Source organism: Lucilia sericata, unplaced genomic scaffold, assembly GCF_015586225.1.
Source record: "Lucilia sericata isolate MDLA Ls3-8-SP2 unplaced genomic scaffold, ASM1558622v1 Contig000010F_arrow, whole genome shotgun sequence".
Taxonomy (NCBI): Eukaryota; Metazoa; Arthropoda; class Insecta; order Diptera; family Calliphoridae; genus Lucilia; species Lucilia sericata.
Genome location: NW_023994050.1, coordinates 674,590 through 746,678, shown reverse-complemented (window position 1 = coordinate 746,678; position 72,089 = coordinate 674,590). Strand labels below are relative to the sequence as shown.

Here is a 72,089-nt window from a genome sequence, read left to right as displayed (position 1 = left end):
CCCCTACATGCTCGCATACGATTTCTGGAACATTTTCTACATTTAGCATATGATTTAAAGTACAGAAGCATACCGGAAAATGCAAACAAAAGTGCAAATAACAATAAGGAGTTAATGGAAATGAGAGCCAGTGAGAAACGAAGAATTCAAGAGGAATTTAAAAAGCGGATGGGATTAAATATTGATAAACCACTCACAGGATATGGAAGCACAAACGATGGTAATACCGCTAGACGTTTTTTTAAACATTTTGAAACTACTTCCGAAATAACCGGAATTAGTATGGATTTACTGCAAAAGGTCAATATTATTCTAATGGCGATAAATAGCAAGCATAAAGTGAACGCAACAAAATTTGGAGAGTATTCTACAAAAGTTTCTAAATTACTTTTGGAATTATATCCCTGGAAAGAAATGACACCTACAGTTCACAAGATATTATGTCATGGAAAGGTCATCATAGAACATAATATTCTGCCTTTAGGAGAGCTTACAGAAGAACCCCAAGAATCGAGGAATAGAGACTTTAAGCATATTCATCAGTTTAGCTCAAGGAAGTGTTCTAGGCAGTCTCAAAATGAAGATATTTTTAATAATCTGATTCTATCTTCTGATCCTGTTTTATCTACTATAAGGAAACGTTGGATTTGCTACAAAACGTTAGCATTTGAAAATATTCATGAATTTAAAGATTTACTTTATCTTTTAGATATGGACTACTGTGATACCGATTATTTTACAAAATTATATTAATTTATAAAAAAAAAAATAAATAAAGACTATTTTTATATAAAATAAATACTTGTTAATTTTTTTTAGGGATAAAGAATAAAAGATTAATCGTAAAAAGTGGCTGTAAAAATTCATAAAAATTTAGGTAGTAAAACATGCCTAACAAATGTATGGATGAAAATAATAGTACTAGGTAAATTCTCTAAAAGATGTTGAGTTTTCCCTAATTAATTTGTCACTTAAAAAACATTAGGTAGGCATGTTATATATCAATGGAAAGGTAATTTTGTCTATTTTTCAAAACTGTATATAATTTTTGAAAATTAAAAAATTCGCGGAATACTTTTTTAAAAAAAATTAAAAAATGTTTTTTATTCAGTTTTTGCGAAGATACAAATTTTTCAAATTGCAATAAAAATTTTATTTATGAATATTTTTTGATGAAATTTTACAGTTAGGTAGATTTTTTTACTCAAAATCCAAAATTAAATAAAAATTTCGAATTTTCTTATTAGAAATCCCGGAATTCCCAAAAAAGTTTTAAAAAATCCCAAAAATGGGATTTTTTGGTTTTTTGCCTATTATATCCATACCAGGGGCGGGGTTATCGAAACCCGTTACAAAATGATTAAGAACATATTGGGTCATATAAAACAGGTCACTATAATTTGATATCGACTATGCGATTTGAGAATTTTTGCTCAAAATTGAATTTTATATAAAAAATAGGGTTTTTTTGGATGGATCTGGTCCCCTCGGTATCAAAAATTTTTAGGTTTTGTTTCATTTATCGTATTTTATGTAAAGTCAGCTTTTCAAAAAGTATAAATTCTATATACATCTTCTTAGAAACTTTTTAGATAACTTAAAAAGAAAAAGATACTTTTTTCCCAAAAAAATGGCAAAAAATCGCCTTTTTTTAATTTTTTAAATTAAAATGCCTATAACTTTGGACTCAGTCATGATTTTTACATAATTCTTTCACTGCTTGATATATAAACTTGTTGTTAAGCGAATAAAAAAAGAAATGGCGAAAATCGGGAATATTTGGACCCGCTATTATCAAAAAACTAAAGTAAGAACGGTAAAAATTTTAAAATTTTAATTTTCAAATGCGAATATCTCCTAAACTATAAGAGATAATTTACTGCTACGACATTTTTTATAGTGCTCGATGAGAAGATTCTATATACGAAATTTTTTTTAAATCGGAACTCAAATGAAGAAATAAGATCGTTTTAAAAATTTAACATAGCCGAGGTGTCCTAATTTGATTTTTTGTGCATACCAAATTTCATTAAAATCGGATTAACCGTTTAGAAGTTACCGAATTATTTCCCTCTTTTTTTTTTCCTATACCACTGTGCGTCATATTATTAACATCAAGTATAGGTCCTTCAACAGGAATTATTACTCCATTTCAAATATTTTTTTCATCAGCTTTCAACTCAGTTCAAGCTCAAATTAAAGCTTCTAGGAAAATTGTTGTGAACAAATCTTATGCAGAAAAGTGTCTACTTTCAAATGATATATCATTTCTTTTATAAAGATCAGTTTTCATTTTTGACTTATCGCCACAGGTCTCTATGTGGCTGCCCCATCGTGCAATGTTAAGAAAATCTTAAAAAATATTATTATGAGATTATTCTCAAGTTGTATCGTAGTTTGATTCTCAGTAAAAAATAATATACATATGTACATACGTATGTACATTGTACATACATATATATGTATATTAGAGTGACCGCAAAAAGTCGATGTTGGAATCTTGTTCGTCTTAACCCCACAAAATGATTCGCATTTCCAGATATTGGGATAACCGAAATTTGAGTTCGATTAATAAAAGTTAACACGTGCCGCTCTTGGCCAAAAAGCACATATCGCACACCCAGTACAAAAGTGACACAACTCAAAAAAAATTTTTAAAGAAAAGGAAACAAATTTTTTACAAATTCTGAAAGATAAAGAAAGACATAACGTTTTTTCTTGAACAGTTAACAACAACAAAATACACTAATATTTTTGTAGAGTTAAACAAGTATCTTGTGTATAGTTTAAGGCTTAAACTTAAGGCTTAAAGAATATAAAAACGCAAAAATAAAATTTTGAGTTGTGTCACTTTTGTACTAGGTGTGCGATATGATGCTATAACTCCAGAACGGTAAATAGTAGAAACACGCTTGGTACCTCAAAACAAAGCTAATATTGTATTCTCTATATAATTAAAAAAAATAAAGTGTTAATTTTATATTTCGTTGTTGTTATTTTAAATATCGGACCATGTATTATGAATTCCTGTAATTTTAGAAAATATAGCAAAGAAATAAATAATATTTCAACATGTTTTAATGAGAATTTCAAAATATTGCTAAATTTGACCTTTGACCTCCAAATTTACGCCTTAGGATTTCCCGATTTATATATAACTTCAGAGACATATTTTATATTATCTGAGAGACAATACTCTGAAAATATTTTGTTTAAAATGTATAACAGTAAAGAATTAGGACATATTTTGTAAAATATTACAAACAAATTAGTTTTTCGCGAAATTCGCAGAATTCAAATCGCAGGTACAGCTTAACTATAAGAGGTATTGACCTATTTTTTTCACTGTTTTATTCCTTAATCTATTGACCATAAATACCCTGGTGAAATTTCAAAAATTTTAAAATTTGATTAACAAAGATTTAAAAAAAACTGAAAATGGAGTTTTAAAACTGCCGTGTAAAATTTTTTTTGATCATAGCTAAGAACAGGTTCACGATATCTTTTAAGGACAAAAACGTATATTCGAGTAAATAAAGATATATTTTATGTAATAACATAGATTTATTATAATATTTTCCAAAATAAGTTAAATTTTTTGCCCCCATTTCCTAATCAAGTGATCTGAAACACGTTAATGGCCTGGGGAATTTTTAATAACATTCAGTATGCTCCTACTGCGACCAGTGCCTCGTTTCTGTAACTCTAGCATCGAGAAGAAAAAACAATGTGAATTGAAACAAAATATCATTTCTCACATGCAAGTGTTTCTGTAAGAAAATTTTGTGAGAACTATCTGTCATTTATGTTGTTTGACGAAAGTTATTGGAAATTTGTGAGTGAAAGTGTTTCTGTAAGAAAATTTTGTGAGAAGTTTCTCACATGAACTGTCAAAAAAACTCAAATTTTAAAACGGTGCGGAAAGTAAAATTTTAAGTAAAAAAATTTAATTTAAACATGAATTCTATGAAATAATGAAAAAGTAATGTTATATTTATAATTAATTAAGATTAAAATAAATATTGTTCACTAATTTTTAGAAAACAGGAGGAATTTCGGATATACAGAAGCAAATGCTAAAAAAAAAAAATAGTGGGATAATTTTTAGAACAATTTTCATTTAATTTATATTCTTCTTTATTTATTCTTCGTTTATAAATTTGTTCGGCAATTTTTGTTTTCTTCTTTTAATTTTTATGTTTTTGGCAGCTGTTTTATTGGAAATTTCCAATAAAAACGTAATTCGTGTAGCCTCTTCTCACTTTAAGTTACAGAAACACTTTTTACTCTCCGAAATTCCTCCTATTTTCTAAAAATTAGTGAACAATATTTATTTTAATCTTAAATAATTATAAATATAACATTACTTTTTCATTGTTTCATATAATTCATGTTTAAATTAAATTTTATTTACTTAAAAATTTCCTTTCCGCACCGTTTTAAAATGTGAGTTTTTTGACAGTTCATGTGAGAAACTTCTCACAAAATTTTCTTACAGAAACACTTTTACTCACAAATTTCCAATAACTTAAGTCAAAAAACATAAATGACAGATAGTTCTCACAAAATTTTCTTACAGAAACACTTGCATGTGAGAAATGATATTTTGTTTCAATTCACATTGTTTTTTCTTCAATTCCACTGTTTCACGCGAGAAACTTCTCGATGCGAGAGTTACAGAAACGAGGCACTGTTTGACTTAAAGTAACAAGAATTATGAGATATTTAGAGATACTAACCGTGTTTCTATTATTTACCGTTCTGGAGATATAGCTTCATATGTTAGCTTTTTTGCCAAAAATTTTTGATTTTTTCAAACTTCGGGCGACGAGCGGCACGTGTTAACGTCTTTTAATCGAGCTCAAATTTCATTTTGTGGGATTAAGACGAACAAAATTCCGAAATTTTTTTCCCATCATATAAGATCCGGTCAGTCTAATGTATATACATATGTACAATAATTGTACATAGTATGTACCTATAAGTTGTTAATTACTAAAATATCTGCTGAACTTGTGTTGTAGCCTGTTTGAAAACATAATGTGATTGTCAGCCATAAAATGAAATAAAGCTACTTATAAACTTCACTTGATTTGTTTAAGTTAGTTTTTACAATTTTATGCATTAATTTAATTTTTTTAGCCTGTACCCATTAAGGATTATAAAACTTGCTTTCTTATACCATTTACACACTTTTTAAGAGTGGTACACATCAAAATTTCACGCTTTGAACTTTATGTTGATATGTATGTGCATATTGGAGTTTTTAGTTGATATTAGACTATATTAAAATCTTTTTGTGGGATTGTTTATCAATGGGATAATAAATGGGGTAATATACATAAATATATCGCTGAAAAGGCATTCCAGAGCTCTTTCAAATGATATAAACTCCTGCGCACTGCGCAATAGTTTAACTGTTTTGTTTACATTTAAATAAATTTTTTGCAAAAAATAGTAGACTAATTAGTCATATTAAAATTTTAAATAATATGATATCTTATGTACCATTAAAGAGATAAAAATGAGTGCAATACTTAATAACCGATTTTTAATATTTTTCTAAAATACTACGTTTTTGAGCTATTTTTGTTGACCTTTTGATTATGTTCATTTAGAATAAAGTCAGCTTACTGCTGGCAGCGGGTAAAGTCCATTTATATTCTATGTAGTATCTGTGAATATAGACAATATGTATATTGAGATAAATAGGTCGCGGTAGCGATTAACTAAAGAAAATGGGAAATTTAAATTTTTTTACATAAAATCTTTTGTTTTTGCTTAGATGAAAGCTTATACAATTTACTTTAAGGGCTTTATAGTCCCATAATGGGATGCGAGTGGGATATCTATAAAAAAAATTATTTTTTAACTCAAGAATAAGCAAAGTTTTTGAGTTAAAATATTTATTATTTTTTTTTCATTAGACCCTTGCATCCCACTAAGTAACCACAAAGCTGCATATTTCATCCAAATCGGAAGACATTGATACAAAATTGCCCATTATGTAATTAACATTAAAACTATCCTTTTGGTTGAAAATGGTTCCTTTCATCAAAATATATGTATGTCGCAAAATTTGCTTTATAACACGTCTAATATGATATGTCAAAATCCCAGCGGTAAAATACACATTATGTACTCGCCTTCAGTTGTAATTCAGGTCTGAGTTGTGTAACAACTCTCGTGTCATTGTTTTTATTTCTTAAGGACGTTCAGGCTTATGCTTGTTGCCGAGCTTTCGACATAATTACTTCTCACCCCCGCACTAATTTAATGCACTACTTCGTATAACTGTTTCTAAAGCTACGTTCAGACCTGTAAAATATTTGGTCCAAATATTTGTTATAAAATATTTATAAAGTTGCGTCAAACAAACGCAATATTTATTTCATGTTCAGACTTGAACAAATATGTGATGGTATTGTTTTATCAAACAGTGCAAAAATAATTTGGTTCAAACACACACATGTTTTGCAGCCACAGAATATCGTATATTTTCATGCAAGAAAAAAGCAATTTGGCAATTTGTTTTAATTTTAACTATTTTTATTAGGTTTAAAATTAAAATTTTATAATAAAAGTGTATAATATTAATATATAACACGATTGAAAAAACTTTGTTTGTCGAATCTGAACATAAAATATTTCATGTTAACAAACAGCAATGCGGATGATTTTCATAAAACAAATTGATTTGCTGGCAAATAAATATTTTCTCATTGTTTCATCAATGTGAACACCAAAAGTCAAATAATTTACGCCATTTTGGTAAAATAATTATTTGATCTTGCAAACCAAATGTAAGATCAAACAGCGTCAATGACAGCTGTTCTTTGTTTATTTTCTGAAAATGAGTGTTATCACCTCATACAAAAATGTAAATAGTCGCTTATATGACTGGTTTTATTTTATTTTTTATAAAATATAAATCTGAGACAAAGTTGTGACATTTAATTGAAATTCAAGCAATTGCGTAAATTAATGATAATTATTATTTTTGTTGTTTGTTTTGTTATTTATTGGTTGGTAACAACATACTATATATAGTTATGCTACATAATATATGCATCTATAGTCTAGTTTGCAGTCTAGTCCAACGGTTCCCAAATTACAATTAAATAAGAGATACTGTTATCTCGGAGTATGAAGTTAGGCCGCATTTCATAATTCAAGGACAAGCTTATCGCAGATTTAAGTTTGTCTAATTGTAAACAAAAGTGTTCTTGTTTGGAAGGATTAAAATAATATATTTCCGAAACAGAGGTGACTCTTTATTCGTTTTCAATACGTTAATCCAGGTAATTTTAAATATAAATATTCCATTCCGACGTGATACACAGATTTTAACTTGATTTTGTCGACCAATATTATTAAATTAACATCAGAAAATGCGTAAATAGTCAAAACCATGCAGTAAAATTCACAGTACTTTCGCAAAGAGTTCAAGTCATATATTATGCGGATAACGCATTCCGCAACAATATCGAAGAAGTTCAACTTTCTTATATTATTTTCCCGAAAAATTAGCTAACATACTCAGTTCACCCGTCCGCGAATTTAAATAAATTCCTCAAGGGGTCCACGAAGTAAAAACCGGGAGAACCGCTGGTCTAGTCTATAGTCAAGCTATAGTTTAGTCTATAGTCTTGTCTATACTCTAGTTTATAGTATTGTTTATAGTCTAGTCTATAGGTTATAATCTAGTCTATAGTTTAGTAATTAATTGAGAAATTATTTAATTAATTTATTACTCAATTTATTTAAACAATTATTTATTATATTAATGGATGTAAAAATATATTAATAATAAACAATTCTCTATAATTTTCAATTTTATAGATATGTAATTTAATGAAAATTATTTATAATTTGGTTATTTCCGGGCTTATAGCGATTTTTTTGAAATCGCTATAAACCGTTCCAAACAACCAAGGTTTTTCGCTACATTGACTATACTAAATAGCAACAACATGACAGTAAAGATCCACCATCAATCTCTTTTCCACTTGCACAAGGTATTGAAATGTAATTTCAATACCTTGTGCAAGTCTATCTATCTCTTTTCCACTTGCACAAGGTATTGAAATGTAATTTGTATTTTTTTGTTGTAAAATTTTGATGAAAAACAATATTAAATGAAATTTTAGAATATATAGAAGTTATTATTCAATGATATAGCTTTTTAGTAAATATAAACACATATATTTTTGGCTTTTGGTTGCGCAATAGCTGTTCTTGTTATGTTCCTCTTTGCCTGCAAACAAAATCTTGTTTTTTTACTGTTTTATCCGTCAATTGTTTTACGAAATTATTTGTTGTAATGTGAACACCGGGCAAACAAACTTTTACTATTTGTATTGAATTGTGTTTGGCTTTGTTTCTTCAAACAAAACGTCAAAATAGAAATACTCATTTTAAGCACATTATGAAATAAAAATGTATTTAATTTTTTGTTTTTAGGCAGAAATTTCTATGAAATCGTAAAAAATATTATTAAATAGTTTTTTTTAACGTTTAACAAAAATTTTTCATGTTTGGTGTTCACATTGTGTTCACATTAAGAAAATATTTGTAGGTTGACAAATAAAAATGTTTCACGAAAAACAGCTGATATTTTGTTTGCTCTTCAAAAATATTTTGTGTTCACATTACAGCCAACAAATATTTGATAAAAAACGTCAAATATTTGATAGGTGTGAACGTACCTTAAGTTATGCGTTGTCTTCATTAAACGCGTGCTTTCGTTTTACCTCAGAGTGAGGTTATGTTTTTAACTGGTGGAGACCATAAAATACTCACGATACAACCTGGTGGAGACCATTTAAACTCAAATATATACTGGTGGAGACCATTAAAACCCTAAAACTTATTTCTGGTGGAGACCACTAATACTTTGGATAAAATTAAGTTCGCTGCTTCAACTTCCTATATGAAGGTATAGGTCGTTTTGTGGGGTTTCTCCGGACAAACGTGTGATAACCTGGCTTAATGCACCGCCAACTCAATTTAAACCCAAAAAAAGTATACGATTTTCGAAGCGATATTGTGTGGCAGTCAGTGGTGATGCTTTCACTTATTCTTCCACTTAGATTTAAAGTAAAAGTGTCCTAGGCTGCTTAATGGGTGTGCTTTCGCTTAAAATGCGAGCCACGATATCAGTAGGTGCTATTACTATTCACTTGCATAATAAGTGGACTTCTAAGCGAATTAATGAGACACCTATAAGCACTTGCAAATAAGAATGTAATATACTATGTAGATTACAATCCTATTTGCATTTGTAAGTTAAAGTACCATGCCTTCCATTTGTTCCTTAACATATAGTCGTTCCACTTACAGAGCTCCCATTCAACATAAAACTGGTCTTAGTCATTGTTTGACCACGACATTTCCACGGATAAAAATCAATAAGGGCGGCGGTTTACCCTCCTTTCAAATTGATTTCATAAACATGTAGATTATACTACTAAAAATTCATGTAAATTTGTTTGTGAATGGTTTTAGATGAACGGAATCCAGTCCGGCCTTCATCTGCAAAAGTACCAGGAAAATACTATCAGGTCATGCAGCTTTATAGGGTTCAATACTTTTAATTGCCTCCTTAACCATGATAGTTGTAATAACTATCTCTGAGTTAGTCTCCCCTTCCCCAAATATCGGTTCATCTATGTCATCGATCATAGATTCCGGTTGGACATGAGTTTTGAATGTGAATTTATTTATATTTGTTACGTTATATAAGCTATCTACAGAAAAGTTTCCAAGAGTCTCGTTTGGCTCGTACGATTTTCTTATATTCACCAAGTTTACTACGATAGACATCCCAGTATACTGAGGCCTTTTTTCGCCGTGCTCGTTAAATAGTTTGCAAAGTTTCGGATTTCCCCTGTTACCCAAAGTTTCTCCTGTGAAGATCTCCGCTCTCACAAAGGACAGCTGTTTCTACTTTGGCGTCTATATACTCTTTATTTCGACATTGAAAAGTGTCCTGTCCTAAACACTTCTTTAGTAAGGTTAGTAATTGTTCAATCAATTTTATATTTATCCCGAAACTTAATTGTCATTGGTGGTGGCCGTAGTATGTTGAATCTTATGTACTGAAAGGAGTGCTCTTCCGAAACTCTCCAATCCAAAATATCGTTTATAAGCTCTTCTGAACATGTATGTATATGTTATATCTAATTCATGTTCTTTGATTCTATTGATAAAGTAGCTTTATTACCTAAGTTCAATGTGATCAAGTTTTTAGTACTGAAGTATTAATATTAGCGTTATTTTGTAAAATGGTGCCTTGCAATATCTAAACAAATTTGTAAAAAAATATCGGGTGCTTTCTGATTCAAGCTGCAAAAAATATACTCTATTATACTCTATTAAGAAAGAAGAAAATAAAACAATATTTAATATTTTGTATGAAAAACACTAAAACAACGGAGTAGTTTTCATACAAATTTGTAAAACATTTTTACTTTTCTGAATTCGGTCATTAATGTTTTGACTGCAAATAGCCTAATCAGTTACGAATATTGATATACATCCCGCTAATGGGAGTAGTTCGTAGGGTCCGAAACGAATAGTGAAGGAAATAACCAACGGCCTCAACTTATGTATGCAAACTGGTGAAAATTAGTAGTAACACAGAAAAAATTAAATTCAAACAAAAAATTCATAAAGCCAAGTATTTTTTTTACTAAAATAGGACCTATCACGAAATTCGTAAAATCAAGTACTCAAATTTGAAAATTCTTTATTGAAAAAATTTCAGGATTTTTCTTATTAAAATAATATACTATTTACGAAAAACATTAATAAATATTCGCAACATTTCCAAACAATTATTTTACTAAAACAATAATGCAAATTATTTGTATTTGTACTGAAATTCAAGCAATTATTTTATCTAAAACAGATAAATTATTTATTGTATTTTGGCAATAATAATACACAAAAATTCCTTATTAAATCTATAAACATTTTATTAAAAAATATTTATTGAATTTTAACAAAAATTTTACTAATTCTATAAATTTAAAATTTGTAGAAAAAACTACTCATATACTTACAACTATTTTATTTCACATTCTATTATTTTGTACTGTGAAAACTGAAACACTTACACATTAAATCTTATAAACCAAGTAAGAATTATATTAATTCATTTTAGTACATTCTCAAACTTGTTTTATTGTTGTATTCCATAAGCTGACATATAAATAAAACTTAAACAAAAACATTTATTGAACTAGTAAAAATATTTATTGAAAATTAAATTTATTTCAATAAAGTATTTGTTAGAAAATATTTTCCTTCTGTGAGAAAATCAACCAACTTCGTTATAAAACCAAATAAAAATATTTATAAAAATCGAAATTAAATTTAAGCAAACGATTGTTAAGAAAAAGATTGTGCATATTTTTTTCTGTGAAGTGTTCGGAAGTTTTTGAAGAGGATCATTGAATGGGAAAAGAAATGTTTTGTAAACATCAATGAAAATACTATCAGTGCTATATGTATGTATGTACATTAGACCGACTCACTCTGTATGGAAAGCAAAAACTTGTTTTTGTTTTATGATGATTCCCACAATATTTTAAGACTAGCGATAACTGTTCGTGAGTTGGAACAAATTTAAAGGCATTTTTGAATAATTTTTTTAAAATTTTAGTTTTGTTTTGAAACAATATATTCAATATGGGGTATCGTTTGAAATTGTTTGGTTTTTCATTAATATAAATACAATTTATGCACAATTTTGCACACCACACAGAAAAAAATATGCACAATTTTTTTCTTAACAATCGTTTGCTTAAATTTAATTTCGATTTTTATAAATATTTTTATTTGGGTTTATAACGAATTTGTTTGATGTTCACACAGAAGGAAAATATTTTCTAACAAACACTTTATTGAAATAAATTTAATTTTCAGTAAATATTTTTACTGATTCAATAAATGTTTTTGTTTGAGTTTTATGTTTATGTCAGCATATGGAATACAAAAATAAAACCAGTTTTGGAATGTACTAAAATGAATTGATATAATTCTTATTTGGTTTATAACATTTAATGTATAAGTGTTTCAGTTTTTACAGTACAAAATAATAGTTTCTAGAATTAGAAACGTTTTCTTAAAAATGTTGTAAGTATATATGTAATTTTTTTACTACTTTTAGTTTTAAATATTTTTTGTAAAATTTTTGTTAAAACTTAGTATATATTTTTTAACAAAATTTTTATAGATTCAATAAAAAATTTTGCTTATTATTATTGCCAAAATACAATAAATAATTTAACTGTTTCAGATAACCTATTTGCTTGAATTTCAGTACAAATACTAATAACTTGTGTTATTGTTTCAGTAAAATAATTGTTTGGAAATGTTGCGATTATTTATTAATGTTTTTCGTAAATAGTATATTATTTTAATAAGAAAAATCCTGAAATTTTTTCAATAAAGAATTTACGAATTTGAGTACTTGATTTTACGAATTTCGTGATAGGTCCTATTTTAGTAAAAAAAATACTTGACTTTATGAATTTTTTGTTTGATTTTGAATTCCATTTTTTTCTGTGCACTAGACGCGACTTCAAAAAACCTTTCAAATGATACCACATATTGTATATTTTGTTTTAGAAAAAAACTACAAAATTTGAAAAAAATAACTAAAAAGAGACTTTTGTAACCGGGCCAGTTCACGAACGGCCGACGATAGACTAGAAATATTTTGGGAACCATCATAAAACAAAACAAAGATTTTTTGAAGCTGGGTAAAATTTTGAATTGAACATGAAAAATCGTGTCCCCCATACAATATTTTCTTGAAAACTGTCAAGCTCACGAACGGACAACACTAAACTCAAAATATTTTGTGTAACATCATATTACATAACAGCCAATATTTTGACGGGGGTAACTCAAGCACCATTTTTTGTGAGTCGGTCGAGTGTACATATATGTATGTACCCAGCAGTTCGGGCGGACAGTCCCGAACTCACTATTTAGCCTACCACATAGGGTTACCCCTAGCCACCGACTGTCCAGGTGACTAGCTATTTTAACATGTGCTTGTCCTACGAGGAAGTCAATCGTCACCCCATAGGTTACAAAGAGACAGACAAGTGTTTTTTAAGTGTCCTCTCTCTCGCTTCACCCTCGTTTACAAAGAGTACATCCGTGACGAAAGACGAATTAGAGCCCACCAGGTGGTTTAACATAAGTGGAAATCACTGTCTTTTTCCTATGCATTGACTCTTTGTCGAACTGCAAGGTTTAAATGGTGATGTGATGGTAGTAGCGAACATTCCTCATTTTCATCGATGAAAACATATTTGCCCTATGCACTGTACCAATGTAAATAAAAATGGAGATGTTGTTCATCTTTCATTGTTCATCTTCAACACGATTTGGTAGACCAATTAAACTGATTTTTGAAAAAGAATCGTCTAGAAAAGTTAGTAGAGTATAAAAGCTAATTTCAGAAATAATATAAACACTGTTTGAGTTTTTTCAAATATGTATATGACAAATTTTACATGAGCATGATTGATTGGAAAGTTTTCAGTGTAATGGAATCCTCGTCACAAATATGTGGCATTTGTGGAGCCACACCTACATTTATAAATAATTTAATGCAGTTAAAATTCAATCATTCAATATGTTTGAATATGGTAAGTACCTAACATGCATGGATAAGATGCTTTGAGTGCATTCTGCACATTGCTTACCGAAATCGAATAGAATAATGACAAGTTCGTAATTGTGATAAAATTATTGTACACAAAATAAATTTAAATTTAGAAATAGCATGCCGTAATTAGTTGACATTCCTGGGTCAGGAAATACCAATATGTTACTATATGATGTCTGAAGAAGTTCTGGATTCGAGATATGAGGATCTCAGGAATTTTAGAGAGGAACATACTCAAAGAATTACTATAGAAGAATGCATTTTCTTCTGATACTCTTATTTCCTCGATCACTGAACGACCTACCATGTACATATATTTTAGAATAAAGAAGATTATATATAAATATCTTTCTTCTTCTCACCCCAAAAATTCAAAATGTTGAGCAACTGAAGTTGGTCAGTGGAGTCGCTGATATAAAAGTTAGTTGGGCCTTTAATTTTTTCTTAATACACAAGTAGTTTACAAGTTTTTACTGGTTGCCGTCTAGTTTTAAATATTATTGCCTTCATAACGCATGTAAAAATTATATATTATTGTTCAAAAATATGTATCATGGTTGCACAGTGTCGTGATTTAATATAGAAGAACTTATCGCAGAGAAATAAAATTTAAATTCGGATTTGTGCCCTTCCCATAGGTGCCGAAATTAAAAATTACCATAACGGAGAAAAAATTGACTTGATACCGTAATGAAATTAAATTTATTTTGTTTTCCACCTCACATATGTCCTTAGTAAGTATATTTCAGAGGACATATTTGATTAGATCGATTGCAGTTTTAACTTCGAAGTTATTTAATATGATTTCAGCTATTTTGACACATATTTCTTGCAAAGAAATCTTTACTGAATTTTCTGATATATGACCTATCTTTCTACCGATATTTTATATATGTATTTCTGCATCTGTTCAGCCCCACCCTAATAGAACTTATTTATGTTTTCTCAGACGTTACCAACAGATTTAGAGTTTAACTATGACAAATACATACATATTATACATATCAAATTTCAGCCTTTTACCCAAATTCTTCCTTAGTTTTGATTTCCAATATTTAAAAAGCTACCAAAATAGTTTAGATGATATTTCATGTATAAACTAATTTTTTAGCTCGTTACAGTGTGCCTTGTGAATTAAGTGACGTATCTATATTGTTAAATATTTTTAATCAAAATGTCATGTCATTACAGGTAAGACTGCATTCCATTCCAGTTGGTTCGTTTCTGAGCCAATTAAATACGAATTAATAAAAAATACATAATTTAAAGTATTAAATTCGTTTTAAATATGCAATTTTGTTTTTTTTATGCAGCGATAATAACTAATATGAAAGTGGTAGTCTATAAGTTACACTTTATAAAACGGTTACCCGGTTTTTATCACTTTTTTGGTTTTTATTGAACTGATCTTTTGGAAATATTAAAATTTGGTTAACCGGTTTTAATGGCTCGGTTAATCGGTTTAAAACAATTTTCTCTGAAATTTGTTATCAATATAAAAAATTATTACTATAGCTTGAACGTTTTTTTTAAGTAAAAAATAGGAACAAAATGTGTTATATGTAATTGAAGTTTTCTGAATAAAGTGTTCATCTTCTATACTAGGACCTTTCGTTTTTAATTTTCTTCAAGGATGTATATTTTAATTTTCGCTCTTTCGGTTCATGTAGTTTTTAAATGTAAGAATCGAGGTGACCAGTTTGAGGAGACATCTTTATGGACAAAGAAAAAAGTAAATAAAATTTTAAATTTATTAATATAAAATCAGTACCCCCGTTTCTGTAATTCTCGCATCGAGAAAATCTATCGAAAAATTCATGATCATCTTGTGTAAAACAGGGTGAATTTAAAAATTTCTTATTAAATTTTAATGAGTACAATTTAAAAATAATCAGAGTCACACTGTTAAAAACTGGAAGACTATTATATTTTTTCTCGATTCGAAAAAATTACAGAAACGAGGTACAGAAATGTTTGTTATAAGTAAGTGCCATTGTTTAACCTATGACATTTACAAAGAAAATTAGCAAGGATAAGCGCTGCGGTTTATAATTCTATTAAAAATTTACGTGAAGATCTGAAACATATTTTCACGTTGTAAAATTCAAAACAAGTTCTGGAAGAGATCTCAGTCTTTCGAGATAAACTCTCAAAGCAGTTTACGTCTTTGCTTATGACTTCTGAACGGATCGGAAAATGTTGACTGTATTTATTTAAACAGAACGTTTTAGCTAATTTAACTAACAAAGTTCGTTAAGGTTGTATATATATCCCTTATATTAGAGAATCTACTTTGGTGAAAGGTTCATTTTCATCAAAATTTTAGAGCTTAAGACGATCACGACCCATTAGAAACTAGTTCTGTTTGAGCTTTATTTCTTGTCTAACCTATTTATTATATTCTGTTTAAATTTTGAAGAATTAAGGAATTTAAAATTTACAAGCCTAAGTTTATTTTTGACCCCATAAATAACATAATAAAACATAACTAAAAGAAATATGTACGAATGCGGTCTCATTTGTAGCACTCACTTTACGCTGTCAAAATCGTATAAAATCATAGTCGCTGTCATAGTAGGCTTCAGCTATAGCATAGACGCTGACGCTTTCATAATCATAATTTTATTAACGCCAGTAGTTTAAATATATTGTATGCTCACTTGTCCGTTTGTTTTGCATTTGTCCGTTGTTCTGCCGCTGTGGCTGTACATATGGACGTCCGTCTATCGTTCAGTTACGCTTCGTCTTCACAAAGGTGATAATGATGATTATGATGAGCATTTCGGCGGTGCGCGATATGCGTTAAACACAATTTTAATTTAGTTGCTCACTTGACGCTGTATGTGGTAGTCGTGTCATAAATTTTTAGCTAATTTTGTTTTCGGTTCGGAAGTTGTCATATTCGTCGGTCTTTTACGTTGTTTAGTAGCTTGTTGTATACGGAGCGAGTAAAGCAAGTGTGCGCGAATATGAAGATCTCTCATTAAAGTTCTTAAATATAATTTGTTTCAATAACATCGCATTTAAAACAAATTTTAAATACATATCTCTCAACTAAAGTTCTTTATTATAATTGTTTTCAATAACAACGCATTTAAAATAAATAATAATTATAATTGTGTTCTCTTAAAAAAAATAAAAACAAGTGCGTTAAAAATAAAAAAAATTAAGAAGTATTTACCAAATTAATCATACGTAAATAATACCAATATTATTAATTGCCGATACATCCATTGTACAGACAAGCACACATTTGTATGTTCATAAATATGTTTCTAGTATATTAGTCTTGCTACTGAATATAAATAATGAGATTGTGTGAAATGTATCTTAAATAAATGATGCAAAAAGTAAAGCCGGCCGGTCACATAATGGGAATGTTTAAAAAAATATTATGTATAATTTTTAAATGAATTTTCCAAAACTGTTATCAATTTCCTTTACATAGACTCGACTATGACAAATTTTAGTTTCTAATGGTAGGTCTAATGTACATTCTTACGATTGATACAATAACCCACTGATATTGATACGAGTTAATAAAAAAAAAAACAACAACAACAAATATAAAAACATAAACATTCGGTATATATTTATTTACATTGTCGTGTGTGAAATTGATGAATGAGTGAAGAAAAAAAAGAACAAAGTAATAAAAAATAAAAACAAACAATTTATTACAATCAGGGTCAGTGTTAAATGGCAACATCCACTAAATGTACGTATTGTGTATTTTGTTTATATTTATCTACTTATTTGTGAGTTTGTGTGGTTTTTGCATTGAAGCAAAAACAAATCACTTGTTGAGTGAGTGTAATGCAGTAGTGTTATTTGTTTATATTTGCAACATTTTATTTGGCCAGCGTGTTCTTTCCTGTTAACAAATATTGCATTTAAAACCTTTATTACACCCTACCCCAATGTTTCTTAAATGATAACCAGAACTAGAGATCCGTATCAAAATTCAATAAACATACAAATACTTTTTGTGAAAAATTTTAGAATTCTGAACCTAAACTTAAAAATAAAATCAAGCTTCACCTTGCAATTGCTTATTTACACTTGTCATAAAACTTGTTATTTATAATTTTATGTAATATGTACATATGTTTAACACAGAACCAATGTGCAATACAGATTTATTGATAAAAATGCAGAGTTGTATTCGTTAACGCTGCAGCCAGTCGGACATTCAATCACCAAGTTAATTGCCAACTTTATTTATTAAATATAATTATTACATTTTTTAAGAAGTTTTTTCAAACTCAAATATCATATCGATATAGCGATAAATGCATTCATGATCAAATTTTGAGATAATTGAGATATAATAAAATCCAACTCAAATGTGTGGACACCTTCTGAAACTATTTTCTTGTTACACTTTTGTGTTTCTAAAAGTTTTATTTTTTATACTTTAATCGCCATTTCACAATGAAAATTAAATTCGTAACAGTCACTATTTTGAAAAAGAACCATGAATGTATATACACAGTGGCCGACAAAATTCAACATACGACATCTGTTTTTCGTACTCCTGAGGAATATAACCCACTATTAAGAAAATTACTGATCAGTTTAAAATAAAGTTACTTTAATTCCTTATATATTAAAAACAAAGGGATAATTTTCCATTCGTTGTGATTACTTCTCTTTTAACATTGGGGTATTAGTTATTGCAATTTTTTCTGTAATTCTCGCATTGTTTCTGTAATTCTCGCATCGAGAAAATCTATCGAAAAATTCATGATCATCTTGTGTAAAACAGGGTGAATTTAAAAATTTCTTATTAAATTTTAATGAGTACAATTTAAAAATAATCAGAGTCACACTGTTAAAAACTGGAAGACTATTATATTTTTTCTCGATTCGAAAAAATTACAGAAACGAGGTACAGAAATGTTTGTTATAAGTAAGTGCCATTGTTTAACCTATGACATTTACAAAGAAAATTAGCAAGGATAAGCGCTGCGGTTTATAATTCTATTAAAAATTTACGTGAAGATCTGAAACATATTTTCACGTTGTAAAATTCAAAACAAGTTCTGGAAGAGATCTCAGTCTTTCGAGATAAACTCTCAAAGCAGTTTACGTCTTTGCTTATGACTTCTGAACGGATCGGAAAATGTTGACTGTATTTATTTAAACAGAACGTTTTAGCTAATTTAACTAACAAAGTTCGTTAAGGTTGTATATATATCCCTTATATTAGAGAATCTACTTTGGTGAAAGGTTCATTTTCATCAAAATTTTAGAGCTTAAGACGATCACGACCCATTAGAAACTAGTTCTGTTTGAGCTTTATTTCTTGTCTAACCTATTTATTATATTCTGTTTAAATTTTGAAGAATTAAGGAATTTAAAATTTACAAGCCTAAGTTTATTTTTGACCCCATAAATAACATAATAAAACATAACTAAAAGAAATATGTACGAATGCGGTCTCATTTGTAGCACTCACTTTACGCTGTCAAAATCGTATAAAATCATAGTCGCTGTCATAGTAGGCTTCAGCTATAGCATAGACGCTGACGCTTTCATAATCATAATTTTATTAACGCCAGTAGTTTAAATATATTGTATGCTCACTTGTCCGTTTGTTTTGCATTTGTCCGTTGTTCTGCCGCTGTGGCTGTACATATGGACGTCCGTCTATCGTTCAGTTACGCTTCGTCTTCACAAAGGTGATAATGATGATTATGATGAGCATTTCGGCGGTGCGCGATATGCGTTAAACACAATTTTAATTTAGTTGCTCACTTGACGCTGTATGTGGTAGTCGTGTCATAAATTTTTAGCTAATTTTGTTTTCGGTTCGGAAGTTGTCATATTCGTCGGTCTTTTACGTTGTTTAGTAGCTTGTTGTATACGGAGCGAGTAAAGCAAGTGTGCGCGAATATGAAGATCTCTCATTAAAGTTCTTAAATATAATTTGTTTCAATAACATCGCATTTAAAACAAATTTTAAATACATATCTCTCAACTAAAGTTCTTTATTATAATTGTTTTCAATAACAACGCATTTAAAATAAATAATAATTATAATTGTGTTCTCTTAAAAAAAATAAAAACAAGTGCGTTAAAAATAAAAAAAATTAAGAAGTATTTACCAAATTAATCATACGTAAATAATACCAATATTATTAATTGCCGATACATCCATTGTACAGACAAGCACACATTTGTATGTTCATAAATATGTTTCTAGTATATTAGTCTTGCTACTGAATATAAATAATGAGATTGTGTGAAATGTATCTTAAATAAATGATGCAAAAAGTAAAGCCGGCCGGTCACATAATGGGAATGTTTAAAAAAATATTATGTATAATTTTTAAATGAATTTTCCAAAACTGTTATCAATTTCCTTTACATAGACTCGACTATGACAAATTTTAGTTTCTAATGGTAGGTCTAATGTACATTCTTACGATTGATACAATAACCCACTGATATTGATACGAGTTAATAAAAAAAAAAACAACAACAACAAATATAAAAACATAAACATTCGGTATATATTTATTTACATTGTCGTGTGTGAAATTGATGAATGAGTGAAGAAAAAAAAGAACAAAGTAATAAAAAATAAAAACAAACAATTTATTACAATCAGGGTCAGTGTTAAATGGCAACATCCACTAAATGTACGTATTGTGTATTTTGTTTATATTTATCTACTTATTTGTGAGTTTGTGTGGTTTTTGCATTGAAGCAAAAACAAATCACTTGTTGAGTGAGTGTAATGCAGTAGTGTTATTTGTTTATATTTGCAACATTTTATTTGGCCAGCGTGTTCTTTCCTGTTAACAAATATTGCATTTAAAACCTTTATTACACCCTACCCCAATGTTTCTTAAATGATAACCAGAACTAGAGATCCGTATCAAAATTCAATAAACATACAAATACTTTTTGTGAAAAATTTTAGAATTCTGAACCTAAACTTAAAAATAAAATCAAGCTTCACCTTGCAATTGCTTATTTACACTTGTCATAAAACTTGTTATTTATAATTTTATGTAATATGTACATATGTTTAACACAGAACCAATGTGCAATACAGATTTATTGATAAAAATGCAGAGTTGTATTCGTTAACGCTGCAGCCAGTCGGACATTCAATCACCAAGTTAATTGCCAACTTTATTTATTAAATATAATTATTACATTTTTTAAGAAGTTTTTTCAAACTCAAATATCATATCGATATAGCGATAAATGCATTCATGATCAAATTTTGAGATAATTGAGATATAATAAAATCCAACTCAAATGTGTGGACACCTTCTGAAACTATTTTCTTGTTACACTTTTGTGTTTCTAAAAGTTTTATTTTTTATACTTTAATCGCCATTTCACAATGAAAATTAAATTCGTAACAGTCACTATTTTGAAAAAGAACCATGAATGTATATACACAGTGGCCGACAAAATTCAACATACGACATCTGTTTTTCGTACTCCTGAGGAATATAACCCACTATTAAGAAAATTACTGATCAGTTTAAAATAAAGTTACTTTAATTCCTTATATATTAAAAACAAAGGGATAATTTTCCATTCGTTGTGATTACTTCTCTTTTAACATTGGGGTATTAGTTATTGCAATTTTTTCCTGATTTTACGTTTCATAATCTCCCATATGTATTTGCTAAAATATTAATGTTTCTTCTCAAAACATCTAAAATTTACATAAAATAATGTTTAAAAAACAAAACTAAGGTTTTGGCGGGATCTGCTCCACATCTTAAATTCCAAGTAATAGTGGTTGAAGAGAAATGCATACATATCACGTCAGATCATCAATTTAACAATTTTTGGAATTAGTGATATTTAACTATGTTTGCTGATGTTTTCTTGTTTAAGATTATGCTTTTCAGCATTTCAATTTATATATTTTTATTATACAAAATTCGCTAATAAAGGATTACTATCTACTAAATACAGAAACAGATTAGTAGATAATAGACTTTGTTAGCATTTTGTTCATAAATATTGCAGAAAAAAAGTAAAAGTTCAAAAAAAAAAATTCCGTCATGTACAAATTAATACATTCTATGAACTTTTAATATTTTGAATGAAAATGGTTTGGGAAAAAAAGTCATGTTCGATTCATATAATTTATTACAAAATTCATTCCAGTTATGTATTATTTTTTTTGTGTAATATGCTGGTAAAAGAGTAATCCCTAAAAGTCAAAACTTCTCCCTTTTTGAACCTACATATATGCATTATTCTCAATATACAGACGGACGACCATGATATCATCTTAGAAGAAATACACCTAGGTCACTATCGCACCTGTTGTGATCTCCTTTTCATGGAAAATGTTTGTTGATAAAAATACAAAAACTTATATTTATAGCGATCTTAACGTGCCCTACATTCGTTGTCTCCGTATTCCTGTGTGTCCACTCAAAATACGTATCATCATACTTCAGACTTGCTCATTTTGAAGAGGCTCCTCGTCCTACTCTTGTTAGGGCTGCACATTATTCCATGAAGCTTTATGTAATTTTTTGAAACAGGCCGACGTTGTTGATAAATAAATTTGACAAAAATAAACTTAATTTATGCTATTGCATTTCTGCAAAAATTAATCTATGTTATCCATCAATTATGACTTTGCTTGATGAACATAAAATTAACTGGAATAGCTTTAGATTCCAACAGAATATAATCCTGCGAAAAACATAAATGTTACACTGAAATTATTATTTTGGAATATTTGGCCTCTAAACGCATTACTAAAATAATAAATAAAAATGTCAATATATCATTAAAATATCAAGATATTTCAGATTTATTGATGAGAGTTCAGTGTTGTATTTGACAACACTGCACAAGAAGTCATTTAGTTATTCGATTACCAAGTTGTTTGCCAACTTTTTTTTATTAAATATTAGGCCAGCTGGTTTTTAAGAAACAAAATACAGTGAAGTTTTGTAATAACGTACATTAATTATACATAAAATTTTTATTCACACTTAATGAAAATGTTCCCTTATACGTATAATCATAGATTAATACTGTTTAGCAAATTAGTTTTATGCAGTTTTATCACATTCATGCATAGTGTGAGATTTTAAAATGTTACCTAATCAAAACCTATAATTTGTTATTAAAAATTAAGTAATATCATAGATAAAGATAACTCCTGCATTAAAAAACGATTATTAAAGTTGCCAATGGCTATATTTGTATGGAAAAATATTTAGTAAACCACCGTTAAGAGTAATAATTTGTTTTGGACTGTTGACAAAGATGTGCTATGTTAGAAAAAGTTCAAGTTTTCTATACATATGTATGCATTTGACGGTGGAATAGTGAGTGATTACAGACTCCTTTTTTATATAACGACACATCTAATTGAACAATTTCAATCGTGCTATTGATCATCTAAAATGTAAATAGTTATTTTTTAATTATGTTAGATTCGTTTTAACCATGTCTGATAGTATATACAAGTGTTTGCAATTTCATACTTACAATGTTAAGGTTGTGCACAATAATCAATCAAAATTTAGCAATACGTTGAATTAGTCCAATATGCAAAGCAGTTTTTGCTTTTCGTATTTAATTGTAATTTTTAATTAAATTCAATAAATAATCATAGTATTTGAATTAGAAATAAGTCTAATGTACTCTTTAAAAGAAATACATTTTATTCATTCCATTACATTTTATTTTTTGGTGTTTTTGTTTTTGTCAATTTCTGGTCTTTTTTACAATGATTTTTGATTCGTTTATATGTATGTGTGTCGATATATTAGCGAGTGCAATAATCCCCACATTCTTAATCAATACATTTATTTCACATTTTTAATACAGAAGTGTTAAAAACTTTTCCGACTGACGGTACATATACAAATTTTTATGATGAGGTGCCTTGGACATGTGTTTAACCCCCAATATTCATAAATGCTTATTAAAGTTCTTGATGGTTGATTATATTAATTTTCTATGGGAAAAGTGCGTAATTAATATGTATCTTTATGAAAATGGGGATACATTTTTGTAATCACCTTACTTTTTTTTAGAGTAGTAGAAGACTATTAATTAGAAGACTATTGTTATTTGATTATAAATTTAAATGTTTGCATATAATTTTTGAATATAAACGCTTTTAATCTATAGAATTCGCAAATACTATTGGTGCAAATGTCAAATACAATTTTGTACACATTATTTGTTTAAATTCGCAAACAAAGAAACTGTTTACTGTTTCACTGAAATTTCTGGGATATAACGAAAGTTAACACGGCATTTATTTGATACATTTTTACCAAAAGATGTGTGTTAGTACATACATATACCTCATTAGAAATAAAAACATTTAATATTAACATTTAGTTGCCTTAAGTATCTCATATATTTTTTTTTTTAATTCATATTTAAATAAAGCTCTACAAACAAAACAAACAAAAAACTGTTTGCAAATTTTAAATAATATCCATAATAACAAAACATATTCAAACAATATACTACATACATAAATACATACATACATATGTATGTTTATGAAGAAAGATACATATGTATGTAGTATGTATGTATATTCGGCAGTTGCGAATTTTATATACCCTGCGCCTAGAAATTGTTAAAAAATTTCTCAGTTTTTTGTCACACGATTTCATACCGTAAGATATGTAGCGCATTCGGAAACTTGCTTACGGTGCTGTCCATAATTTAATGAATCCTTAGACCTGGTCCACATTAGGAAATTTTTGTTGAGAAACTTTTTCTTAATTCTCTTTTGAAGATTCCTTAATGTCCTCACATAGAAACTTTTGTTTCAGAAACTACGTATTAATTGCATTGATTTGTTGTATGAATGTGAAGAATAACAAAACAAAACAAGTTTCCGAGTACGAGAAACTCCGTACCGCGAGAGAGATGAATGCTATTCTTTCTCTTTCTCTCTCACGCAAAATCAAAAGTTTCCCAAAAAGGTTTGCTAGTGTGGACCGGCAGTTACATTGTCAGAATTAAAAAAAATAAAACAAACGAAATGAAAAGCGTTAATATTACCTCATCTTAATGAAGTGTATAAACAGCAAATAGTAAGACCAACAACAATTATATTTAGATTATCTAACAATTGTCATAAAACAGTATAAATTGTAAACAACGAACATACATATGTTTATGAGCACAGTTACCAGATGAATTGGTTAAAAAAAAACTTCTATATAAAAATAAACGGTGTTTCTTTTTCCTTCGGTAAAATCTGGCTTGTATTCCATTGATTGTAAAAATGCATAAAATAAACTTAATATTCATTACACAATAAAAAATATGAAAAAATATATTAGCTGGTTTGCGTTAGGGGCCCTTGATCAAAGGCCATATTCCAAATTTATTAGTTATTCTTAATTGTAATCGTTTTATATTTCTCTCCATATTAGAATCAGAATATACCCTTAAGACGATTAAGGGTCTTAATATATTCAAAGAATAAGTATCTGAATCGTGAAATTTGGAGTTAAAATCGTAAAAGGGTCAATATATAATAGATATAGCTTAACGAAAAACTTAAATACCACTTTAACTTTAAAACTAACAAAATAAAATATCGTTACATTAGTACGAAATCGTGCCAAGTCCACTTTTTATGAAAATATAGATAGTACAACTTACAATACACATTGTACAATAAAAAATACGAAAAAAAACTTAGCCCTTTTAAGTCCTTCGAATTTGCTATTATACCATGCACAAATTGAGACTATTCCGTACACGCGTGTAAAGAGTACTCCACAACGAACTAGGGCTGGCCCAAATATATGAAAAAAACATACTCCATATATTTGGATAGGTGAGTGCCATGTAGTCTATCCGTGCATTACATCAGAGTAATCCCAAAATTACTTCCGTGTTAAAATTATGGCTACGGACCATGTTTTTCGAAAAAAATAACCACGCATTAAATAGGATAATATACTCCCATAATTTTAGCATGGGAGTAGATTTGGATTACATATATAAATGGATTATGTACTCCAATATTTTTTGCTAGGTAAAGAAAATAGGAAATAGTATCTAGTTTTTATTTTATTAAGGGTACTGTATATGGGGGTATGATCAACTAGGGATCGATGAAGGGATTTCGGTTCTTTTAAAATTAGTCTACACTGATTTTCCCAATTATACTAGAATAAGGCATTTATGAGCGTTTAATTAAATTTCTGAAGGAATCTTATGTGTGAGCTAGGATAAAGTTCAAGTAAATGTCCATTATTTACTATATAATTTCTGGGCACATAATATATGTATTTATGTCCGTTTAAAATGTTTGCTGGGGTGCCACTTAAACAGGAGCATTAAGAAATCGTGAACGACATTTAACAAAACATTTGTATTAAATTTTATAAAATTATTTTAAAAATACGACATGAAACAAGTTATAAGAAAATTTGTTAAAACCAGACAAAATATAAAACGGAAACGTGCTAAGTCCCAGAAAAATACCATACTTATTCAACGGCATAACTGCCCAGGAAAAACTTTACTTACCCGGTAAGCAGGTAAGTTATATTGGAGCAATGTGGAAGTACTTTGGAGTAAATAACTAATTATTTATGTTCGACGTGGTTCAAAAAATAACTGGTTACAAATGTGCTTACCCGACTTTCCCGGGCTTAATTCTGACTACAGTTATTTTTTGTATTTATTAGTCTTTCCGCTTACTCAGTGCTCCATTAACAAATTATTTTACAGTAATTTTTGGAATAGTTTTCACATAAAAGTATAAATCGACGTTTATAAAAATATACTGATATCAACTATGATTCGAATCACAACCTTTGGTTAGATGCTTTAGATAATTGGACTGATGATCTAGATAATTGGCTACAAATCCCATTCAAAAAAATTAAATAATGCTATTGATAACGACTACTCATTACCAGGTAATGTATTAAATAACTACATTATCTAGATTACTCGTTACCAAAATTTCTTCTGGGTGTATTGAAATGTGAGTAATCAAAGGTAAAACTGCGTTTTTAGGTATTTATTTAATTCTTTAATTTGAGAAATTATTTCATTATAAAATAACTCCCTATTTAAATGTGAAATAATGCCCCCAAAAAATTAATTTAATCTCCAAATTTCGTTGTTGATGCTCTCTGTCTTGAGGAGTTATTTCATTCGACAAAATATATTAATCAGTGTTGCCATTGGTAAATTATGTTCATATCAAATTTCGACAGTATCCAACAAAACTTGAGTTTAAACATTTTTGAAATAGACAAACTTTGAACGGACTGGAAATTTCAACTCAAAGGCTAAAGGGGAGCAAATACGTATATATTTATATAAAGACTCAAGGGGTGAGTAGATAAAATAAACATAACATTAATTTACTAAAAGACTGGAATAACTAAAAATTTCTTGTTTTAACTAAATACTACAAAACATCCGCCGTTAGATAAGTGACATATCAAGTTCTACTATCTGAATCGGGTTTAATTATATTAAACGCCATTTTATTATATACATATGCATGTATACATACATAGTTGCCTTTGAATTAGAATTTCCAGTCCGTCCAAAGTACCTCCATACCGAAAATGTTATATTTTAGTAAAAGAAAGTTTAATTTCAAGATTAGTTTTGGTAGTTTTTTTTTTAACGAAAATTTGGTGAGAAAAATAATTTGCCAGTGGCAACACTGTGTATATGTAGTATTCATTTCCATATCAGTTGTTTGCGGTTGTGGTTTTTCAGTTTATAACAACAGTAAAAATATAAACAAACAAAATATTATTATATTTAACTATAAATGCTGTCAGTAAATACAATATTTATTTACTTAAAAATACAATGTATTTGTTATTAGTTTTTATTTTAAAAGTTTCAATCATTAAATGGCGCTACTTGAGTGCAAAACAGATTAACATTGTGCAGATTTTTTACAACTCCCTGTAGTTCTAAGTACTTGTGCAATGTTTGGTTACCCGACTATATACTGCAATAGCGATATTAAATACAAGTTTGATAAATGTACACACATACGGTGCGGCGTATGGTCTCACGGACAAGATCAGATCAATTAATGAATATTGGCATCGATTTTTAGTGCATATATTGCATATTTTACTTATAAGAGCATATTTTGAGTTTTAAGGGCATATTTCAAATTTTTAATTTTAATTTTTAATTCTATATTTTATTCAAAAAGATTTTTTTATATTTTTAATTTTATTTTCAAAATTGTACACTCTGTAGATGCTAAGAACATGTTTTTTAGAAACCAAATGTGGCAATTATTTAAGTTTTGGAATCTTATGAAACTTTAACGATTTAATTTTTTTTTTATTTTTGTGTAAAAATTTAGTTCTTAAAACAATGAGACATGAAAAATTATTTATATCTGAACATTGTTTTCAGCCCTTTACAATGTTAAAAAATCATTAAAAATTTTATTTTTAGAGCATATTTTTGTTTGCATATTAAATGCGTATAAAAACCCTTTTTAAAGCATATTATACTAAAATATTGTAAAATTGTTTGATTTTCATATTGTTAATTAGTGTTTCTGATTTACATAAGTATCGGCATAAAGAGGTTCATTATAACATGCAGTACTGGTGGGCTGTCTACAATGTATAAAACTACTACGTATGTACATATGTATCTGTATGCAATAAATGTGTAACAACTGATTCGATTAAATTCATGAATGATCCCTACTTGTATACACTATAAAATTTCTAGCTAAACGCAATGAAATTACGTATAAAATAATAGAAAATGATAACGTTTAAAAATTTTGAAAAGACGTTCTTCTAGTACAGGGTCGGCAAACTATGGCTCGCGATCCACATGCGGCTATTTGGATGTGAAGCTGCGGCTTTTTTTTGTTCCATACACAGATTTTATTTTATTAAAAAACAAGTAAGAAGGTATAGTCGGGCGTGACCAACGATATTATACCCTACACCAGTTATCAATACTAAATGTGATTTATTTTTCATAATAAAGCATTTATATTCAATATTACCTTGTTCCGATACATTTAAACAATTTATGGATGAAAAACTAATTTTCTGAAAGAGGCTTTATATGGGGGCTTGAGGCAAATATGGACCAAGCCCGATAAAATTTTGTAAATATTTTTACATTTATATAATATTTATTTGTGCTGAATTTCATCGTGATATTTGTGTTTATAAGTTAATTTAAGACATTCAAGTAATTTTCTGAAGGGGACTTTGTATGAGGCTAGGGTCAAATAAAGCCCGATAATTACGGAAATCGGTAGTATTATTAAAACGTATATAGAACTAAGTTTTGCCGATTTTTGTAGAGATACTACAATATTTAACATAATTATGAACTTAAAAGCCCATTTCGGGGGGTAGGGTTGTATGGGGGCTAGGTGAAATAATGAACCGATTGCAACCATTTTCAATAGGCTTCGTCATTAGGCCGAAAAATACGTACGGTCCAAATTTCATCAAAATATCTTGAAATTTGCGACCCGTACCTTGCGCACAAGGTTTACATGGGCAGCCAGCCAGCCAGCCGGACAGACATGGCTTAATCGACACAGAAAGTGATACTGAGTCGATCGGTATATTTTATGGTGGGTGTAGGACCAATATTTTTGTACGTTACAAACATCTGCACAAACGTATAATACCTTCCCCACTATGGTGGTGTAGGGTATAAAAAAAAAACACTTTAAAGTTGTGTTGAATCGATTAACGAGCAGTGTTCGAAAACTAAGGATATATTTTGCAAACGGTTCCTTAATATACACAACTTTTTAAAAAGGCAAACCATACATAGATGGTGAGTATGTCAAAGATAGCTTCATATTTACGTGCATCTAAAGAACTGTTTTGTGATTTCAAAAACAAACCATAAAACTTGAATAAAATAAATCAAAGATTGCCACTAGTCGTTAAAACAGTACAACAAAACAGTATGAAAGGAGTTAATAAAGGACCAAAAACGATTCTTCAGGGCAAAATAAACTACGAAATTCTTACGTTTCACTGCATAAAATACCCAGAAGCTCATTATGCCCGAAAGCTTACGGTCGAAATAGTTGAGGTCAAAAATTTGGGGACTCAGAATTCCCACGACAAGAAATGTGTTGTACGTTTTGCTTTGTACTTGAAAGAAATAAAAATATTCTTAAATGAACATCCTTTTCATTCACCTTTAATAAAATAGTGACAAAAATTTTACTTTATGGTGAACAGCACAGCAAAATTAAATGGACTGAAACTAAAACTGCAATGAATGGGAAACCCTATATTTTGGTAGAAGAATTGGACTGTTTTGAAGAAAAATCTATTAGTTTTGCAGGAGATTCCGATTCCGAGCTGAAAATTACATAATTTTCAATTTCTAAAGCAATATTGTGATAAAAACAGTGAAAATATTGACATGAATTACTTAAGCTCAGTCATAAGAAAAGAGATTGGAGGTCCAGAAATGTATGTACAATGTAAATATAACGAAACAATAATGGTCAGTTTTAAAAGAAATGCTGCAAGTTGAGGCTATAATGAGGTGAAGAAGTTAGCATTTTGGAGTACTGATTATCTTCGGATCGACATATTCGTGCGAACAAGCGTTCTCTTGCATGAACATAATTAAAAGTAAAGTAACAAATGAAAATTTAGAGTCGTATTTGAAACTTAAAACAACAAGTTATAATCCGAATTTATCGAAACTTTCTACAAACATGCATCCATTGAATTTGTTCATTTATGCGAGTACTACTTATTGTTTTAAAACCTATGTTTGTAAATTGTAATTTGGCTCTTCCGACTCAAAAGTTTGCCGACCCCTGCTATAGTAAAATATAAAAACAGTTAAAGGTACTTGTTCCTCTGTGGTATTGATTTATTGCCGCTATTCCTTTAACTTTGGATATTTGATTTTACTAAAGCCTAGTCATTTAATTTCTAAGGGTTGTAGATCACAAAATGAATTGTTCAATTCACAATCGATGTTGTAGCGTTGTATGCGTAGTATGTCAGCAGTTGCTACAATAGTCATAACATTTTCTATGCAAAAGCTCTATACAACTCCTACGACAATTTTTCATATGCTTTTCGAACAAAGAATAAACAAGAAGTGAAACGCTGTCATTTTTTTACAACAATAACATTACGCTCTTCTCACAGACGAGTGCTGTGTAAATCCAACACATATGTAAAAATGTTATTCTCTCTCCAAACTTCAAAACTTTTTCGCGAAATTTTGAGGATAATAGCACTTTGAAATATTTTTTATCACTTAACATTATATTTTATAATTTTTTTGCACAATTTAAACACATTTAATAGCCCGAAAATAATATATTTTTTACAAACGAAAAAAAAATATTTTTTATTTTTTGACATTGAATTTTTGTTGGTTGAAATTAAAACTAAAAAAAGCAATGTTGTAAATTTTCGTATGGTAAACGAAATAGATATTTCAAATAAATAATTTATTTTTTCAATATTATAGATTAAAAAACAAATGGACGTCTTTATAAAATGTTTGTAGATAAAATATGTGGAAAATATCTTAAGAAACCTTTCAAAGTATAAATTGAAATGTAATATTTTTTTTTCAATATTTTTCAATACAATTTTTTGCAACTATGTTGACTTGAGAATTCTACTAATACATTCTTAGAGTTAGGTACCGGATGACAGTAGACTTAGGTACTTTTGACAACAGTTTCATTTCTTATTTATTCTTTGTTTTCGAATGTTTTAAGAAAGTATAGTGTTGTCAATTGTTTATTTCAGCATATAAAGAAAAAATTCAATCGATTTGGCATAAAAAACGATAAAGTGTTAACACTGAAATAATATTATTTGATTTTTCTATGTTTTGATATTGTTATGTATGTACCCAGCAAAAAAAGTGTGGAAAAAGATGTAGTATTTTTATCACAACTAGTAACCCGAAGTGCTTCAAATTCGAGTGAAAAACCTATGAATTTTACATTAGCGTTGTAGGGATTTTGTTCATTTTTGACAACTTTGGACTACATTTAATCTTATACTTAAAAGCAGTAAAAATCCAATATTTGGATGTCAAAAATAAACCGCATTCTTTCAATGACACGTTTATGTAAATTTCATTTGATTTTTAATCTGAATTTGATGTACTTCGAATATGTTATTTGTAGTGAATTTTCTTTTACTCTTTCCTCACTTTTAACTGGGTTTTCATTTGTAAGGAAATACTTGGTTTATAAAAGCGAAAAATATGTAATCGTATTTATAGATGTGATTAAGATGTTGTGTGTAAAGTATGACATCAATTATTTTTTGCTGTGTATGTATGTTTATTTTGATTGTTTTTTTTTTTCGTTGAGAATATAAACTTATGACTTGCTGCAAAGATCTGTTCACAATCACTATTACTACAATATACAAATTGATTCTGAATTGAACAAATGTTTTCAAATATAATTTTCACTAGGCCCGAAACCTTGTTTTTCTTAACAAATGTTTGTCGTTGTTAAGCCTTTCATACATTATTACACATGTGTACATATATTTTTGCATTTCGTAGAAATTACTCATATTGTACTTATTGTAAACCTTTTGAATAAATAAAAATTCAACCAAAACATTTTGTTTAATAATTTCCGGTTCTTCATAGAGCATGTTGGTCAAATCGACAAGAAATATGATTGGTTATGCAGGGTTAAAATGGATACAATGGATAAAATACAACATGGCGCATCTTTGCTGTTATATTTTAGGGCGTTATTTGACGAAATACACTTAAGCTCCCTTCACACGAGCATACAAGTAATATGATCTGTCAAAATTTTGTGTAAAAGAGAACGGATAGGATCGTCTAAACGCAATATGTAATGAAACCATCACACATTGAGAAAAAATACGGATGGAAAATTTGACAGTCGTATGGTTCTATTCATTTTTGAAATTATTAAAAAAACAAGCAAGTCGCATTAGATCAGGGATGTATTTTTATGTAAACACATACAAAAAAAAGCGAAACTGCTATTTCCATCTTACTTTGTTATTGTTTTACAAGAATCGTGTAAACACGAAAAATGTAAATCATACGACTATTATTCTCTTTTTTGTCATATGGATGGAATTTCATTTTACATTTTCATTAGACTTGTCGTACATAAAGTGTGATCGTCTGAAGGGCCCTTTATTGTGACGATTTGAATGTTAATGTGATCCAACTACTGAAATATGAACAAATAACATTTTAAAGTAAAATTTAAAAAAATGCAAGACACAGCAAAAAATACTTAAAATAATGGAGACACATGGAAAATATTTTTGAAGACGAAAACTTAAATCAGCGTTATTCAAAAATAGACAAGCAAAAACGATAAAAACAATTTATAATGTGAAAAATAATGAAATTTCTACTTGAATTTGTTTTAAAAGAAAATTAAATAATGTTAATGAAGATCTTAAGAAATAAATGACCATGTAGAATATAATATACCCACCATCAATGTCGGGTTTACTTTTCAAAGGAAATCCTATATACGGATCCATTCTTCCATTTCATTATCATGATTTACTCTTTTATTACAATAAATTTAAATTGTATTATCGATTAAGATGAACATCAAAGTGGGTCAATTATGGCGAACACTGAAGAATTTGAAAGATTCATAAATTCCTTAGAAAAAATAAATGTTTGAAACATGGAAAATAAGCGGATTTTATATAAATGGCGTTATATAGGGGGATAAGCATATTATAAACCAATCTTCAAAATGTATGCTTTACCAGAAGAAAACCACCCACTGAGAATCTAGATATGTATGTAAAATCTAAGCAAAAAAATAAAATAAAATTATTTGAAATATTTTCTTCGTATTATTTACCCCTAGACCATGACCCTTAATTTGAGTGATATTATTCAAATAATACAAAAACTTATGAAATACATATCGAAAAATCATAATAAGTATACTATGTTACAAATTATAATCTCTAATAAATAATAAATGCTAATTATGTAATGGGCGTAATTGGTTGTTAGATTATAAGTGTTTATGTATACATATTTCCATTTACTTTAATTAGTAGATAAGATAATATCGTGATAAAGCGGTAATTTTGGGTAACCTTTTTTACCAAATATTTTTTAATATTGCATGAGATAGGCTTTCTCTTTCGATAAAATAAAATTGTTGCTATATAAATATATTTGGGTATAAATCTATAAAAAGTTTATTGAAATTGGCTCTAAAGTTGAGAAGTGCAATTTCTAGATAAAATTGAAATGTGTTACCATATATAGATTTGCCATGTACATACATACATACACATGTACCTTGTTCTGGAAATTCAATTTCATGTAACAGCATCATCTTGTATGAATTTGATAATAATATTTATTAATTTATATTGATAAAAAGTTTAAGTGTATTTTTTTATACTTCAAATCAGTTAAAAAACGAATAGTTCTTGGAAATACATTCGAATATAAATCCGTAAAAATAGTGTTATTTTATTTTGATGATTTAATTTAATCCCACGTTGCATGTTTCTAAAGCGAAAGTGAATTTAACAAAAAACTCTAATGATTTTTGACAAATTAAAAAATAAAACAACCAGTAAACAAGTTGGTATGCCCGACCATGTGCTACCCTACATAATGTGTAAATATGTATTAGTACATTAATTATTGAAGTATGTATTTAGTTTTTATAGTACATTTACAAAATACAAATTATATTCTAACTTAATGTAACGATCAGAATTTCGATGACAATACGCCCATTGTAACAGACCACAATCTCTGGTCAAACTGATATAACGAACCACATCTATTTTTAGGTGTCACATACTATGTATGTATATCCGCATAAATACATATAGGGTGTAATTTATTACTAAAAATACTAAACTGGCAATACTGATGATAATAGATCAAAATAGAATTATATGAAGAGCAATTATTGAGAAATATTTATGTGTTTATGTATATTAGACCGACTCACTCTGTTTGAAAAAGCACAATCATGTTTTTTTTACATATTTCAAAATTTACCTTACTTTGTTCGATGCTGATTTCTAGCTCACGAACAGACAAGACTAAACCCAAAATATTTTGGGAATATCATATGACATAACAAGGCATATTTTGAGAAAACTTTTGAGAGTCAGTCTAATATACATAAATACATACATATTTATATAAAAACTACCATGTATGTATGTAAGTATGTTAGGATTTCTGCTTTAATCAAACGCATTAAATAAATATCAGAGCAGACAAAATAGAATTTTCTACCCACGAGTTTGTAACAAATATTTTGATGTTTGTGTTTTGATGACTAATCGAAAAAAAGTATGTGAAAAAATGTTGTTGTTTTGTATTTAATTTATTTAAGTGCTAATATGCATGTGAAAAATTTCATACATACATATGTATGTACGTATTATATGTCACATATTTTTATATTCCCTTCAGTTTTATAGGCATTGATTTAAAAAAAATGCACTAAAACTTCCGAAATATGTAAGTATGTAGTTCAAAAAACAAATGGCATTTACCGGATTAGTTTGAATTTCCAAAAATCATGATAATTGTAAGTTGATTGATAATAATCTTATCTTGTCAAAAAATAAAGGGTTTTTCATTAAGAACGATGATTTTTGTTTTTTACATTTCTTGTGAAGTAGAGAAATTGGTTATGTAAAATGTGGAAAGATACGTGTTTCAGACAATGTCTATTATTATGAGGAAACTAGTTTTTTCATCTGCAGGGCTTTCTGTAAATGATCATGTTACATTTTGGAATATTTTGAAAATAATGAACACTTAAACCCATATTCATAAACTCTTAATAAAATTGATATAGAAATTTAGTATGGAAAAGTGCTTAATAAACCATAAATAAACGATTAATATGTGTCTACGAATACGGGGTTAAGTATTTATGTGTAAATTAGGTTGCTTCAAAATATGGAATTACTAATTTTTTTCCACATTTTCCTTAGAATTGGATTCCATCGTGTTATGAGAATGATTTTACAAATATTTACAGAATTTAAGTCCCTATATCTATCAATAATTTTAATTCTGTGGTACAATACATTACAATGAAAACGTGTCATGCAAATTACACAGGCCAACAAATTTTTAACCCTGAGACTAAAGTACACTTTTCTAAAGGTTTGAATTGCCCTGAATCTGGCCTCAGAATTTCCCTATAGCATAAAAGATTCGGTGTTAAAACCTTATTATAATGTCGAAAGATCGAACTTTCAAAATTTATAACGTCTCAAAAACGGGGATTTTAATCGTTATGACACTATATCTGAAAAACATTATGTGATGAAGGTCAGATTCGGATTCAGAACCGCTCAGTCCTTGCCATAAAAGTTTTTAAAGGCTTTTTCAAAATATTGATTTTGGAGTTAATTAAAACTAAGCGGAATAATGTATAATATAATATAATTTTCAGTAGATTGTTTATTAAAATCAAATATTAAAATTAATTAAACAAATTGGGACTTAAACATGAATAATATGCAGTTAGTTAGTTACTTTGAAAGGAGGATGTATATTAGGGAAATAACAAATTTTGCGAAATTTTTGGCATAACACCACGTGATAGCCAATGTTGTATATGTAATGAATATAACTTTTTTTTTGGCTTTGGAATCAAAAAAACATCACGCACCAACACCAATTTCTTTAATAAACCAAAAATAACTCCTTTTTTACCCATTTCATCCCCTAAACTTTCGAATTTTCAAAAATCCTTTCGCAATGGATCTATGCATTGCCAAAGAAACCTAGTACCAAAATTTCGTGATTCTAGCTTTAACGGTTTGGGCTGAGCGATGATAAATCAGTCATTATACAGATAGTTGCAACATTTTTTGCAAGTGTGAGGGATACTTCCCTCATTTAAATTTTTATTATATATATAATATATAATAAAATATAATAAAAAAATAACATTATTCTTATTTACTTGAATATGAGTTTTTGTCTTCATTATATAACGTAAACCATATTAAAATTTTCGTTAATCTTATATGAACAAAATATTCAATATCGTTTAGCGAGAAAATTATGGGCAATAAAGAAAAATTGATTTCAGATTCGGTTTCAACAGATACAATTATATGAAAATCAGTCGAATTCGTTTTAAAGGCTGTTGGCCTGTGTAAGTGGTACACACTTTTCAGTTAATTAAAATTATTTACTAAAGTTAAAAACGTTTTAAAACAATATGTTTTTCAAACATTTAATTAAAATAACAGGGCCTATAAAGCTGGAATTCAACACACACATTTACAAGCGGTTTTATAAAATTATATATTTTTTGTTTATATACAAAATTTGTCTCAGTCGAATTTTTAATATTTTTACTTGTGAGTAGGTATTCGTTATGACCGGTGATGTTATTTCTATTTGATTCTTTTTTATCTTAAATAAATTTGATCGTTTTGTTTTCTATTTTGTTTTTATAATAATAATATTATAAAAATATTTTTTGTTTTCACGTTTTCTATATTTAGAAAAACTTAATAGGAACAACAAAAACCAAAAATATGTCGCAAATTAATTTAATTTATGTATTTATTTATTTTATATTGTTTTTTGTTTTCATTTCTCGTTGCTTTTTATTGTTTTTTTTTTTTAATTTTTGGATTTTTTTTTAATTTGGGGATTTCATTTGATAAATACATTGTTGGGCAAATAAGATCGCATAATTTGCTTAATTTGTTGAAATAAAAATTGGTCATGACGTACATACTATGAATACCCCTTTGCTGTAGGGAATAATGAAAATATGTATGTTTGTATGTAAATTTTTTAATAAATTTAATTAATTGTTCAATTTATTTCACATAAATATAAAAAATTTATATATGTTTTGGAATTATTTGTTAGGTTTTTTTATTGAAAATTTAGATACATAGCTAATTCAAATACATATGTATGTAGTAGAAACAAATAAAAATTTAAGTGTGTTTGTATTATAATGATCGATTATTCGACTTTTTCTTAAAACTGGATTTTAAATAAACTTAAAACTTAAAAATTATTGGCTAATTTTGGATACAAAATGTTTAAATATTTCAACTAAGTTTTTGCTAAACTTCTACGATTAGAAAAAATACATATGAAAAAATCATAAATATAACGCCCACATAATTTTAGTAAAAGTTGGTTTACTTGAGATCCTTTCATTATCCCATTCTCAATTTTTTATATATTGTTGAGTATAGGGTGATCATCTCGGGTTTTCAAACGGTTTTACTTTTTTACTACTGTCGGGTTTTTTATAAAGGTAGATTTTTCGACTATCGAATAGCCCGTTTTTTACTTAAAAAAACTGGTTTCGAATACTTTTATTTGTTTTGTATTCAACGGATACCTAAATTAAATTTTAAGTAAATAATAATACCGCCTGAGTCCAGGGACTAAAATTTTCGTTTCTTAAGGAGTTTTTGTTAATTTATCAGATTTTCCTAAAATTTTAACAAATTTTATTTTTTAAATAATTGGAATACCTATACGTAATAGTTTGATAACATTTTGTTTTTATTAAATTTTTATCAATCTTTAGATTATATTCCAATTACAAAAATAATAGAAGAATGGTTTTAATTTGGGCCTGAAATTCCATGGAAGTGAAGGAATGGTCTATGAGAATTACTTAAACGTTTGTCAAAAATTGCAGTTTCCTTAAGTTTAACAAAAGTGTCCCACTCTTTTCTTAATTTTTTAAACATAAAGGAAATCAGATGAAGTTACAATCTTTGTAAATGTTTTATTAATAATGAAAAGCCGATTAACCGCTTTTTTCTGTATTTGAAAAATATCAACCGGTTTTTTCAAACGTCAACCATTCAAACGATTCGAAACCCGGTTTTTGGAAAATGTCGAATAATCGATCACCCTAGTACACCAGTGTTGCCATAACGGCATTTAAATTGCAATTCTAGCACTTTTTTCGTCGGCTGCACTTATTTTTTAGAAAAAGTACTAGATTCTTTTTAGCACTTTTTCGTCTTTTGCTACATATTTTTAGCATTAAAAGTGCATTTTTGGCACTTTTTCATTTATTTTGCACTTTTTATAATTAAAGAACTTTAAAATTTATTTTATTTTAAGAACAACAAAAATATTGTTTCTAGATGTTTTGTGAAATTTTAAGAAATTCGACGAAAACTTTGCTTTTTACCACATAATTCTGTTAATTATAAAACTATCTCGTTACAAATCTGCAGATATAAAATGTATAGAAGCCTAAATCATTTTCATAGCAACTGGAACTCATTTGACTCTAGTTCTATACAAAGTTTAATTTTAGAAAAATACTTAAACATGATAACATTTTTTTTGGCGCCACGAAATAACTCCCCAAAACAAAAATTTGTCCAGAAATCAAAAACAATGAAATTTGGGGATTTAATTTGCTTTTTGGGGCATTATTTCACATTTAAAATGGGGAGTTATTTCATTATGAAAAAATTACTCAAAATTCAAAAATTAAATAAATCCCTAAAAATATTTTTGGGGAGTTATTTCATTATATTACTTTTAAATAAAAAAATATGTTTAATTGTCGGCCTTCGGCTGGGTGCAAGGGTTTTATCCTCTGGGTATATTGGACACCGGCTACGCTCTTGATACACTCTCCCTGTATCAAGAGCGTACGGCCTCAGGCCGACTCTTTAGGAAATATTTACTAAGCGAAGCCAGTGTTGGACATATTCTAAATAGACGGCCGTAGGCCGTCTATTTAGAAAATATTTATTAAGCGAAGCCGTAGTTGGACATATCATAGAGTAAAAAGTCCTTGAGCCCGCAGGCCGGCTATTTAGGAAATCTTTATTAAGCGATTAAACTGAAATGTATTACATTTTGAAGTCCCAATCGAAAGTATGAGGGACCTACATTTTTAGAAATGTTATTAAACCGACTTGTTCCATAATTTGTTATTTTTAAATGGGAACTTATTTCATTCATTTTATTTCAAAATGGGGTGTTATTTAATTTAGAAAGTTATTTCATTTCATTGGGGCTTTTTTTCATTTTTAAATTGGGGAATTATTTCATAATAATGAAATAAGTCCCCAAATTTGAGGACTTATTTCATTTTTGTTTTGGGGAGTTATTTCATGATGCAATTTTCTATATCTAGAGTCGAACTTTCAAATGGGACCTCTTTCATTTTAAAATTAGGGATTTGTTTCATATGAAATAAATTCCCAAAAATGGTGTGTTATTACATTTTAATTTAGGGAGTTTTTTCATTTCGTTGGGACAATTTTTTCATTTTTAAATATGGGAATTATTTCATAATGAAATAAGTCCCCAAATTTAAGGAGTTATTTCATTTTTGTTTTGGGAAGTTATTTCACCGCCATAATGAGGAGGGTATTGTGCTGATGTTTATGTAAAAATATTGGAATATATATATTCAAATATACGGATCGACACAGAATCACTTCCTGAGCCCATTAACACATGTCCGTCCGTTTGTCCGGTTGGGTGGCTGTCCAATAAATCTTGTGCGTAAGCTATAGGTTGCAGTTTTCAAAATATTTCGATTAAATTTGGATCAAACCTGTTTTTCGGCCCAAGGACGAATTTCACCTAACCCCCATACAACCGGGTCTTCCAATTTGGGTTTTTAGCTCATAACTACCACAAATATACAAGTATCTTTTCATAAATCGATGCAACAGAGTTTTTTTTAAACATACATACATATATAAGATTTCCGATTTTTGTAATGATTAGCCCTTAATTGACCCTATGTCCAATAAAAACTCCCCTTTAAAAAGTCTCTTAATCGTCAATAATTGAGTTATAACAATTAGTAACGTGATGAAATACATCATAACTAACTTTTATGTAAAAATAAAATCCTCCAAATGAGGACCAGCCATATTTGACTCCATCTCCCATACAAAGCTTCTTAAAAAAATTATTTTTTATCAATAAATGGTTTAAATACATCGGGATAAAGGTAAAATTCAGCATAAATGTTTTTTTGTATAAAAAATTAACTGGTGTAGGGTATCATATGGTCGGCCATGCCCGACTATACTTTCCTACTTGTTTGTTTATATTTACAAAATACTGAGAAGTGAATTGGTTTAAATATATAATGTAACTAATAACAGTTATGTTCAAGTTTAATAGCAACAAATACTTGTCTTTGAATTTTTGTTGTCTTAGAAAGAACTAGAGTGCTAAAATGTTGCTCAAATATTTGTTTGGTACTGCAAATCGGAAATATGGCAATTACGTTTTAGCATAGCCCGCATACAAGTGACCCCATGCAATACATTTTAAACCATTATAAAAATGTTAATTAGGAAGAAAATTAAATTATGTACCTAAAAATTATTCCGTATGGCGGAGATAAAAAGCATAGAAATATTAGTATATCAATGAATATCGACCTAAGCAAGTTTAATAGTAACATAAATTTCTCCAAATAATTTTTAGAGTATCGAATCATATTTAACCCCCACTCCATATAAGGTCCCATTCAGAAAATGACTTTAACACTCATAACTAACTTGAAATTACTAACTACTGGTATAAAATTCAAGTTTTATAGGATCTTAAATGTCTCTATCAAATTTCATAAGAATCGGTCCATATTATATCCGTGAAACTTTTAAAAGTGCAAAAACTTTAAAAAAACTATTTGGTTTGTTGTAACGTCCATGGACATTATGACACTCCACCCATTTCAAGTAATAATAACGGAAATTTGTTCACAACTTTATTGCTCTATGTTGCTCTCTCATATGCATGTTATAAAAATTTACCGAAAATAAAAAAACTAATAGAAACGTTTTATTTTTCATAGATCGTTTTATTAAAATGCCCAACAACGCATCAAATCTTATCCATTATCTATCTGAAGTAATTTTCCATTTCATCAACAATTTGAAGCTTTTGTTATTGTTGTTTTATCTGGCCCACCAAAGCACAAAGAAAAAAATTTGATCTTGATCATGAATTTGTTTTTGTTTTGATGTGTGCTGATACTAATGTGACGTTTGTTTTTTTTTTTAACAAATGAAATTATAATCAAGCATCACAACATATTCATATTTTGTGTTGGATACAGTGATGGAAAAGATTATAGAAACTATAAAATATTTTTTTTTTCAGAATATTATATTTTTAAGTTAGAAAAAAAAATCAAATTTTTTAAAGCTAATATTTTAGCTGAGTTATTAGAAAATAATTCTTGCTATCCCGTAAGCGAACATCTTCCATTATTATTCATTCAATTACGGGCCAAGCCCTTTGGAAATTGAGGTATGAATATATTTTTCTATTATCGTAAGAAGTATTCAAGTGTCTTGATTTTTTAAAACGGTGTAAGACATAAAGTATGTCTTCATCTGATCTCCTTACTATCTACACCACTTACTTATATCTCATCGAAAATATAAAAAACGACTTTAATGCTTGGACCGGATTAACTAAGTATATTTTGGAGCTACACGGTCACGTACAGGAGTGAGCAATGGTAGTTATAGGTGCCAGTATTGATTCACTGTTCCATCGATATTACAATGGAATGTAGGATGAGACATTCCAGTATTTTCGTAGCAGTTAATTGTTTTTGTAACGAGTTTTAAACTATCTTCGGGTTGACGTAATCGGGTTGCTATTAACATAATTAATTAAATGGAAGTTAAATATTATTTTATTTTTAACAGTATGATTATACAAGTAAATTCCAACATATTGTTGTTTCTATGATATTTTCCAACACTGTATGTATATACACGCAGTTAGACAACCTCTTAAAGATAATCTAAATGCTACGAATTATTTTTGTCATTTTATTCCGATATGAATACTTAATGACATCTTATTTAAATGATTTTACAACAATAAATAGAACAATGAAACACATCATTTTAAAATAAATAAGATCAACAAATATGTATATTTTGGGAGAGAACAAACAGGTATTGTTATTTAAAATTTCTTAATGGATTTGAAGCAATAATTTGGACTTGTTTTAAATTAGATTCTTTTCTGGAGAATGGCCTAAATTTACGTAAATCTTTGGTATGTTTGATTTAAAAAAAATATGTAACAACATCATCATTTAAATTCTAAAGAATTCTTAACAAAAACTTCAGGTTTCATTGAAAATCAGTGGAATTCATATTCAAAAAAATTCCATAGGTATTTCAACATTATTTTGCCATTCATGAAGAAAATATTGATTTAAATATTAACACAAACAATACCCAATAATCGATTATGAGACATGAAAAGTATCTAAATTTTTACGTCAATAGAATATTTAGTGCACAAAACACACAATCCCTTTCTTAGCCCGTTAGGGTTTACTTTCGAAAGAACACATGTTTGAGATTTGAGATAGGTAAATCAAACAAATACTGCCACGTTAGAGAGAAATTTAGATGAAAAAATATTAATAAATAAAATTAAATAGTAAGAAATTTAAAAAAAAAAAAAACAATTTCAAAATTCTTCCATAAAAGAAATTTTTTTAAACCCTAAAATAAATTAAAATTTTTCAAGGTCATATGGTAGCTCTACTGTATATTTGGCATTCTTATTTGCAATAGCAAAAATTATGAAACATTTTTTGCTTGTTGGTATTTCGTAAATATAAGTATTAAATTACTGGCTATATTTCGCAATGTCTGACAATGTAAAATTCTAAAACAAATGTCTACGAATACAAAAATATAAACAAATATTATTTAAAATATTTATTCACACTAATTTATTTCATTTTTTTTTTGTATTTTATTAATGTTTGAATTTTATTAATAACTGCACAGTAAAAATAAAATAAAATATTAAAACAATTTTAAAAATGTTGTATTCCCATTAAATAAAGAGCAGTTCTCAGGAAAATATTGACAACGTTACAAATAATGTCCAGATTTAGATAGAGCAAGATTTTGTATCATACAAAAAGAGTAAAATTTGCTAATGTAAATCAGGGCTTATAGGAGTGAATTTTCTCTAGAGCTGCACCGTGAGATAAATTAAGATAAAGGAAAATAAATCTGTATATATTATATATCAAATACTTCCTTTGTGGTCCAATTTCAAAAATTTTATTATAGATAACTTTGCAGGAAATATTTGAAGTCTATCTTAAATATACCAATTTTTATATAAAATTTAAATGTATACATACATATGTATGTATGTGTATGATCCATTAAGTTTTTAATAATTTTGTAAAGTGTTTCAATAATATCATGCCTGGTATGGACAAGGTTTATAATAAATTAAGCATCATTTAATTTCATTACTGCCTTATTCATAACGTTGACCTTATCTTATACTTCAAATCGGAGTATGCCACTAGATTCTACCATCCCAAATTACGTTTACGTGTTTCAGCATTTTTCTATGTACATTATTGTTCGAAACCTAAGCAACTTTTTCTTAGTAAGTAATCATGGTCTTATATATTCTTTTTAAATTGATTTATGAAAAATATTCATTTTATTTACTATTACACTATGTGTCTATATTCTAAAAATAACAACAAAACTTAAATTCTATTTCCTTAGAAAAAATAAAAAAATAAAAACTAAATTAACTCAAAAAACAGCTGTTCGAAACCTAAGCAACTTTTACATTGTCGTATTTTTTTGCTAGAATTAAAGAACGATAGCAACAAAAAATTAATACAAAAATTTAAATCCCGTTATGATTGATACAGAAAAATTAAATTTTGGTGGACTTTGTTCATTTAGTAGCAATTATTTTGATGTGAAGCTATGACGCGTACACGTTATGGAAAAGCTTTTAAGCTAAAAATTATCGAACTATTTAATAAGGGTAAATCCCAAATTAATATAGCGAAACAATTAAATATTAATAAGTCAATAGTCTCGAGACTGATTCAAAATATAAAGCTACTGGGAAGGTGGAGGAACCCAATACGGGTGGACGACCTCGAAAAACTACTGAACGTACAGATCAACGTATCGCTCGTTTGGTTATTTCATCAAAAAATATTGTATATCAGCTGAAACTAAATATTAGTTCATCCACAGTTAGAAAACGATTATTGGCAAAAAATTTAAGAAGTTTCATGCCTTCCAAAAAGCCCATGTTGACAAAAAAACATTTAAAGAAAAGGTTTGTCTTATTAATTGCAACGCGTACAATGATTTTCTTAACTTTTTTTTAAATTTTAGGTTGGATTTTGCTACAGCTCATGTAGATTGGAGTGTAGCAAAATGGAGAACTGTTTTATTCAGCGATGAATCAAAATTTAACTTGTTAAATTCAGATGGAGTGTGCCACGTTCGAAGACCGAAGGGTAAGCGTTTACATCCGCGATATTCAAAAGCCCCAATAAAGCATGGAGGTGGGAGTGTGATGGTGTGGACGTGTTTTTCGACAAGTGGAGTTGGTCCCTTTGTAGAAATACAAACCAAAATGGACCGTTTTATTTACAGGGACATTTTAGAGAACCATATGCTTAAATATGCAGAATGGGAAATGCCACTTCGATGGGTGTTTCAACACGATAACGACCTGAAACACTCATCGAAGTTGGTAAAGGATTGGTTATCTGCTAATGGGATTCAAGTCTTGGATTGGCCGTCTCAGTCACCAGACCTGAATCCCATTGAGAACCTTTTCGGCATTTTAAAACGTAGGGTTGGAACACGTCGCTTCAAAAACAAAAATGAACTAATGAATTGCCTAAAATCAGAGTGGGAGGCCACACCAACAACAATTCTAACAAACCTAGTAGAATCTATGCCAAAAAGATGCGCAGCGGTCATAAAGAACAAAGGCTATCATACGAAATACTGAAAGTTGCTTAGGTTTCGAACAGCTGTTTTTTGAGTTAATTTAGTTTTTATTTTTTTATTTTTTCTAAGGAAATAGAATTTAAGTTTTGTTGTTATTTTTAGAATATAGACACATAGTGTAATAGTAAATAAAATGAATATTTTTCATAAATCAATTTAAAAAGAATATATAAGACCATGATTACTTACAAAGAAAAAGTTGCTTAGGTTTCGAACAATACTGTAATTTCAAAAGTTACAATTTTATGTACAACCTTTACAAATGGATAATTTTAATGGCTATAAAGGCAAAATTTTAAATAAACTTTATTTGAATATTAATAATTTTTTATTGCAAATTCCATTATTTGTTCCGTTATTAAAATCAATTGTCACACTGTAATATGCTCTATTATACAAATTTTTATGATTGTAAGAGAGTTTTTATGCATGAATAGAATTTACGTGTTAATAAATGCATACATTGCTCAAAAAATTTGCTTAAACTTGAAATTACACCATTTAAATTTTCCCATAATTTTTTAGTCAAAAATTTATAACTAAATTACAGAAATTTCCAAATAAGGATTGTATTAAAAAATTATTTTGTATTAGTGATCTTCTTCTACATAAAAGTAGCATGTAATTTTGTTCTAAACTTTAATGTATTCTTCTCATGGATTTAAATATTATTACGAGTGTTTTGAAAGTTACGTCATACATATTTTTTGGTTAACAATTAGAAATGGTGTAGAACAAATATTAATAGAAGCGAAACAAATTTAGCAAAATAATAAATATTTATTATACGGGTTCCAAAAAAGTTATAGGCAAAATGCAATAATAAAATTATTGAAAAAGAAAGAATAAAAATAAACGTGAATTTCTAGACTGCAGGTGTTATAATACAATCAAAGTTAAAAAACAAAAAATATTTCGTATTAGTTACATTTAATATGTTCAATATTTTGATATGTTGAAGTACTTTGTATAACCGCGTATATTTATATATATTTGCCCGACATAATTTATAATTTAAGGAAAAAAAAAAAAAAAAAAACGTTAGTAACTACTTTTTTGTAATATTTAAGAAATTTTATATATAATGCACAAATTTGACTGGATATATGAAAGAAAATTAAATTTTTTGGACTTATTGATAGTCATCTCAAAAAATTTCTATCAAAGATTCGGCTTTAATCTAATATAATATATAATATTGACTGTGCCGAAGCCGATATCCAAGCCAAGTTTGAAGGTTAGTTTAAAGGAGAAAATAAAATCCGAAGAAATATACCTCCATCGGGCCTGTTGTGCGCTCATTTACGAGTGCCTCTGGTGGCAATCAAACTCACTAGATCCGGTCTAACTGACTTGAACACTAACTGCTAACCTACCGAAGCTACTTATAACCTTCTAGAGGCACACACATCTCTGGCATTACTACTGAAATAAATTTTTTAAAAATTAAATAATTTTACACAAAAAATCGATTGAAATAATTTAGAAAAAATATAAAATTTTGGAACACTTAAATGAAACCGAGTAATTAAAATAAAATTTGTTTTTTTTTAGATGGCGATGTGTACAGGAGATTTTGTTAAAATAATTCCACCTATAACAAAAACACAATTTCCGTAAAAAACTAAATGCGCACAAAAAGCTGAAAATAGTTTTAACATTTTTATCGCTTTACAACATAAATTTGTTTATAAACAAACAAAAAAAAAAAAAAACAACATTTTAAAATGCGACGAAAACATCCGGATTTAAACTTCCGATTGACATCGCTCAATGTAAAATCGTCGTTTGTGGTTTTGATGTTTCTATCCGTTCTATTGCGAATGTCGATGGCAGTGGTCTACAACAACAACAGTGATGGGGAGAAATTAAAAGCGAACTTGTACAACTACCAATGTTTTACTGATAAAGGTATTTATGTTACAAAAACTAAGAAATTATATATAGATTATGGTTGACCATACGTTAAAATATATTTACATCTAATTTCATAAGAACCCGGCAAAAAATAAATGATGTCATATTTTATAAACGACATCTTAATCACATCTAAAAATGCGATTACATATTTTTCGATTTATAAACCAAATATTTCCTTACAAATGAAAACACAGTTAAAAGTGTGTAAAGAGCTGTAGAAAAGTTACTACAAATAACATACATATTCGAAGTATATCAACAGTCATTGAAAGAATGTGATTTATTTTTGACATCCAAATATCGGATTTTTACTGCTGCTAAAAGTAAGATTAGATGTAGTTCAAAGTTGCCAAAAATAAACAACATCTTTCAAATGACACGCTAATGTAAAATTCATAGGTTTTTCGCCTGAATTTGAACCATTTCGAGTTGTTGTTGTTGTTGTAACAGCTAAAACTATACAATAATCTAGTTGGGGGGTTCTACATCAATGTCCAGGCCAAAAAATTGGGCTACTTCAACTGTATGCGTCCATAAATCCATTGGACAGAGTGAAGTAGGGTTGGCTGAGCAGTTGAATATGTGGTGGGTATCAGAACCATTTCGAGTTACTAGTTGTGATGAAAATACTATGTCTTTTTCCACACTTTTTTGCTGGGAAGACTTTTCATATCATCCATTATAGCGCATAATAAAAACTTTAGCACTCGAATAGTTGAGATCGAAACATCCCTGCGTATGCTTCATATCCACCAAAAGCTTAAGAAATTTTTTAACAAATAGTACAACAAACAAAATTTTTATTTTTTTAGACAATGCCTCACCGAATTTAAGTTTTCGCCAAAGCACAATCGGTATACAAGTTTCATATTGGCCATCGCATCAAATTATTACACGAATATTTGCAATATTTCTCAGAGATGTTCTTCACTACAAAAATGTTTACATACTACCAATAGAGTTTAATGGAAATCCTGAAGAAGACTACTATGAAGGCAAAAGACTTAGCAATACTCTTGACTTATTAATGTAAGACCAATGGTGCAATCGTTTGTTCCATATCACTTCCTCATATGCTTTGACCAATTTATAGAAAACATCCTCAATATCCAAATTTACCAATGATAAATTTAGGCGTATGGACACCACCAATGGGACATGGTTTAAGACCGATGGAAGTCTATGAGTCAGGTGTCTCGTTAGATCCTGGACGTTTTGGCTGGTTTGTTGGACCAGAAGTGAATGTTACCATGGAAAGTCTGCACTACTCAATATTTTTGAACAGGTCAAATCCATTCTATGAGCAATATATAATGGATGAAAGTGAACTACAGAAGCTTACGCATGGAAATGAGTAAGTGAATGTTAATTTTTTGTTTAATTCTGAATTATTAACCTTATTTTTGTATAGATATGAATACTTTGTAAGTCCCATGTGCGAAAATGTTCAATGTGCAACACTTTTGGCAGAGTATAAAACGGAAACCTCATTTGTACAAAATCAAATTAAAGAAATGAACGGTTATTTGAATATACTATGGTTGGGATCGCGTTTTCGCTCTGAAATCGATCGTTTATATTTAAAATATACTGATTATAATGCGAGTGGTAAAAATAAAAGATTTTTAGTTTTGCACTGGAACCCTTCGGATGTGATAGATGGTAAACATAAATTTGAACATATCGAATTACCGCTTTGTGAAGAGTCACTATCACTGTGGAAATCATATTGTAAATACGAATTAACACCAATTTTTAAGTATCACTCTAAACACCTATTGGCCGATGAACGCCTAATGCATTCTTTACGTTTGTTTTGGATAAATAACGATGATCTAATGCAACTATTCAGTGACCTTGATCAGAAACGTTCAGAAAAGGGTTTCGTGGCGGATGGAATGTATAATGAGTTGGCATGTGATTGGCTTCGAAATCATACCGAAACTTATAATTTGTGGATATCTAATGAACCCATGACGCTCTCAATTGGTGCTATATTTCCTATAAAGAAAAATACCAGAGGCCATCAGAATCTAGTGTATGCAGTGAAGAGAGCTGTACAAGCTGTTAACAGTAATAGCACAATTTTAAGAAATTACAATTTAAATGTCATTGAAAACGATGGCGAGTGTAAAGCGGACGTTGTAATGAAATCGTTTATTCATCTCTTCAATGTACCAAAACTTTTGGGTGTGGTTGGACCTGCCTGTAGTGAAACTGTAGAACCGATTGCTGGTATATCCAGACATACCAACATGGCTGTCATTTCATATTCGGCCGAAGGTGCTACATTTTTGGATCGCCAGGCGTATCCATTCTTCTTTCGAACTATTGGTTCTAATCGTCAATATGAAGATGTTTACATTAGTCTCATGAAAAAAATTGGCTGGAAGAGAGTGGCAGCTCTAACAGAAGATGGTCAAAAGTACACCGAATATATTTCTCATATGGAAACTACACTAAAAAATAACAATATGGAACTGATAATAAATAAGAAATTTTTGAGTGATATAACGCATGTAGAAATGAATAAGGTATGTAATGGCAAGAACAAGACTGAAATAAATTTTAAAATTAAAGAAAAACTTATTTTATTTCTTTAGTATTTAGTTGATTTAAAAAATCGGCGTGCAAGGATCATAATAGCAGATATTCATAATAAGTATGCGCAAATGGCTTTATGCGAAGCATATAAACTTAAGGTAAAATAAGATTAATATTTTCAAATGAATTATTCGACTATGGTTTCTTATTGCAATAGATGACGAGTTATCAAGGCTACGTATGGTTCTTACCATCATGGCTGTCAAAGGATTGGAAAATTGTTAGTGCAGAGGGCAACCACAGCTGCACAAATCAAGAACTGGAAATGGTATGATTGTGAAAATTCGTAAATAATATATAATATATTGATGTATCCTTTCTGCAGGCTTTCGAAGGACATTTTAGTATTATGCACGCTCCATTTGGAGGTAATGCAACTATTATGCAAGAACATATTTCCATAGAAAAATGGTTGGAGTCATATAGCGCTAATGTCAGCAGTGTTTCAAAGTATACGGCATTTGCTTATGACGCCGTGTGGGCTTTTGCTCTTGCAGCCGATAAACTGCTGCACGAAAACAGGGACGCTGTTGAAAATTTACGTTCCAAAACTGTCGTAAATCGCTTTGCTGATCTTATTTGGGAAACAGACTTTGTTGGGCTTTCTGGAAGAGTTCGATTTGGTCAAGGAGGTTCCCGCATAACTGAACTAATAATAAGACAGTGGCGGAATCGTCAGTCAGTTGAAGTTGGTAAATATATACCTCAGCTTGTGGGCAAAGGCCGTAACTTGCGAACCAGTGGTGGGAATTTTGTATTAAACGAAAGCGCAATAGTGTGGTTTTTTGAGGGCAAACCTCCAGGTGATGGCAGATTCGATTGTAGGTTTTCAGCGTTGGCAGAATTTTTAAATACTGAATGCCAGAATGCAACAATAGCATTCACAGCGCTTCTTTGTATGATTGTCGTTGTGCTCATATCGCTTATATCTTTCTATTTCTGGAAACGACGATATGATGAAAAACTGAAACGTTCTGCCAAGATTATGAAAAATTTCGGTATCGATCTTTTGTCTCCCTCCCGTAGTAATGCAAATACATTAGATAAGTGGGAAATACCTAAAGAAAATGTTGTTGTCAATCGACGTTTAGGTGAAGGTGCCTTTGGTACCGTGTATGGTGGTGAAGCTAAAATTGGAGTTGAAGGTTGGACAGCTGTAGCTGTGAAAACTCTCAAAAGTGGGGCATCAACTGAAGATCGCTTAGATTTTTTGTCGGAGGCTGAAGCTATGAAACGATTTGATCATAAAAATATCGTCAAACTCTTGGGTGTTTGCCTGCAATCCGAGCCAATTTACACAATTATGGAGTTTATGTTGTACGGAGACCTGAAAACATATTTACTGGCCCGTCGCCATATGGTCAACGAAAAAAATTCCGATGACTCTGATATTTCATCTAAACGTCTTACAATGTATGCAATGGATGTTTCTCGTGGTTTAGCATATTTAGCGCAACAAAAATATGTGCATCGAGACATAGCATGTCGCAATTGTTTGGTCAATGCTCAACGAGTAGTAAAGCTGGGCGATTTTGGAATGTCACGGCCCACATACGAAAGTGATTACTATCGTTTTAATCGTAAAGGTATGCTACCTGTCCGATGGATGGCTCCAGAATCACTGGCCTTGGGAATGTTTACTCCTGCGTCGGATGTTTGGGCTTTCGGTGTTGTTCTTTTTGAGATCATAACATTTGGATCATCCCTCTATCAGGGTCTGACAAATAATCAGGTATTAGAGTATGTAAAAAGTGGAAATACTCTAAGTATACCCGTTGGAATAAAGCCCCACTTAGAAGGACTAATAAAAGCATGTTGGAATCAGGATCCCAAGAAACGTCCTACTGCCGCCGAAATTGTCGAATACATTTCAAAATATCCTACTTTGTTAACACCTTGTCTTGATTTTCCAAGTGCTTCTATTGAGATGGCTGAGACTGAAAGTGATGAACTTGAACTATTGCCAAAATCTCGAAAATGTTCGCCACTTAAAAATGGATCTGTTTTAGATGTTGTGGCCCAGACATCAATTGCAGACAATATTGAAAGACTAAACAATTTCACTAATGAAAGAAAAACGACTGCGGAATCTAATATCGAAATGCCAACACATATGACCAATAGTGGAGTAGAGCCACTTGAATCATCACCTATTACACCAGATGGTTACAGCATTATGTCTCCATTACTGATGCATCATGCTGAAACTGCTCCATCCTCTCATCAACAGACTTCATTCTAATTGTAAACTAGAAAATAGAAGACAAAATTACCTGGCATAAAATGCACAAAAACGGATACACAAAGAAAGTTACTTTTATACCTCATAAATATTTTTTTTGTATATACATACTATATGAATAATTTCTATTTATACATTTTTATATTATTATGTTTTTGTACTTATCATACTTTTGTATGAAACTTTGTATATATTTTGTAAATATTGAAAATGTTCAAAACAATTGTAATTTAATACCTTAATTTTTAAGTTTATATGAATCTATAAAAATATGTTCCTCTTTATAAACAAAGAAATCTAAACTTTTTTATTCTTCCAAAGATCATCGAAATTTCAATAAATACACAATATTTTTACTTATACACTACCAGTATAACTTCTAAGTAATTTTAAAAAATAGTTATAAAAAATGGACGTCTAACACAGGGTTGTCATAAGAGGATTGTACATTTTTCGATTCCTAATCAGTGCCTTGGTAGTAGAAACAAACAGAAACAAAAATGTTCAAATATGGTAGCGGATTTATAATTAGTGGCCTCCGGTAGGTTAGTGTTCTAGTCTGGTAGACCGGAGGTGTTGGGTTCGATTCCCACCTGAGGCACAGATTAAGGAGCGCAGAACAGGACCGATAGAGGCCTAGGTGTATTTCTTCGGATTTGATATATGTATGTATATTCACCCTCCTTTCAAACTAACTAACTAGTCATAGATAGTTCATTGGAACTGTTTCATGTTTCGTTCGTCTCTACGGTATTTGGGCATTCATCAAAACTTTAAAAACACCCCAGCAAAAACTCGGTAATGGGTTGTACTTCCATAAACACTTACTTTTCAATGACTACAACTTACCGTCTGCATTACTTAGAAGTACTCTAGTAATGACTTTTTTATAATCTGATATAGAAGTACTTTATTTTCGGCTTTGTCATTTTATTTACACATTTTATTTAATTTCGTTTTAAGAATTGTGTTTTACAAAAAAATAAAAAAAAATAGTTTTGTATGTGAAAACCATTATTTGACGCGCAAGCAGTGGTGCAGTGTGTAGAACATTTGACTAACAAACCGAAGTTCCTGGTTCGTATTCTAGCTGGCTCTTTTTATTATTAAAAAACAAAACAACTTACTTAACAACTGTTTTGTAAGAGAAATATGCATGTACTTTTTTAACTCCCTACTTGTAAGCGTGCGTAGAAGTACTTGCCTCCAATGACATCACCGTGTTAGCTTTTTAACTCATTACTTTTCAATGTAAGTTTTTCCTGGGACATTACGGATTAGAGCAAAAATAGTACAAATTATCTGGAAAAAACATTTTACTTTCAGATAACTATAGCTATATATGAATTTCTCAAAACTTATAGTTTAGTGAGTTCACGATTTAACGAACGAGAAAATCTCTTTCCACTGAGTACCATTATGACAATTAAATGAATAAATTTTGTACTCGATATAGGTACATACATAATTAATTTATAAAAAATTGTAAGTTCAACAGAATAAGTATTATATTTTTGATTACAAATTCCAAGAAATCTTTCAGTTAATGAAAAAATTAAAAGAATTTAATTAAGAATTTAAAATCTTTATTGTTTTTATACCCTACACCACTTTAGTGGGGTATACCTACCTTAAAGTATACCAATCGGCTTAGAATCGTTCCCTGAGTCGATTAAGCTATGTCCGTCCGTCTGGCTGGCTGTCCATGTAAACCTTGTGCGCAAGGTACAAGTCGCAATTTTCAAGATAATTGGGTAAAATTTGGCACACACGCTTTAGTGGGGTATACCTACCTTAAAATATACCAATCGGCTTAGAATCGTTCCCTGAGTCGATTAAGCTATGTCCGTCCGTCCGTCTGGCTGACTGTCCATGTAAACCTTGTGTGCAAGGTACAAGTCGCAATTTTCAAGATAATTGGATAAAATTTGGCACACACGCTTTTGGCCCAAGGACGAAGCCTATTGAAAATGGTTAAAATCGGTCCATTATTTCACCTAGCCCCCATACAACAGAACCCCCCGAAAAGTGCTTCTGAGCTCATAATTATGTTATATATACCTGTATATTGATACAAATCGGCATAACTAAGTTTTACACAAGTCTTGATGACCTCGCCATATTTCGTAAAGATCGGGCCTCATTTGATCCCATACAAAGTCCCCTCCAGAAAATTACTTCAATGCACAAAATTAACTAGCACAAATAAATATTAAATAAATATTATATAAATATAAATACATTTACAATACTTTATCGGGTTTGGTCCATATTTGCCCCTAGCCCCCCATGTAAAGCCTCTTTCAGAAAATTAGTTTTTCATCCATAAATTGCTTAAATGTATCGGAACAATTTAATATTAAAGATAAAAGCTTTATTATGAAAAATAAATCACATTTAATATTCATAACTGGTGTAGGGTATCATATGGCCGGTCACGCCCGACTATACTTTTTTACTTGTTTTTTTTTTTTGCTAAAATGGGGATTTAATTTAAAAATGGAAATTTTTTGGGGACGAGTCAAAATTATTCTGGCAACACTGCCAAATACAGCCAAGCTAAGACAATACGTTCATCATTATACATTCGGTAAATTTTGTTTATACAGTACATACATTTTAGTAAAGACACAACCCATATAAATTGATTGGTAATTAGTTGTAATTAGTGTAGTCAGCAACCGGGAACTTCTTAAAGTGAAATGGTGGCAGTGTTAAACACAACAGAGCACGATGGGGCAGCCATATAGTGACTTGTGGAGATAAATCAAAAATTAAAACTGATTTTTATAAAATAATTGATATATGTATATATAAATGATTTATTCACAACATTTACGAATTTTTAAGACACAGCCGAATTGTATACATATGATAAATTAAATAAGACTTTTAAAGTTAATGTTGTATAAAATGGCGTCATGAAATAACAAAAATGAAATAACTCCCTAAAAATTTATTCATAATGCAACAACAACGAATTTTGGGGATTTAATTCGCTTATTGGGGCATTATTTCACATTTAAAAAGAGGAGTTATTTCATTATGAAATAATTCCTCAAATATTTTTATTAAGCGATTAAACTGAAATGTATTAAACTTTAAAACCCCACTCGAAAGTATGCGCGTCCTACTTTTTTAGAAATGTCACTAAAACCGACTTGTTCCATGATTTGTTATTTTTTATCTACAGATGTCGAATTTTTAAATGGGAACTTATTTCATTTTAAAACTAGGGATTTGTTTCAAATGAAATAAAACCCCAAAAATGTGATATATAGTATAGTTTTTTTTTTTATTATTAAAATAATAATATTAGAGTTGTATTAATCCTTAAACGAAATGAACAAAATAAACTTATATTTAGTATTGAATGCACTTTTTATTAATTAAAATTACCTGGTATACTTTAGGAAGCAATCAAATAGGATTCTATTATAGTCTTGTAGTTCTTCATTATGTCATATCGTTGCTCTCTTCTAATTCCCAGCAAAAAAAAAAGAGAACTTCCAAAGAAGCGAAAAAGATGTAGAATTTACTTCATGGAAGTACTGAAAAAGACCTGAAGAAGTGATGATTTTAACACAGGCTTGTCATAGGAGGGATGTCCTTTTTATTTGATTCCAAATTCACTACTTCTGAATTCATTCTTATACATTACATTTGATACCTATTATCCCTTTAAATATAAATGAAATTGAATTTAAAAAAAGTAAAATGTATTTCTTAACCCATTTGGTTTTAATAACTTAAAGTGTTCTTTAGAATATTTTATTTTTGTAAAAATTATTAAAAGTATAAACATAGATCAGGTAAGCGCAACATCACTGAACTTAGCGAAATTTCTTTTTTTTTGCTTCTTTTCGCCTTTAAGCTAAAAATTGAGTATTTATATTTCTTGGTGTTTGTATTCTTCTATCATATAGAAGTGTTAAAGCGCAGTTGAATATACGAAAATAATGTTTTTTGTTATTGAAAAATGTCTGTTCTCCCCTAACTGTCATCCAGAAGTGACAAAATCGTATAGTTCCAGATGATTAAAATACAATAGTAATGTGTACACTCTTCCAACTATCTTCTAGGAGTGATTTAAACATACAAGCCAAGAAGATACAAATTCTGAAACTATGTATTTTGTTATTGTAAAATTCAGAAGTCAAGAAGTCATTAGAAAGTATACTTCCAGTTGAAAAAATGCAAAATTCATGTTTTGTTTAAGCAAAATGGGTACACTCTTTCTAACTATCATCCAGAAGTAACTTAAAATTATACTTCTAGACGGCGAAAACTCAAAATCAATGTATTTTTTTTTTTGTAAAATGTGTGTTCTCATCTTGCAATCGTCCAGAGGTAATTCTGACGTGGCGTCTGGGGTGATCCACGACAGTTTTGTCTTCCAAATTTTTTAAGCGTTAGGGTGCCATTATTACTTCTTTTGAACATCAAAAAAACATTAAAAAAATAGTAAAAGAGCAAAATATCGTAATGTTGCAATTAATTATTTCTACATACATATATGATGAGTTCTACCCTTAAACAATTAAGTTTAGGTTATTTTTAATAGGTTAAAAGATTTTCAATAGAGGACTTTATATTATGAGCCGATCCGATGAAAAATGATTTGTATACATACAAAATATGTATATTCGAGTCGATTTTTTCCCGACATAGAAATTAGTTCATAAGTTATTTAGTAAGATTTAGGCACCAACTCAATGGACATATCACCAGATAAAAGCAACTTTGAACATCCTTCCGACGAAAACAAGTTAATTTTCGTACTCGCTGTCGCTTCACCTAATAAAACTTTAACGTAATCATTTTGTGAACGACGAATACCTTCGTTGAGTGTTCCGAAATTTTCCAAATGTTTAATTTCCGACGCCTATGCAACTAGCTCTTACCGAAAACAATATTTTAAAATAAGGTAAGATGTAGTGAACAATTTATTTGCGCCTCGTCAAAGGCTACATCTTCCCTTTCAAAGAGGGATTTTACAAAACAATAATGCACTTACACTTTTACTTGAACATTTAAGACAAAACTATGGAATGGTTTATGTGCTCACTGCAAAACTTAACAAGAATGGCAAATGGTTTAGTATATTCTTACAATACACTAATAAAATATGCAGAAATACTCATGCTATGTTTTATAAAATATACTACACTTAATTAATTAAATACGTAGTTTTTATTTACTCAACATTTTGCAATACAAACTGACAGCTCAAAAACTAAAAAAATTATATAAAAACAATTTGATTTGCAACTAGTGTTGTAAATAAAAGCTGAAAAAATCGTTCACAATTCATAGCAAATATTTACAATTGCATAATTACAATTACAAAATTACTCCAGTGCCCCGTTTCTGTAATTCTCGCATCGAGAAAATCTGTCGAAAAATTCATGATCATCTTGTGTAAAACAGGGTGAATACAAGAAATTTAAAAAATTTCTTATTAAATTTGAATGAGTACAGTTTAAAAATAATCAGAGTCACACTGTTAAAAAATGGAACAGATCGTGATTTGGCTATTATATTTAATTTTAAGATTTGCTAAAAACAGGACACAATAAAAATATTCTTTCTCCAGAAGCGAATATCCAAAACTATGGATAAATTTTGAAACTTCAGATAATAGATCCTGACGTGGCATTAAATCAGCAAATCTGTAACACTATTAATCAAATTACTTTTGACTACCAGATATAAAATTTTTTACATATGGGAGATGCCACACAAATTTTGCCAGTTCGCCAAAAAAATTGAATAATCAAATAGTTTCCCAGATATATGTACGAAATATTGTATTTGATTCATATGGGAGGTGCCAAGTCCCCATTAAAAGACCGCCCATTTTTCTCTAAATGTTCACATGAATGTCAAAGTTCTTCATGTAAAATTTGATTTTCATCAAAGTGTTCAAATGGATATTAAATATCGTCATGCTAAATTTGACGATTCTAGCTCTAATAGTTTCTCATATAAAGGAATTTTTGCATTTAATTCAAATGGGCGGTTCCACGCCCCCTTTTTGCTAGTCCGACAATTTATTACCCAAATGTTTACCTGGATGTCAAAGTTGTTCGTGCAACTAAGTAATTACAAAGCTATAAAAGGATAGACCATTTCCTTTGCTTTCTTTTGAGCAAAAAATACAACAAAAAGGACCATTTTGAAAAAAATACGGGCAAATTAAGTGCCAAATATTGAAAAAATATTATTATTTAGTTAACAAATACTTTTTTTGGTAGATATCCCACTCACATTCCATTATGGGACTATAAAGCCCTGAAATTAAGTTGTATAAGCTTTCTTTTGAGCAAAAAAATGGACCATTAAAAAAATTATTATTTTTTTAAACAATGAAGAATTTTGTAGTTGGGTCACTTGATATGAAATTGCCCATAAACAAATACACAATATATGTGTGGCCAAAATTTCTAATTATATTTTCCTTTTGAAACTTATGTACCTGTTTTTCGATCTGAAATCCAATTGCGGCATTCATTCAACCAGAGTAATTCCTTTTTGCTGTAGTGAAAAAATGATTCTTTTTGTTATGTGTCTTAATTTTTTTCTACGATTGAATTCTTTTCTTTGGTTTACCATTAAAGCTTCTTGATTAACACCTTCAATATCATTCTTATTAAAGTTTCTTCTCAACTACATCTAGTGTACCTTCATAAAACTCGATAAGGTCTCTAACCTTCCGTTTTCAAGTCAATTGAACTCATCAGACAATTGCTTGATGTTTTTGCAGTATTCCATTTCTTGAGTTATTATGAAGATAATTTTTGAAATTTAATTAACATTTTTAAGACTTCTTGGCGCATAATTTATTTTAAGCAAAGTTTTGAAGTAAGAAAAAATACTACAATACAAAAACAAGTAAGAAATTATAGTCGGGCGAGGCCGACCATATAATACCCTACACAAGTTACAAAAAATGTGATTTAGTTTTCATAATAAAGCATTTAAGTTGAATTGTACCTTGCTCAGATATACTTAGGCCATTTATTGTTGAATAAAATTGTGGACATTTAAGTCGTATTTTGAAGGGGGCTATAGTCAAATGAGACCCTATAATTAAAAAATTCTTGAGCGTCATCAAGGCTAGTATAAAACTTGGTTTTGCAACTTTTTGTCGAGATACGAGTATATTAAACATAATTATGAACTTAAAAGCCCTATTCGTCCGGTTCAGTTGTATGGGGGCTAGGTGAAATAATGGACCGATGTTAACCATTAACCAACAGGCTTCGTTTCCGGTAGCAGTTAAAAAAAAAATGTGATTTAGTTTTCATAATAAAGCATTTAAGTTCAGATATACTTAAGCCATTTATTGTTGAATAAAATTGTGGACATTTAAGTCGAATTTTGAAGGGGGCTTTGAATAGGGGCTATGATCAAATGAGACCCTATAATTAAAAAATGCATGAGGGTCATCAAGGCTAGTATAGAACTTGGTTTTGCAGTTTTTTGTCGAGATACGAGTATATTAAACATAATTAAGAACTTAAAAGCCCTATTAGTCCGGTTCAGATGTATGGGGGCTTGGTGAAATAATAGGCCGATGTTAACCATTTTCAACAGGCTTCGTCTCCGGTACCATAAAAGATCGTGTGCCAAATTTCATTGAATTCGTCCCTAGGAGAATAGAAGATCATGTACCAAATTTCATTGAATTATCTTCAAAATTGCGACCTGTAGTTTGATTACAAGGTTTACATGGACGGACGGACATAGCTAAATCGACTCAGAAAATGATTCTAAGCCGATTGGTATACTTTAAGGTGGGTATAGGAGCAATATTATTGTGCGTTACAAACATCAGCACAAACCCAATATACCCTCCCCACTAAAGTGGTGTAGGGTATAACTACTTGATCATAAACACGCTAGAGTTTAAGATTCGGCATACCTTCTACCTGTAAGCTACATTTTACAAAATTCAATATACAAATACATACTTATTTTAAGTTATTTAATAAATTGTGAAAGTTAATATAATGATGATCATTTAGTAATTTCTCTATATGTAAGTATATGAAACTAATTTTGATCAGCCCCATAATTTGGAAATTTTATGGGGCTACGATCAATTATGGGCCGAAGTTTTTCGGAAGTGGACGTTATATGAAAGCTGTGACCAATTATGGACGGATTGGGAAACAGTTTTGCAGATTGAATGGTATATAAAAAAAAACTCATATCAAATTTTGCCGTGATATATCTTTTTTAAGTAATTTTCGGAAGTTAATATTTTTCCACGTTATATTGTTAATAATTAAATCTTTTACAAAAAAATGTAATTTAAGCAAATGTTAATTGGAAATGAGTTTGGTTTTGATGCAAAACTGTGTGTATTTTGTTGGAAAAAAATGTTCGACTAAATTTTAAATATATTTCTTTAATTTTCGAACTAACGATAGTAAACTGAAATCGTACTTTCGCGGAAAAGGAAACTACCCTCACTTATTAAATTTCATATCATTCATTCATTAGATACATATGTATGTACTTCTTCTAATTAGGAACTTATTAATTCCAGGGTAATCGTTTAGTATATTTCATGTAACAAAATGTCTTTAAAAATACTTATGCATTATGAAATTATAGGTTTAGAAGACTATGGCTTCGAAAATAGGACATCAAATATATTAACACACTATAGGCGGAACAATTTTCCAAAAGTAATGATGGCAATTAGTAGCAAACATTTTGGAATAGGCAAGTGTTGTTTGTTTGGCGCTTAAGTTATAGAGTAAAACAAAAGTGTGATAAATAAAAAGTATTCCGCTTATTAAAATGGAAAATACTCGAAAAGTCATGTAAATATTAGTGCGATTCACGATCTGGTCTATTTTTGCAATAGTATTTATTCAATTGTAAATATTTGCTACTATTTGTGAACGATTTATTCTGTTTTTATTTACAACGTACTGTTCAAGTACGATACACCTAATTTAATAAAGAATACGCGAAATTGTTAAGTAAACCAAAAAAAAAAATTATGTTTATTTTTAAGGGCATATTGTGAGTTGGAAAGATATAGAGTATTTTAATAATATTGACTCTTGTTTACCCGTAAGATGTGCTCCTAAACTTTCCGAAAGTCATATAACAAACGGTAGTATCTGGAATGAATACATTGTATTCATCAAGTCTCATGGATACGTCTGTCTCTAGCTCCAACGATGACAATAAATCATAACACGTATACGAACCAATGTCTTTAATAAAAGCAGTGCAATTTCACAACGTAAAACATTCCATTTCAAATTAAATGATGAAGAAAAAGTTTTTTGATTTTATATGTTCACAATTTTTGTTCTCTATGACAACAACTTTGACTCATAGTAAATAAAATTCGGTACGGTTTTGCAAGATATGGGCCTGAAAAAAATGATCCCTTTTTTGCAAAAATGACACCGAGTCCACAAATCTTTGGTGAACCATAAAAAAGAGCATGACTTTAGTAAAACTGGGAAACTTTTCTTGGTATTTTATCACGTAGTGGTGCCGTATATGGTTATATTTCCATGACTTAAAAAAGTGCAGACAATGTTTTATCAGAACAATTTGGAGCAATTTTTTGTCCTAATTCGTAGAGGATCAGGAAAGATTAATAGGGGATTAATTGCGTAAACGTTGTAAAAGAAGGTAATTGTGAAATACACGGAGAGAATGGAACGTCTTAAACTATTTCGAACATCGTATTAAAAAAACTATTTCAGATTATATATATTTCGTTATTTTTTCAGTTTTTCGTAAAAACGCATAAGAAATACAAAAATATTAAACAATTCTGACACGAATGTAGGTAATACAGTTTTTTCAACTATAAATGTTTAGTATTTGCTTTCTTTAGATTTATCGTTAATAACTTCGATTTATCGTTAATAACTTCGGCAAAAATATCTGTATCAAATTTTGCACATATAATTGGTCACAGCTCCCATATAAGGTCCACTTCCGAAAATTACTTAAATGCACATAACTAATTTAGAAATAAAGATATTGAAATAATATTTAACATTAATATGTATTGTGTATACATATATCACTCTGCAAAATATATTTTGGATCGGTCCATAATTGGGCATAGATCTCATATAAGGCCCATTTCCGATAACCACGTAAACGCACATATTTCATAACTGAATGAAGATATCGGTATAAAATTAGTCATGAATGTGTTTAAAGTAGATATGAAATACCCTGCGAAATGTTTTCCGGATCGGTCCATAATTAGTTACAGCTCCCATATAAGGACCACTTCCGAAAATCGCTTAAATTCAAATATCCAATTAAGAAATAAAGATATTTTAAAAAAGGCTATATAAATAAGTTTTTTTCCGATCCGTCCATAATTGTTCATATCTATCATATAAGATACACTTCAGAAAATCGCATATTTCATTGATATATCGGAATAAGTATATTTTGTGTATATAAGAAATCTTTAAAAAAATTAGGATCAATGCATAATTGGTCTTAGTTCTCATATATAAGGCCCATTTCCAAAAGTCACTTTTTCCAATATATTTCATTAAATTATAAATATATACGGATAAAATCCGACATAGTGTGTTTTTTTATCGATAAATCATTCTGCGAAATTTTGTTCGGATTGGCCATATCTCCACAAAAGGTATATATGATTTCTAAATGATAGCACCCTCATCACGGAAGCACAATTAAACTTTCACAATTTATTAAATACGTATTTAGTAATATTTATAAGGGTTTTCATAAAAAGTAGCTTACAGGTGGAGGGTATTTAAGATTCGGCATAGCCGAATATAGCACTCTGACTTGTTAATTTTAACTTTTTTCAACGATATTCATGAATAATTGCATAAAAGTACATTATTTTCTATTCTGTTTACATAGTAACAGAATAGTAATTAGTATTAGCGAATTTTGTATAATAAAAAATAAAAATTTTAATGTTGACAAAACAAAATCTAAAACAGGAAATCACCAGCAAACATAGTTAACATCCATTCATCAAAAAGGCCGCAAATTACGCACAAATTTCATCGATTTTAATCATAAAGAAATAAAACATTTTCCAAAGAAAATTTAAAAAAATTTTAACAAATAGAAAAATAAATTTTAAATATTTGAATTCAAGGCTTCTAGATTATGTTTAAAAAATAAAAATTAAAAAATCCATACCATTTAGGAACATATTCTTAAATATTATTAACTTTTGTCAATGAAAGCAGTTCATAATATTTATGCTGAAACCTTTTTGTGTGAACAATCAATATAATAATGTTTAAAACTTTATTGACAATTGAAACTTTGACGGTCTGTTCTGTATTTTGTGAAAAAATATGGTCAAGGTAGTTATAACCCAAATTAGACCCTATCACTACGTGGTATACTAATAATAATTTTCTCAGGTCATTTTGGTGCAAAAACCTAACGCGTCAAATCGTTTTTCTAAAATAATTTACAAACAAATTTAAATTAATTTTTAATAGAACAATCTATAAGTTTGAGTACTAAATTTAAAAGGGGAAGTCCGCAGTTCTTATCCTTGCTTTTCTAGGTGTAAATGTCGTGGATCAAACAATGACACTAGAAAATTTCCAATTTTGTATTAAAAAAAATATTTTTGTTGGTAAATGTTGAAAACTTTAAAGCATTTGCCGCGGAACTTTTACGCTCTGGAAAAAGTGTTATATTTATATACTTTTTCTATATATAAAAAAATTGCATTTTAGATATAACAGCTGTTATAGAAGAAATTCCGAATGTTTCCGATGTTTTCTTTAGTCACTTCTGAATGGATATTGCAACTTTCCAGGTAAAGAGAGACGTTTATTATTTACGACATTATTAATTCTAATTTCTTTTAGAAACTGCATACATTCCTTGCTAGCCCCATTTTGGATGAAGTGTCATACAGGCCGTCCCGGTATATCATAAGAAATGAGTCTTTATGATATATGCACAATTGGGACGAACGACCAATTTCGATCTGTACGACAAATTCGTCCACAGAACAGACATGTATGTTTCGTGCCTGTTTTGCAACACTCTTTTCTTTATTTAAAATTCGGCACCGTCGAATATAGCACTCTAACTTTTTATTAATTTAATATTTTAATATATAACGAATTTAAAATATACAAATGTTTTCTATTCTAAAAAGATTTCGATTTCATCTTTCTGTGAAAAGTTTTGGTAGCACTGTATATATTGTACAGCGGCTTAGATTTAAAATGTTAGTGTAATGAGCTAATTGAGGCTGATTTTGATACAATAGGTAACTTAAAGCTGTTCAGTTCGTAAATAATGTTAGTGTACAGTATAAAATCCGCAAAACTCCATTCAACTCGTCTGTCGTCTAAAGAGCATTTACTAAAGGCAATGGTAGGCGACGTCATTCATTTTACTATTGCAATTGTGTGTGACATTTCTCCTTTTCTGTATTTTCTGGATCATTTGTTGCCATGTTGTATTTCAAATACATTTTTCAAAATTATGACAAAGTACATGTTTAAATTGCTTTCCTTAAACTGTTGGTGACATTTTTGGAATTATTGTTTACTCTTAAAATGGTTTGTTTTTATTACGTACATATAATTTCATATGTACATACGATAACACAAATACATTTATTTGAACGTTAGGCCGCCTCACAAAAAAAAAACATATATACTTTTGTAACCCCACTAAAAATAAAATAAACCTTATTGTTTTGATTATGATATGCAGAATAGTTTGGGTCTATCGATGACCGATCGTGAGTGCTGGTGCTGCACTTTCCTGCTCACCCCGTTTCGGTTCAATATTAATGGTCCACCATGTTCACCTAAAAGTCCCACCGAAGTGGAACCATGTTGTGGATTAAGTTAAAGTTCTTTCGGATATTCCAAAGTATTGGTAATAAAATAATTAAAACAAATATCTTGGAGTCTTAAAATACTTGAAATATCTAATTAAATATCTAATTTTACAAACAAATGCAAAAATTTCCTTAATATTATAAAAATTTCCAATAGCAGACAAGGGACATTTAATGAGTTAGTTCGAGGATGTATACATATTAGGGTATTCAAACGATTAATCGTCGATCGGTTAATCGATCAATTCTTAACGATTAATCGCTCGAATAAATGAAACTTGCTAAATTTCAAATAACGAACAAACCGAATAATTTATATCAATTAACTGTATACAAAATTCAATATTTTTATAATAAATTTTCTTCCTTTATTAATTCCTTAATTATTTTTCTATAATGAAGAAAATTTATTGGATGATTTTTATAACAATACTTCAGAAATATTGTGAGAATTTGTAATGATTTACCTAATCCTAGAATCGGTTCATACAGAAACCCAGAAACTTTCAGATTCCTGAAAAGAAATCTTGGAAATAATGATATCGCCTTTACTTCTACATCCAGTTTTGAGGGACAGTGTTGTGTTTCTTAAGTATTTCAAATAAGTTCTTCGGCAATAGTTATACACTAGTTCATTTTAACGCATAAATCCTGGAACTGTTAAAAAATCTCAAAAACATAAAATTAACTAAATGTAAAAAATGATTTCATATGAAAAGAAATAATTTGTAATATTTGAGAAAAAACGTAATTATAAAATTTACATATTCCTTTTAAAGAAGTGGAAAATTATAATTTTGTTTGTTATAGGAAGAAAAATTTTGTAAAAAAGAAATAATATTAATAAAAAACATCCAGTTTCCAGTTTCGATTAACCGAATAATTTTGAATTATCCGATTACTAATCGGCTAACTTAAAACCTCAAATAATTATTTGTCGAATAAACAGAATAAGAAAAAAATCCGAATAATTGAATACCCTAATACATATATATATACATCAAATCCAAAGATGTACTTCTAGGTCTCTATCGAGCCTGTTGTAAATTACATTTAAAATACATACTTATATTTTGTCTTCTAGTGCTCCACGACTTTCGCCGATAATTATAAAGGAATTTTGGAATCGTTTACTGTGAAATTTTTCGTCTTCCAAATAGATTTGAATTGAACCAGGTTTAAATATATTATTCAAGCACCACAAAGATAAAGCTTAATATTACCTTCAGTGGTATTCGAATTCATGTTCTGAAATAAATTTTGACAAAAAAACATAATCAATTTTACATATAGTTAATTTATTTGCAAGGTAAATTGAAGGATTTTTTATTAGTTTATATTCGGGGTCAAAGGATTCATATAAATAAAGTTTCGCTTCAAATTTTAAATTGGTTTTTCCATCTAAACAATCATTTCTTATCTTCTGAACGATTTCATTGATTGGTGTCAGTAATAGTTCTGATTAGATATATCTTGTATATCAAGAACCTTTTGCATCGAAAAATTATTTTACTCCTGAAGTTCCATAAATAGTTATAGAACATTTTATTTTAGTTGTTAAAAGTTGCGCCGTAATAAATTTAATGTTAAGATGAATCCATATCATTTCATATCTCTTCATAGGTTCATTTTTAATTTCCATTACATCTGAGTGTATATTTGGATTATTTTTTGAATTTATATTGATTCGAGGATTCAATACAAATGCATAAATGCAGTTAATTTTTTTGTACCGAGAACATTGGGTTGAAACGGATCAAAAGTAACGCTTTTCGACTTTAGATCAGTGTGTGACTTGTTCTAAGAATTTAACATTAATAAAGTCCTACTTTTAGAATGGGATCTTTAATTTCAAGTATTCAAATATATAAAAATGATTTGTTATTTTTACAAACACAGTTAGGGAAAAAATTGTTCACAAAATAATCAATATTTTATGAAAATGGATATCATGTGATACAACTAAATCTAAGACCGTATTGTATTGTAAGCAGCGTTGCCACTCACAATTTATTTTTCTTACCAAAGTTCCGACAAAAATCTACCAAAACGTTCTAAAAACTACCAAATTTTTCCTTAGGGAGAATTGCTTCTGTTTAGAGTTTCATTATTTTTAAAACTAATACATATGTAATATCATACAATGATTTGTTCCAAAGAATCAATGGTTTACTTTTACGTAATTAGACAAAATTTCCAAATACTTTGGTACTATATAGTTATGAAATTCATAATTGCTGTTTTCGACAAAATTTGTACCAAAATCATTCCCGAGAAAATAGTAATAGTATTATATTCGGCTATGACGAATCATATATGTATATCCACCATCAGCACTAATTTGCAATTTATTGATAATAAAATTATTTCCGTAAAAGGGGCATATGGCTGTAACAGGATCAATTGTGGACCAATCGACATTTAGGTTCTTAAAAAACTGTTTCAACAGACAGACGGGCGGACATGGCTATATCGTCTTAAAATCTAACAAGAACCTAGAAAAAATATTAAAAAACTGTTTCAACAGACAGACGGGCGGACATGGCTATATCGTCTTACAATCTAACAAAAACCTAGAAAAATATATACTTACAAACGGAATCACAAAATCAATTGGGGTATATTAATTTTGTGATTCCGTTTGCAAGGTAGTAAACCCACCAAATTATATATTCATGAATCTGGCTTCTTAGAAAAAAATTAATTAGTGTGGCCTCCAGTAGGTTAGTGGTTTATGTTATAGTCAGACCTGACGCCGTGCGTTCGATTCCCACCTGAGGCATTGGTTAGGAAGTTCAAAACGGAACCGATGCAGGCCTAGATGTATTCCTTCGGATTTTATGTAACATCCTAATTTCAAACTAACTAACTTACTAACATTCATGAATCAGAAATGTTGAAATACATAGAAACTTAATATTTTCTTAGAACAAACAATATAAACTTAACAAGGATAAACTTAAGATTGACGTATTTATTAAAATTCTTATTACTTTGCCATAACAAGGTGAGAAATGTTTATAAATTCATATGCATGTGATCAAAATTATCTCATCCTACCAAATTTGGACCAAAATTTAAACCTACCAACCAAAAGTCATTTCAGAGATTTGAAACTACAAATTTCAACGCTGATTGTAAGAAAGCTTTAACTGAATACTCTCTCAAAGGTAAGGTTCACATCATATGGGTACCAGCCCACTCAGGAGTAGTCGGTAATGAAAAGGCGAATGTAATAGCTGTAAATGTACTTCTTTTTAGTATTTGTACTTCTTTTTGTCCTTTTTTTTTAGTTTACCATAATTTTATAGGTATAAATATGACCATAGACAATTATTCTACTTATAGAATCGCTATTTAAGGACTTAATAGATAATTCTCATCCATTTGATATGAGGTTTGGATGCCTTTGTCATGTATTAAATAATACATTTATTAAAAATGCTTTAAAGTTATTAACATTTGATTTAGACATCAATTTAATGCATTTTCGAAATAAAAAAATTAGAAATCTGAAGGACATGTTTGAATGTTAATGCTCCGTCATGTACCATTCGATGACTTTATCCATCCCCGCTGTGGAACGATTTAAAGAAAAACGATCCTGCCATTCTCTGAGGAAGTTGGAAGAAAGTTATGGACTTGTAATAATTGATATGTTTTAAATAACAAAGAGCTAAATGACAAATTTGAATATCAGAATAAAATTGTATGGGTTTTTAGAACGTTTTTCTATCAACAATATATTAGTTCGAGTTCTCGGTAATTTGTAACAATTTGTTACTATATTCCGTTCGCGTACTTTACAAAATTTGCAACGAGAGAGTATGAGAATGATAAATACGACAGTTCGTTGATAGAGAATTTTTTACTGGATATTTTTTCTCCAGTAAAAGATATCAAACATATGAATGTTCACAACAAATCATTGATATTTGAAAATGTAAACAAACCAAACAAAAGAACAAGTAAGAAAGTATAGTCGGGCATGGCCGACCATATGATACCCTACACCAGTTATGAATATTAAATGTGATTTATTTTTCATAATAAAGCATTTATCTTCAATATTCCCTTGTTCCGATACATTTAAGCAATTTATGGATGAAAAACTAATTTTCTGAAAGAGGCTTTATATGGGGGCTAGGGGCAAATATGGGCCAAGCCCGATAAAATTTTGTGAATATATTTATATTTACATAATGTTTTATTGTGCTGAATTTCATCGCGATATTTCTGTTTATAAGTTAATTTGGGACATTCCAGTAATTTTCTGAAGGCGAATTTGTATGGGAGCTAGGGTCAAATGGGGCCCGATCTTTATGAAATTTGGCAGGGTCATCAAGACTTCTATAAAACTTAGTTGTGCCGTATTTTACCGATATATCTGTATATTTAACATAATTATGAGCTCAGAAGCCCTTTTCGGGGGGTTCTGTTCTATGGGGGCTAGGTGAAATAATGGACCGATTTTAACCATTTCCATAGGCTTCGTGGTCCTTGGGTCAAATAAAACAGGCGTGCCAAATTTCATCCAATTATCTTGAAAATTGCGACCTGTACCTTGCGCACAAGGTTTACAATGACAGCCAGCCAGCCAGACGGACGGACATAGCTTAATTGAAATTTGGTGAATTCGAAATTTTTTAAAGAAAAAATATAAATTAATAACATACGAATATTAAAAAATGATTTGTAATTGGCTTAATTATAATTTTATTTGTCATAAATTAGTTTTCAATTGAGTTTGTTGTGAAAAATCATAGCAACCAATATCAATAGAACAATTTAATTGAAATTTTTTTTAAAATAATTGTACTTTTTTCTACTTAATTGTACTGCTTTTTTAACTACGCTGTACGTTTTTTGTTGATTTCAAATCTGGCAAGCCTACGTATGTAGAGCATGTGGAGAAGACAGTGAAACTCTGGAGCACTTTCTTTGCCATTGCCAGGCATTCGTCGAAGTTAGATCCAAGTATCTTGGAAGTGATGTTATTCCGGAAATAACATTCCTGACTAACACTGATTGGAAGATTATTAGGAATTACGTTCAGGAAACTGAGTTTCTGAACAGTGAAAAATAATTCATTCAGTTCCCTTTTTTTCATGATAAGGAGCGGACAACAGGCCCGATAATGGCCTAGGTGTATTTCTTTGGATTTGATGTAGTGTACATCCTCTTTGTTCTTGTTTTTCTTAGATTTTGTCTTAATTACATTAATGATCTATATTTTACTTACTCAGAGGAAAAATTAAACAAAAAATTATAAAATACGTGATTTAATCCAAGTTTGATTAATAGCGTAGATGTGAACGATTTTGATCCTTGACGAAAATTGCTCTGTTTTTGATTCTCAAGTACATACACTCTTCGCCACTTGAATAGCACATATATCAATTTCTGGAAACTTCTTTTTTCCCCTCATTGTAATATTTTTTGTTCTGAATAAAATGTGATACGAATGGTTGTCGTATCTGTAATATTTGATTTTATATATTTTTTTTTGTAAATTAATTGAAAAAAGCTACTCTTAAAAATTCGCCATTTGAATAGAACATCCCCCAGAAAAAGTGAATTTATAGCAACTTTTGTAATTAAAACTTATTTGTTCAATTCACAATCAAGTTGTGTGTAGTAACAGTGATTGTGAACAGATCTTTGCAGCAAGTCATAAGTTTATGTTCTCAATGAAAAAAAAAAAAAAAAACAATCAAAACAAATATACATAAGAATGTCAGAAGATAAAAAATCAAAAAACATTAAATTAATTAAACATGCGAAATAAACAAAATTAATTTCTTTGAATTTTCAATTCTTTTATTTTCTTTATTCCACATTTTAAACTAATAAATAAACTGTTTTTAATAAAATTATAGTTTTTTTGTTTTGGTAAACAGCTGTTTGTTTTTGATTTCAGTGTTACCACTTTATCGTTTTTTTTATGCTAAAATCGTTTGAATTTTTTGTTTATATGTTGAAATAAACAATTGGCAACACTAAAGTTTCTTACAACCAGTGTTGCCAGAAAAATTTGGACTTATGTCCCCAATCTTAAGCTTGAAGTCCCCAAATAATCCCCATTTTTAAATTGAAATCCCATAGTTTCCCCAATTTCTTTCATGAAAAACTGAAAAGTTCGTCACAAGTATTCTCCATTGATAGGCACTGCACAGTGGGGTCTCCCCGAACAAATCTTGGCATTAACTAAACTACAAAGTTTTGATACAAGTGATTGGTAGCGTTAGAAAGGGGAGAGCTTCTAGATTTGAAATATTAAAAAAGAACTTTGAACTTAGTGCAAATTTTCGCAAAAAATACACTATGTATTTTCATATTTTTTGGATCATTAGCGCTAAAAATTACTAATAATCCCAGCAAATACTTGGTAATGAATTTCAGTTGTAACCACTTACCTATTAACATAGTTTTCAATGACTACTATATATAGTCCTGTTTACATAGAAGTAGTCTAATAACGTCTTATTAATAATGTGATATATAACTACTTTTTAATTCATTTGTCATCTTCTTCGTGAAGCTATCGGAGCTGTATAAATTTGTTCATACAATTTAAATTGACTTATTTTTCTAATTACTTGTAAGCGATTGTGGTAAGTACTTGCACTAATAACAACACCATTTAGTCAAGTACAAAATCTCTGTGAATTTTTATTTAATTTTTCTTTCAAAAAAGCTATATATATGGTAAAAACGTATGAAAAAGTCTTTGAAATGTTTAGTGAAATCAATTTTAGTTACTCGTTAACTATTGGAGAATTATTTAAATCAATTAATTTTGTGTTTAATAATTCGATTTTTTTAAATAAAATACAAATGTTTTAATATTTTTGTTTTATGGAGTGTTAGAAAATAAATAAAAAATGCCATAGAGGCAAAAAATATAGATGTGGTGATATTAAGAACACATTATAGTATCTTATGTAT

At 29.2% G+C, this 72,089-nt stretch overlaps 1 protein-coding gene across 5 annotated transcripts; it reads left to right on the top strand.

Annotated features, from left to right (window-relative positions):
* Positions 1-16,456: 16,456 nt before the first annotated feature.
* LOC119603717 (retinal guanylyl cyclase 2-like) lies at positions 16,457-52,615 on the top strand. 5 transcript variants are annotated; one of them, XM_037955886.1, is made up of 10 exons: positions 16,458-16,945; positions 17,174-17,408; positions 20,103-20,337; positions 47,059-47,415; positions 48,237-48,453; positions 48,518-48,778; positions 48,836-49,958; positions 50,028-50,126; positions 50,186-50,296; positions 50,354-52,615. In XM_037955886.1, exons 4-10 carry the CDS (start codon positions 47,232-47,234, stop codon positions 52,268-52,270), a joined length of 3,912 nt encoding a protein of 1,303 aa, XP_037811814.1. In that variant the 5' UTR covers positions 16,458-16,945; positions 17,174-17,408; positions 20,103-20,337; positions 47,059-47,231; the 3' UTR covers positions 52,271-52,615. The 5 variants fall into 5 exon arrangements, with proteins under 5 accessions (XP_037811830.1, XP_037811814.1, XP_037811806.1 ...); XM_037955902.1 differs by having other exon boundaries at positions 16,457-17,408; positions 48,559-48,778; XM_037955878.1 differs by having other exon boundaries at positions 16,458-17,378.
* Positions 52,616-72,089: the final 19,474 nt, after the last annotated feature.

Bases quoted from the DNA above. Each gene is read 5' to 3' on its own strand.
- LOC119603717 (XM_037955886.1), top strand. From the start codon at position 47,232: ATGCGACGAAAACATCCGGATTTAAACTTCCGATTGACATCGCTCAAT. The intron at 47,416-48,236 runs GTATTTATGTTA...TTATTTTTTTAG, and splicing joins CCAATGTTTTACTGATAAAG to ACAATGCCTCACCGAATTTA. The intron at 49,959-50,027 runs GTATGTAATGGC...TTATTTCTTTAG, and splicing joins CGCATGTAGAAATGAATAAG to TATTTAGTTGATTTAAAAAA.